This window comes from Cupressus sempervirens, chromosome 5 (genome assembly GCF_028749045.1).
Source record: "Cupressus sempervirens isolate cs-2001-9-10 chromosome 5, ASM2874904v1, whole genome shotgun sequence".
Lineage (NCBI taxonomy): Eukaryota > Viridiplantae > Streptophyta > Pinopsida > Cupressales > Cupressaceae > Cupressus > Cupressus sempervirens.
The window spans coordinates 1,007,926,057-1,007,998,145 of NC_143122.1; the positions used below are offsets into that span (position 1 = coordinate 1,007,926,057).

The following is a 72,089-nucleotide window of genomic DNA, read 5'->3' on the forward strand; positions in this document are numbered from 1 at the left end:
AAGTTAGCGACCTAGTGAAGCAATGGAGGACAAATTAAAGATAAATCAAATAAAAGAGCAGGCCACTGATTGCAAATACAAGACATGTAATCAAAATTGTAAGTGCAGACTAAAGGATTAGGTACTAAATCAATTTTGGTAGATTGAGTCAGGGTAAATCTCTTAACGTAGTGGTTCTAACAGATCTATGTAAATCTCTTAACAAAGTGTTTCTAACAGTTCTATGTAAATCTCTTAATAGATTCCTTACTTCATTCTAAGTGTTAAATCATTTAATCAAGGTAGACTTAACAGTCTTTATAAAGCTCCTAACAGGGCAGATCCCTCATAGGGTAGATCATCAGAAGTGATCAAACTTGTAGTCCTAATAGGCTAACTTTGTTACTGCAGCAGTGAAAATTTGTGGGTGTCATCCCCACCCTAGTTTTACATTTGCCTTGGAGGGTTTTTGGGTAACCAAAATCTCTTGTGTATGTGTTTACATTTTCATGGATGTGATACTTAGATCTATTTCAGCATTTGAAGTTTTTAGTTATGTTATGCATAATCCAGATATGAGATGGATAATGTGGTGAATACAGTCACGTTGTTTTTAAGGCTAAAGTTTTTGTGATCCTAATTCACCCCCCAACTATCAGTATCTCAATTTCCCAATAAGACATCCAACAAAGTGACTATTGGGGATGATTCAGATTATCAAGTAAAGGGGATTAGAACTTGCATCATAAATTTGAAGTCAGACATATCCCTTCAACTCATTGGAGTACTATATGTACTAGGGATTAAAAGAAACTTAGTCTCTATTTTTGCTCTTGAAGACAAAGGGAATAGAGTTACCTTCATAGATAGAGAATTTATGGCATGGCCAAAGAACTCCACCATAAAGAAAGCACAAACTATAGGAATAAGAAAAAGACGTCTTTACAAATTTTGCACTAATTCATAAGAAATATGACTCAAGTGAATTTGACACTGAAGACTAGGACATCTTCATTTTTGTGTTTTGTCTTCATTGGAAAAAATGGTAACTGGGTTGCCCAGACTAATCAATCCCATAAAGAAGCATGCAAAAGGTGTGCCCTAGGAAAGAATACAAAGGGGAATTTCCTAAACTGTATTGGTAAAACTAAAAATGTATTCAAATTAATTCATTCTAATTTATGTGGACCCATGTCTGTACCCTTAATGGGAGAATTCTTATATTATATAATCTTTGTATACAATTTCTCTAGAAAGACTTGGATATAGTTTCTTAAATGTAAAGAATCCGAGGAAATCCTTATAAGGTTCAAGGAATTCAAAGCTCTTACAAGAAACATTTTTGGGAAGAAACTCAAAGCACTGAGCACAGATATGGAAAAGAGTACACTTTCAAAAAAGTAAAAGAATTTTGTGTGAATGTTAGGAATAAGAGGGAGTTTATTGTACCTTATAATCCACAACAAAATGGAATTTGAGAGAGAGAGAGAGAGAGAGAGAGAGAGAGAGAGAGAGAGAGAGAGAGAGAGAGAGAGAGAGAATACAAAAATTATAAAAGCTACTAGAGCCATGTTGTACGATGAAATATGTTATGATAGAAGAGTATCAATCCATTGTAAAGAATGATGTGTGTGATATAGTTCCAAGCCCAAAAGGGAAATTTGTTGTCTCTCCCAAATGGCCCTTCAAAATCAACAATGTTGTAGATGACAATACAGAGAAACACAAAGCTCATTTTGTTGCCATAGGTTTCTCGCATAAAGAGGGTATTGACTATTAAAATACTGTGTACTTGTTACATGTTACATCTCAAACAATGCAGTAATAGATCCTGTGGCATCTGAAGGCTAGAAGATCCATCAAGTGGATGTTAAGACAACTTTCTTGAATGGGACAATTGAAGAATTTTTTTTTGAGAAACCAGAAGGCTTTGTAATACGTAATGTTGAATCACATGTGTGCAAATTAAAGAAGGCTTTATATGGACTTAAACATGTCTCTAGAACATGGTATGAGAGGATTGATTGCTACCTTGTAGGACTAGGATTTTTCAAGAATGGTGCAGATCCAAACCTCTATTTTAAGGTAATTAATGGTGATATGCTAATACTTATCTTATATGTTGATGACCAGCTAATCATAAGAGAAGATTTCCTAATCTCTCAATATAAGGACCTAGCTTCAAATTTTGACATGAAGGACATGGGCATTTTACATTACTTCCTTGGATTGGAAGTGTGGTAGGAAATAAATTGCATCATTCTTAATCAAGGAAAGTATACCATTGACATTCTAAAAAGGTTTGGAATGTTAGACTGTAGACCCATGTCTACACCTATCGAAACCAATTTGCCATTTGAAGTAAACAATAGAAGAATCAAAATTTGCAAATCCCACTCTATAGATAGATAATTGGATCATTGACATATTTGGTCAACACAAGACCAAATACATGTTATGCAATGAATGCTCTATGATGGTTTATGTGTGAAAAAAAGGAGATACATCTTGTTGTTGCAAAACATATTTTGAGATACCCTAAAGGTACAATTGGGTATGGTCTTAAATACAAAAATATTGACCTAGATCTACATGGATAATCTAATTTAGATTGGGCTGAAAGCGTTACCAATTGAAAAAGAACATCAAGTTGTTGTTTCAATTTAGGATTGGCAATGATCTCATGGATCAACATGAAACAATCATCAATTGCATAAAGCTCTACAAAAGCCTAATACATTGCAACCTCTAAGGGAGCAAGAGAAGCAGTATGGCTCTGTAGATTGTTTGAGGGATAATTTGGTGAGCCCTTGAATCCTACAATTATTTGGTGAGTTAATCAGAATTGTATCAAGCTTTTTGTGAATCCAATGTTAAATGATAGATCAAAAGACATAGAGATTCCTTATCACTATGTGAGAGACATGGTCGCAAGGAATGTGATTTTGTTGGAGTATATTAGTTCAAGTGATCAAACAAGAGACATTCTCACCAAGCCTATATCCAAGGTAAAAGTTGAACACTCAAAACAAACTTAGTATGGTTGAAAATGTAAGTCAAATTTGAGATTGAGTCTCAAAATTATTATTGTCAGTAGTTCTAGTAGGGCAACCCATAAATTTTGGTCAGATGTGGGGATCGAGTCTTCTAATGCATGATTGCCCCTTCTTTGCCACCCACAAATTAATTTATCCTCTACTATATCTTCCAACCCACAATTGAATCAACTCAACTACTAGTATAGGGGGGTCTCAATCCAGAATATAATCAATACACACTTGTCATCCATTATATATGATTACTAGTAGTAGTGGGATTCCCACTCGCAACCATTGCCTATGTGGGTGATGCCTATACCAAAGTTTCCCATGTCTTTGCACTTGAATTTTGGGACCCTTCCAGCAAAACCCTAACAATTATGTTGTAGGGGCTTGCACAATATTTGGAATGATCACAATCTCTTTGGCTTGCTACTACAATCTTTGTCTATTCCACTATCCCTATCAATGCCTATGCCATCTATCAAGGTAAACAAGCTTAAAAAGGAAGGTCTTCTAGCACCATGTGATAATTTATTTGGGGCCCAGGTCATCTATAGAATGGTAGGGGGTACCCTTCGCCTCTGAGGGTTAGCACACCATGTTTTTGTTGTATGGAGGGTAGTTAGTTTTTAGTATCGTGAACAATTTAGAACTTTTTAATAGAGGTGAGTGAGATGGGGGCAAAAGCATCTGCTTCTTGATTGATTGAATCAACGCACCAAGCAATAAAATTCTCTCATTTCCTTGGTTCAAAACAATTAGCTAGTGGACAGGGATATAGAATGCGACAAGGCTTATATAAAATATTTATAATGTGTAAACTCTTTTTTCATCATGTGTGTGACTCCATGAATTTATGGGCCCCTGTGGACATTATTGAAAGGTGACAATCTTTCAGACAATGAACACTTGTATTTGACATTATAAGGTGACAACTTTACAATGATTTGTTTCACTATTGTGATGGATATCACGTGACTTGATATCCATGGATATACAATGACATGCTAGTTAGTATCTCTTCAACATTCTAATAGATATCATGAGACTTGATATCATCTAGAGACAATTATGATCCTTAAGAGATAATGGTAGTGGATAATGTATTCATGGATATACAATGATTCATTATGGTAGACATCATGAGACTTGATGTCATTACACGTACCATAATATGGATATTTGTGTTACGAAGAATGTCACATGACTTCATATTTGTAAACATACCATATCTTTTGATATCATGAGTAAGGTGATATAGTTGTATACTTGTTAAACTTGTATCTTCCCTAGCTAAGAGGGAGTGTTGAAAAATGATAGCTTCAGTTAGACATATGAATGATATTAATCAATAATATGATATAAATATATATGTATGTATATATATAATATATATTGTGTATATCAATACACACACATATCTAAATTCTTGGAATTATATCATCGTATTGATCTAATATTTGAAATTGGCTATCATTCATACACCAAATCAAAATATCATATATAAGCGGTTCCAAGTATAATGGCGATGTGCATTTAATCTTACAGATTATTATTTCATGTTCCACATATAATTCCAATCAAGCCATGATTAGTAGTGCAGAGATTCCAATCAAATTGAGTCTAATATCATTACCTGTGTAGATCATTGATTATGGCATTGTAATGGACACCCCTAGATGTCCCATAAAACTAAACCAATTTGCTGAAAGAGATTTTGTCAAACAGTTTGCATGCAACCTCTTATTTCTCCGTTTAATGTTTTAAACCCCTTATAACTCTGGAAATCAAACATTTATTGTTTGTTGTGTTTCGTGCATGGAATTGGTATCATACAACATAAACAAGAAAGAAACTACAATGATATGCAAAGTGGAAATGAACTGCTATTAATAAAATGTTATTTTCAGAATTCATAAAATGAAATACATAGCAGATTTATCAACTCACTAATTACTTCAGCAGTATTGACATAATACTCCAGCCCATGCTTACAGACTTGCTGCTACAATACTTTGTCCTTCAATCAGTCCACTACCTTCATAATACCATTCCCTCTAAGCGGCATAAGCGTCGGACAAGTAGTGAAGAAGATATGAGCAAAATACCAAATCTGCCTGTAGCCGGAAATGCAACTAAACTGCCTGATAATGAAGCTAATAACAAAGAATTCCAAAGGCCAAACTCCAAGGGAATGACGTCTAGAATGTTACAAGAGAGGATAGACGTCCTCAAATGCCAAGAACAAAGATGCAACTCACACACCAATTTCTTCTCATATTCAACCTGCCTAATGAAGCCACAAATGCTTCCTTTTATTCTATTTCCAAGGGTCTGCTCAACTCATATGGGCAATGTGGGATAAAAGATGTGTAATATATAAAACATATATTAAAATACCCCTTATGTCTCCCTTGGGTACACATCACCATAAAATAAATATTAAAGTAACACTTTAATATTTTACAATTAAATTAGACGTTACTTTTACAAAACTTCAGGCATTAAAAATGTATTAGCAATCGGACACCGAATAATGCGAGTGATAGATCATCGAAAAGCTCTCACCAAGGAGTATCGAATCCAATCACCAGAATTGACCCGCACTGTGTCCTGCCAACTTACTAAAAATAGTAAGTATGCCTGAAACTGAGTAAATCAACTTCATTTTGGCCCAAACTGGAAATGACTAGGCCAAAACACTCCAGGATCCCATTAAACCCTTTGTTAGCCCTCGAGACCATGTAGAACAAGGCTAACGCACACACACTTGGTCAACTACTAAAAGAACGTGAAGGCCAAAAGATGGGATCATTACAGGTATCAACACACAGTTTGTAATTGCAAGTCAATGTGTAAACCCCAAAAGTAGTCTAGGACTAGTTTGAGAAGTGAAATGACACTAATCCAAAAGGCATGTCCCTTCCAATCAAAATAACATATACTTATATGAGATCCGATTGGACCTAGAGGAACACTGAAATCAATTAGTGAAATCCTCTTGGAGATTGATCATTCAATCATATTTAGATTTGTTAAAACAATAAACAGAATTTAATAATATTTTTTGTCATTTCTATATTTAAAAAACATAATAATTATCCATATTTTGATTGCAACTTGCAAGATGGAAATTGCAGTCAATAAGCATATCATTCAAGGGTCGAGAAATTCAGGAGTACATAGACTGTTCAAATCTAAAGGAAAATTCATTTTCTTCAACAAAGAAGAAAACCAAAGAATTTGTTCTATATGAATAGTCCATGATCTTGCATTAGATCTAAAAGAGTACCCTTAGTCTATAGTATTAGTGTACAATAATCCTCATATTTTGTAATTTTAATACATCTACTAACCAAAATATATATACAAACTAAAGATTTACCTTCATTACCTATATCCATTGTAGAATACACTGATTGACAATAAATTATCATTTATTGACTTTGCATTATCTTAGTACTTTGTACTTCAATTGTTATCATGCTAAGGCTCTCTTAGCACACTGATCGACCTTAAAGAAATCCAAATCCCTTTAGTGTGTGTGATTCGATTTGACATAATGAGACTTTTCCATTTCAAAATATCTTTGAAAAATTATGATTTGAAGACACATCCACATCCCATAATTCATACTTATTTGAGTCCTCAACCCTTCGATGCCTTCTATTGACTGATTAAAATTTTTCTACTTATTTTCAATTTTTCACTTTGTCTTTGTAATGAGGTAAGCTACTTGGTTTGATTATATTGATATGATGACACATTGTAAGACATTAGTGTTTTCGGTGTGTGAGGTTGAATCCACAATATCATTTGCACTCATTAGATTTTTTTGCGAAGAACATTTTCATCCCCCTTATAATGCAAATTATTGGTTCATTGGACCACCATTTTTAATGTCTAGAGTTATAGGCTAGGAAGAAACTTAAATGGCACTGTCGACTCCAACACAAACAAAACATTAGAAACCATTCCAGGGGAATGTCTCCAAAACTCGACATGTTCGAAATGATCTCGATGAGATTTAGAGATTAGGCATCCCCTTTAAAATGGGATCACAATTCCTACCAAAGGGTTCCCAAATAGTCATTATACACAATCTTAAAAGTTAGATAATCCAAAAAAAAAAAAAAAAACCCATCAAACCAATACTTCAGAAGACCTACAACAAAGAAGTCTATGTAAAAGTATGACTAAAACCCCAAGGAAGAAAGCTTTGGTTATTCCTTAAGAAACAATCCTTCCCTATGTTTACGCACATGAAAATGTTGAACATGTGGGGATGTAGACGAAATAATTCCAATTGGTCTGCAAAGAATCATGTAACCAAAGTTTAAAGTAATCATGCGAGAAATGTACGTGTATGAGCATTATTAAATACCACATGAAACAAAGATATATGCAAATATTAAATGAGATTATAACCTTGCAAGGAAAATAATGTTAGAAATCCACAACATTCCTATCAAGGTCAATTGACGAGAGAGGAGAGGGAAGGCACTATGAAAGCTTGAGGATAGAGTTCAAGCTATCCTTTGTGTCCACCCATTTGTTAACCAAGGCTAAGAAAGAGGATTGATCAGTACCACATTGGTCAAAAGCTCTATAGCATTTTTAAGTATATAATACTTGAGGATGAAAGCTATGAAGGGGTTCCAAAAGCCTAATGCCTCCTCTATCATACTTTACATTTTTTGTCAAAACATTTTGTTCAAATTCAAAACAAATAATCCGCTTCTAATCACCATCCATCCTGCTCCATTGTCTCTAAACAAAGAAAAAATGAGCCCCTTTCAATAAACTGGCCTTGATAATTGAAACAAACACAGTTGGTACTTGCCGAGCCTTTTAAAATCATGTTTGGTTCTCACATTGGATATAAAAGTTCAAAAACCTTCATATCTCCCTAACTAACATCTTAGCACTAGGAAGCATGCTAAAATGAGGATCCCTAATCAATTGATAAAGAGCAATAGTCTTGTAGATGATGTCAATGAAGCATGCTTGAGTAATGCATATAAGACAGAGGGGAATACGTAGATGCACTATTGGAGTACATTGAAGTATAAGTTTTTAACCTAGAGCACACCAAATGGATGCGGAAGGGAGATGGAGGAGAGCTGTAGTAGATGCCTAGCCAGAGGAGAAAACAGGTAGAATAAGCATTCAAGTTGGAGCACAGATTGGAGATTGTGTAACTGCTAGGCCCAAAAGTGAAGTTGGAGGTGGCAAGAAGGATCTACTCAGGATGAACTGCAATTACAGCAATATCCATTGACGATAGGGCACTAGTTAAAGCAGTGTCCTTTCAAAGATATGTATGAGATGTGGACCCTGTAAAAAAACCCTCACAATTTCAAAGATAGGGCCCCAAAAGAAAACCTGGTATTTAATTAAGATACAGTTTTATTCTACAAAGTAGCAATTTGTAAGGCTTAATCTATCACTCCATAATTGGAACCCGATGGATTAATTGCTCTTTTAATATGTGTTTGCTAAGTTACAAACAAGAAAAAGTGTAACTGGGGAACAGATATTCCCAGACAAACAAAAGATGGATAACTGGTAATAAACTGCAAAAATGTTTTTTTCCTTCATATTATAATTTTATTTTATTGTACGTAAGTTTCTGCGGAAAGCTTCACAAATAGTCAGTCACCAAAATTGCATCAATACATATTATCTAGTATTTTACACTTGAGAAAATTACAAATTGTATAAACTTGCATTTTTGCACAACTCTGATACCTTGTTCATGTCCATCCCGATCTTATTGAGTTCTCTCACGGAAGTACAGTTAAATAATTTTATTTTACAAAAAATATCAATTGCCAGGTGTCCTAATATTCACATTTATTTGTAAGTGAATCTGTTAGCTGTATTAGCATTTGTAGATTGGCTTAAAATAAAACTGGCAAGAAATCTTGCAGAACAGAGACATTAAAACAAGACCTGCAATGCAAAACGATGCCCAATTTATTAACCAAATCATGAATAATATAAAAATTAAAATGCTTTGAAGAGCCAAAAAATACACCTTATCCAACCACCAGTGACTAAGGAATAATAACCAGCCATGAATTATTGGGTAACTCGGGCATGTTTGCACCTGTATAAAAAAAAAAAGTGTCACAATCTAGAGCTACGAATTATGAGTCAAATTGAATCCATCGATGTCTTTCAAAGTATGTAAACTCCCCTTAGAGGAGAGAATGAAAATTAGTAGTCAAATGTATATTGATTGAAAATATTTCAGAATTTGCAGTACATTCCATAAATGATAAGACTCCTAAAACACTTCATATGAAGTTGACCTGAAGATCCAGGAAGGAATTCAAAAGTAATGTTTATATTTTATATCAAGAACATCACATGAAATCTCTTACAAACAGCTTCAGGATACATGCATTTTTCATTCACAGTTCAAATCCTGCCTACTTGCACATTTCTGATTCTTCAAGCAAGATAACATAGTAATTTACATAATTTACACTAGTCGTAACTCATACACAACCTATTCATGTAAGTAAATGGTAGAAATAATTGCATGCATATTGCTCCATAATCCTTATTACCTCCTTATTTTTGCAAAAATTGTTGTTGAAGCCATAATAGATGTCAACATAAAGATGCAGATTCCATGAGAGGGATTACAAGACTGAGCAGTCCATCAAGATTATGAAAGTTCAGATTGATAGCCTTTTTCACCACAGATATTTCATGTTCTCTATAACTTGAATCACTAGCAGCATCCAAAGCACTACCTGCTTTTGCAAAAGCTGCAAATGATGCACTAGCATCATCAACCTGCAAGTATAAAAATATTCTCTTACATGCTTTAACTAATAGAAACTGAGAAATAAGTACAAAAAATTGTTCAGAGGATAAAACAAAGCTAAATTACATGGATCAATGTCACAGTGCAATTTCATATTCTAGAACAACATGTATCATCTACCAAATGCCACAAGGCAATTTTCAACTTACAAATTGTAACAAATGGTTATAGTGTTGGCAGTGTTGTGTATCAATCACATAATTTGCTGATGCATTTAGAGATGCAACTCGTTTTTGTTGATTCACTACTGTTAATGCATGGCAATTCAAGTTGTCAACATTAGACGCTGATGAACAAGGAGATTCACCTGCACAAACAAAAAGTTTAAATACTAGTAAATATGCTAATTATAAATCATAATAAGTTCACACAACTCAGTATACATTACTACATTTTACTACAATGACAATCAACAACTACCCTGGGCATTAGATGTGTCTCTGTCTACACATACTATCCATTACAGAAAAGACTAATCTTAGAATTGTCATACAAAAAGTTTGGAATTTCAACCATATAATGGACAAATTAAGAATTTTGATGCCTAAAATCCACAAAATTCACTGAAAATCTAGTTTCGCAGTATCTTCTTTAATTAGTTAGAATTTGTTGTTGGGAAACTTGGGTAGTTAAACAGTTGGCATAACTGAGGGAGTTACACGGATGGGAGCATAAGAAATTTCTCCGTATCACAGTAATATGTCTCCAGAAGTCAAGAGACTTCAGATGAAGTTTCTTCAAATCTCTCTTAGAAATCAAGAGCTTCCTACAGAAGTTTCTTATTCTTTTATGTATAAATCACATTGGTTATCTTCCTAACTGTCGATATTTTGTTGGCAGGGGCTAAAAGTACTAAAGAAATACAATAGGACTTGAGGTTGCTTTTAGGTTTTGCATTTAATTGTACAGATTTTTCTAGTATAAAATATTCTTAGCTCCCAACAAGGTATTAGTAAGGAGAGAAACAATAGAAAGGACTAAGATGTTTTTCCACTGAAGTTTTATTGATTGATTCGAATATTGCCAATCACTGAGTGGCACCTTATCATGTTTTTAAATAAGGGCATTCTCATCTTGATTCTCATCAGCTTTTTCTAGGTGGCTATTATTAAAAATTTAACAGCTTGCATTATAATGATGACTATCAAATACCAATATAATATGTCTTTGCTTTCAGTGAAATTTTCATCAGTAGTTATAGTTTTTTCTATTTTAAATTTTAAATTTTTTAGGTTGTATAGAACTCCATACTTTTTGTTCATTTAAACATTTAATTGGTTTTACTTTTTGATATTTATTATTTTCTTTGTTCTCAATGGAATGACTAGATGTAACCATCAAAACACATGATTGTTTAAATGCTCTAAAATGATCACTAACTAACCTAATGATCAAGAGTAAGATGTTTGTCTAGTGAACTATTATCGATTGACTGATAATTATTAATATTCCTAACCTTTGAACGGCATAGTATCATGCTTCTAAATAATGGCATTCCCATCCTAGTTCCCACCTGCATTTTCTAGGTGGCTGTAATGTCCCCTTCCTAAGCTAGTTCAGCATGGTGGCATCATTAGGTTATTTAGCCGATTCCCAAGCGCTAATGATTAGGATCAGGAAATCTTGGAAGCAGTATTAGGTGGGATGTCATATTTGGACATTTGAATGAGCATAAAATTTCTTTCTACAGCCTTTTGGGTTAACTCTCTCATGCCTACTATTTTTAGTAAGTTAGTTATCAGCTCCAACAGAGTTGGCATACTTGCTATTTTTAGTATTGATGGTAGGTCCAATTTTGATGATCATCCCAACTTTGATATAGGCCAGGGATTTTACACTAAATGATGATAAATTATATGTTAATAGAGTTAAATTAAATATTATATATTAAATTTATCGTTATTTTTATTTATTTACTTAATGAAGGGACTATAGAGGCCAAACATTAAATTGAAGATGATTTATTTTAATGAATGGGCCTTTATTATTTATTGCTACAATGGGAGATTGGAAATGGAAGTGCTTCTTATTAAATAAAAGCGAACAAAATATTCCTGAAAAATAGTGAAAAAATTAAGCTATTTTTTAAAACAATGAAAAAGAAAAGCTATTCCAAGAAAAATAGTGAAGAAGCATGAGAAATATTCTCAAAAAGATAGCAAAAAAGCAAAAAGTGTTTCCTTTTCTTGAAAAAGCAGCGAAAAAGCTACAAAAGAAGGAATAGGACTCTCATTTAGGGATTGTCATGTCCCCAAATTTGAATGTAATAATTTAATTTAATTAATTAATTAACTGGTCCCAAAAATTTAAATAATATAACAAAAGGACCTTTAATTGGTTACTTTAATTTATTAATATGGGGCACAAGTTAATAATATTTGTATTTGTGCTTCCGATTGATTTAGTATATCTCGGACCCATTTTTTATTTAATTGTGTCTGTAGGTAGGTGTGGCCGTCAGCTATCTTTGTACACCCTCGGAAAGGTTTCCCCGACAAGTATTTAAGCACATGTAGGTAGTAGTAGGTATGCGATTTGGTTTATTATTTCTCTACAGAGAATTCCTGTTGGGATTTCTTTGTTGTTCGTCATTTCAAGAGTGAAAGATCTTCTCTACTTGGCTCTTCTGACTTAAGTGGGATTCAGCCCTCACCCTATTCTGTTTGTATGGTTTTGCTTGGATTTGGCGAATCGGAGCGGCATTTTATCTATCATTGTATTTGGCAAATCTGAAGTGCTAATATTGTTTCTCTATGTGCACTATCTTTATTTGCAAATACTCATATCTGCATCAATCTATGATTTGGTTTTCAATTCTTGTACTAGCATTGTTTGGTGTCTCTGACGAATGCAATCATTTGTACGCCAACTCTGAGCACAATTCGAATCATTGGCGCAACCTATAATACCTTACATCCCACACGACACTATACCATCCGTACACTTTCCATAACCCTTGCCTCCACCATACATCACCACATAGCCTCTTTCCATATCCCACACAGTTGCTTCCTGCACCGTACGACCTCCTCCCTACACCGTCCGGCCTTGCACAGCACAGCTAGCTCCACACCCCTTCACCGTATGACTACATCTCCATACTCCTATCATACGGACTCCACACCTCCACCGTACAACCTGCCTTTGCATACCATACATCCTTCCCTATACCATCTGTATGGTCAGCTCCAAGATATTGTACGGCCAGCTCCATTATACCGTATGGCCTTTGTTTTCCCCTCCCAGTTCGGTGTGATACATGTTTTGAACCGTACACCATCTTCTTGCATTATATGGCCACTACAATTCATCTCCATCAGTTGGTAATTTGGTCAAACGAGCGGAAATCCTTACGCAAGGAACGAGAATATTACAGGGATGTTAAAAAAGATTTTGATAGTGCTTCTATTTACTGAAAATTACTTCTTTTTCGTTGGTTTGCCAGACCAAAAACCCTAGTTCGCAACATTCTTCATCTTGTTGAAAGATACGATATGGAGTATAATCTCATGATTTTATTTTAAGGTCACATTTGGGTAGTATTGGAATTTAGGTTTTTAGATTTGCAAAGCTGAAATTATATTATGATGACAATGCTTTCCTTCACCTGTACCTTCATGTTTTATGGTTAGACTGTCAATTCCATTATCTTGCAGAACATTGAATATGGATAACGTCTGACACAATAATAGAGTATGTCTAGAACAAATAAGCGTTCACCCTTCCATAGCATAGAAATCCCCAATGCGGTCCTCTCAGCCATGGCAATTATAAATAAAAAATTTTAAATCAACAAAATTACAAATGAATTCAATGTTAAATTCTTAAAAGTGTAAACAAAAACTAACCTGTCGGAAGCATAACAGCAGCTGATTTAAGTTCTTGTCTATGTCTGCTTAAATACAGATTCTTGGCCATCACAACATGCATACATGCGAATCCTGTGCATTGGTAGGCTAGAGCAGCAGCTGCCCACTTTCATTCCGTTCATACACCTTAGCACAATCCCTATAAAACAAATGAGAATATTTTATAATCAATGTAGTCAAGAATTAGGAAGTGAATAATTAAATATAAACCCTCAGTGACCTTTAACATACTGTAGAAACAAAAATAGTCTGAACTTCAAGTTTGAAAACCTCATTGAAGCAATCTTCCATTACAAAGAAGCTTTAATGTCCTTAAATTTTTAAGCTTTTAGGTTTAGCTGGTCCATTCACTCTGAAAAACACATTTTGTTGTTAAAACTATGTAACCTCGCATATATATAATAGCTAACAGAAAAAGGGGACTAACATGTTACTTTTCAAAGACCAACTAGTAATTGACCCTAGGACTTCTCATGTGCATGTTAGGGTGCCCTACAACCAAGTGAACGGTCCTTTTTGTAACCAGAGCTTTTTGTAACCATGTTATTTTTCATGGACCAGCAAGGACCTGAACCTAGGGCCTCCCATGCGCAATTTGGGGTTCTCTACCACTGAGCTACAAGTCCTCTTTCTGATGGGGAAACTTGCAGACACATACACAAAAAGTGCATTTTGTGACCAAAAGATATTAAATCAATTTTCTGTCACTTGAGAAAATTTCAGGAACAAACTGTGGTAACTACAATTTAAGACTTCAAAGCAAGCTTCAAGGATGGATTTTCATTTGGTAAATCTTACTCCTGGTAGAGATTGCTAAACTTGAATTTACTTGGAAGCTTGGTCAATATAGTCTAAACCTAGATATACAAATTTTTAAGAATTTATAAGCTCAATGGAAAAAAATAAAAACGTTCTGTGAATTTCAACCATTGAGTCTCATTTTCTGAATTGATATCTAGCTTGAAATGCCCTAGAAAATGACCTTTTCCCTTAGCTCTACCTTTCATGACCTAGACTGGAAGCCAAATAGGTCTTCAATAATTATGCAAAACAAGTGAATTTGGCAACCAAACTTTATACAATCAATTTCACAATATGTGAAGATTGCACTTCCAGAAGACTTATAGAATGGCCATTGTTTTTTCCTGAGAGATACAAACATTCTATAACTGAATAATCATAAAACTACAAGAAAATTCTAGTTTTGGAGTTCAATTGAATCCCATTGCTATTGTTTGACAGGGATTAGCTAGTGTCACTTAATGCTATGTTCTATATTGTTTCAGTAGTGTGCGTGATTCAAGACAGTCAATATTTCTCCTGATTATTATTAAGTAATTGGTAAAATACTTGTTTGATATTAACAGAGACTGAGAGGTCAATATATACAAAAGAATGAAATGATGTTTCCTTACAAAACGATCCTAAGAATAGAAACTTTCTATTCTAGCTAATAGAAAACATGCCAGCACAATTAATGTTTTGTAAATAAGAAGGTGTCATAGTTTAGTTGTCTCAAATAGCCATCCTCACCAACCATTCTATCGAGGTTTTTTTCTTAATTTTATTCTCCATCTTCTCTTAGTTGTATGATGATTCAATCATAATGATTTTTGTCATAAAATAATGTTAGCTCAATGGATTTGTGAAGATGTGGTAGGCATTAAACTTGTTAAACAAAGTCAAATATTCATAGTGGATGCACCTTGACCACATCCAAACATATGAGGAGAATAGCATTATAGAATTTTGCATAAGATAACATAGATAAATTTATTAATGTCCAACAAGAGACCATTAGGGTCTAAGGGAGTGGAGACCTACAACACGGCAACAGCCTGCACCAGGAGTACCAAGCAGTGACAACGAAAGGAGCCAGTAAGAAAACAAAAGAACTGGACCAAAAAGGACTAAGCACTCACCACTGTAATGTCCCCTTTTGGGACATTAGAAATATTAAAGGACACATCTATATAATATTAAAGTCGACTATGAAAGTGTGGACTTTAATTATAAAAGGTCAACTTAATATTCAAAGCGGCCTAAAGAGGGCAAGGAGAGATAAGACGTAAAGCCAAAGGGAAGTTGAAGAGTCACAGGCAAATAAGACGAAAGCCAACGGTAAGTCGAAGAGTCTCAGTTTGTGTATAAAAAAGGGAAAGAGGCTCATTGTTGGGCATGCTTAATTTATGATTCTGTTTCAGTTTTCTCTCTTGTGAGAGTTATTCAGAAAGCTTCAGCTTTTAGCTAGTATGAGGACATAGCCCCTCGTGCCAACAGACAGTGGATGCAAACCCATTTTCCGGGAGACATCAATTCAGGGGTTTCATTTGCACTTACAGGTTCTTATTCTAGTATTCCAATCTGACTGTTAATCTGTATTTAAGATTGAGTTTTGGACTGGTTATTGTATTGCTGTTGTATAATACAATAATGTGTTTATGGAGTTGTATGAGAGTTTTTTGGTTTTAACATTATGGGTCTGTAATACATTTCTACATGCTTGAAATCTTGAATATTAATCTGAAAATGACGCATTTATATTTATTGGAAAATCAAATGGTTTTCTACTGTTGTTTGTAATTTATATGCCTTTGATTTAAGTTCTAAATATCAGTTTTGAGGAAACAATTAGACAACTATTAGTTAGACTATTTCCTATGGTTTACCTTGCTAGTTATTTATGATATGCTTTCATGTTTTTACTATCTGAATGCTATTCTGATGAGAAGTCTAGTAAATATCTAGTTCGAGATATTTTAGTGGCATTAGAGCTGTGCATCCTGCCATCCTGTGAGGTTATTGAGTTTATAAAACCTAGTTCTCATTTTCAATTTTCAAGTCTGAGATTCGAATTGATACAATAAGCTAAACTGCTCAAGTAGTCTGATCAACGAACTTAGTCATTCTGCAACACCTTGGAGTCGGGTCTGTTCTGTTTTCTCTAAATCGTATGTGCAATAATATTTGTTTATGTAAACCCTCACATACTAGTATTCTGCCAATGAAATATTAGATACAGAACTTTGATTGTTGTTATCTCCATAAGCGATATTACTCCTTGGGCTGTTATACCATTAGTAATATTTATTTTTGAAGACTCCATTTCATTGTTAACATGAATATTCCTGAGTATTCAAGTTTGAGAGCAACTAAGTGATAGTAAATTAACTCATGCTAAAGATCCACCAGTTACATGCCAACTGTTTGACGAAAAGTCAGGAGTTCAGATTTAAGCAGCAGAGATCATTACACTGTTTTTGTCCCAATTTCAAGTCTGTTGTAACTGTGTTGAGCAGATACAGTGTTTAGTAATGCACACTGTTACAAATTAGTCGGGTTTGTGAGAGATAGATTCTAAGAAATCTAAACTTTAGCATGTAGACGAATTATTGGGAATTTGTGGCTCTTTACCAGCATGATTATGGAAACGTAACATCTCTGAGGGTAGGAATATTTGGTAAACATTTTGGTATGCAGTGTGGGACCCAGAGTAAGGTGAGGACGTTATCAAAGAGGCTTATAGGAAGAGTGCGAGCAACTGCACCAAAATATAAAATGTGGTTTGATCAAACAACCAACAATGGGCGAACTTGAGAAAACAGCTAAGGGGATGTATTAAGTACAGTTAAGAATTGGCTAGAAACAGAAATAATAAAACTCAGCAACCTGGGAGACTGAGCAAGTGAGAAAGGTCATAGCAAACAATTAAGAGAATGTGTGAATGAAGATTACGAATAGAATGGGGATTCAGGAAGATTACAGTCTGCAAAAAAGTATCCATTGAGCTATATAAGTCTTATGGAAATATCGTATTTGCCCATCGAAATTCATTTCTCAATATTGCAGTTTCTCAGGAAAGTTTCAATTTGAGAGTTTGAGCTTGATGTTTGAAGTGGAAACAAATAAGTCTGACCTGCTGTGCGAGTTGAGCATTTCAAGCCATCACAGTGTAACTAAGGCCGCTTTACATGCCCAAAACTACTTGTTCGATTGCCATACCATATTGGACTTCCAACTAGGGTGTTGTACATGACTGGAAACTGCTATACAAGCTCGTGTTCTTTGTGAGGGTGTTGTAGCAGTCATAAACATAGCAGAACTTAATTGTATAAGGCTGTTGTGGATTACGGACTGTTGTACTAGCATTAGGAGGTAGTAACAATATCAAAAAGTCATTTCTCAATTCTGAGCATTACTTTGAAATTATACTAAATCAAAGCTGTTGTTACACGAAAATGAAAACTGGGAGGCCCTTTCAGTAATTTTGGAATATATATTAAGATTTAAACAGGGCAATTACTAGTTAGCAGTTTGGGAAATCAATACTGTCAATTCGCAATTGTAAAGTCTGCATATTCTTCAAAAGCTTGATAAAATATTGTTGTGGCTAAGTGATAAGTTTGAAGGTTAATAAATGTCTCTTGGAAGTAGTTGCAGGCATAGGCAAATTACTCACATGATGGAGGGAGGAAGTTGTGAGCCCTCGAGTCTGAGAGTAACTCAGGTCAGCAGAGCTGCTTTTCACGGTAATGTGTACGGTGAAAATAGACAGTTTGAAAATATTGTGCAATCTCCTTAGGTGGGAACCAGCTGCGAACCTCATGCAAGATGAACATTTTTTATCACCAGTACAACGATATACTTGTAATACAAATCGAATTATTTGACATAATTTCAGAATATTTGAGTAGAGGAATAGAGGATAAAGCTTACATTGAAAACTTATGTCTATCTGAAAGTTGGATTGTGGGGTTGCTGAAGCACTCTAGTGATGTTGTGCGCCCCCTCAACTGTTGACAACATTATTTGAGCAAATTGGAAGGTTTGGGTTGGAGCTGAGTCCGGAATAGAAGTTGGGAAAAATGCCTAATCAAGACAGGAACATGAAAGAGCATGCTCAAAATAAACAACAGTCAGCCCAAAATCCTGAATCCAATAGCAGAAATTCTCGACATTTATGGAGAGTATAAAGAACTTCCTACCCGAATTCAAAATGATTTACTATTCAGTGATTATGTAGATTTTCATCTAGAGCAGCAAAATAAGACAGGTAGGGAAAAAAGAAAGTATCTGGAAGTGGTTCAAGATCTTCTTGCAAGGGTCCAAGGAAAAAATGTGTACGAGGAATTTCCAGAAAATCATGATCAGCGAATAGAGGTTCTTGAAAAAGAAGAGAAATCAACTACCATTGATTTACAGCCTTCCAACGATCATGTAGAAGATGTTACCCAGGGTACAAGTTTTTATGTTGGTGAATTGGAGGTTAGTGTTGACAAACAGGCAGATGAGGATGGTTGCACACGAGGTAATTGTTACAAGATTCAAGAAGAGTTGGCAGATTAACAAATTTCAAGATGATTCATTGATAAACAGAGGAACAAATGTGTTCCTTATAAAGAATTACAAGGACGTTGTTTCTAAAAGAAACAACATAGACTGAAGACGGAATTAGAAACAAAACTAGAGACAGGATAGGAAAGATTCCTATCTGGATTGAAGAAAAAAGAGACGGGATAGGAAACATTCCTATCTAGACTGAAAGACGGACTACAGACAAGTAGTTGACTATTATAGAAAGTATAAGATATTATCTTAATACCCTCCCTTAATGGTCAACGTACGAATGTCAGAACATTCTGGGATAATTGAGACCCTCCCTGGATCTACAGAATGTTGAAACCAAGAAGCTTTGCCAGAAGAGTGCTATGACTCAAAATAGGTTGCAATTACAAAACTCCGTTTTTGTAGAAAAAACGGTAAAACCCAGAATCTCACGCAGCCTTGCGTATTACAGACAACTTGAAATGATTTTTGAGGAGAAAATCAACAAACCCAAAATAAACAGAAATAGATTCAGAAAGTGAAAAATGCAGCTTCGCCTTGATCAAGAAGCTCGACAACTTGTGCTGTTGGCTAGGAAGCATTTTGCCTTGCTTGAGCAGCCAAACGTTTCCGACACTCGAATTTCATATGGCTGAACTTGTGACAGTAATTATACTGTACATTTTGCATCGTAGAGCCATCCAAGGATTGAACATATGGTTGATGCTGGGAAGGCTGAGAAGACAGATGGTTGCCAATGTTCTGTTGAAAGGATTTTGCAGCAAAGGCTTGCTCAGTGGAGGTGGAACTGGAGCTGCTACCAAACTGTTGTTTCCACCGATCTTGTTGAAGCAGCAGGGTGCAGAGATCAGTGAACTTTAGATCAACACCAGTAGATGTGATGTTGAGAGTCTCGATAAAATGCTTATAGGATTTTGGTAAACTCCGAAGAGTGATTACCACAATATCCTATTCCTCCATCTTGCGACCGATGGCAAGTAACTGATCACGGATTTCCTGAATCCGGTTCTGGTGTGCCTGGAGCGAGGTGCGCTCATCCATGACAATAGAAAACAGAGTGTTTTTCAAAAAGAAGGCTCTGCTCTTGTCAGAAGTCTCATGAAGACCTTTTAGATGTGTCCAAATTTCGGCAGCTATCTTGCCGGATGGAATTTGAGAAAGCTGGTCATCAGCTACGGATAGTTTGAGAAGCATTACTGCCTCTCGATTGTTCAGATCCCATGTATCTTGATCAAGACCTCAAGAAGTCGGACGCTGCGTAACACCCAGAACAAGTTGATTGGTGTTTTGATATTCGAAGATTGCGATGATGCGCTGCTTCCAGGTTCCATAATTGCGACCATTAAATTTGGAATTATGTTCGAGCAGAATATTTGTCAGAGATGCCATGACACGTTTTTCAATGAAAAATTGTGAAAATCTGTGAAGGCACTTTCTTCGAGGCAAAAATACGAAAGACCCAGAAGAATCAGAGAATGACCCAGAAGAGAGCTCGAAAAACCCAGAAGGAATCTTTTGTCATTTTTTGGATCCGCTGGCTTGAAAATTGAGGCACAAAAATTGAGGCACCTAGAAAAAATGGACGACAACCCAGTTGAGCTCTCGAAAAACCCACCAAGGATCTACAAACAAAATATTTTTTCGAGGTAAAAAACTAGGTTTTCGAGCAAAAACCTAGTCGACGATTTTAAAGGTCAGATTTGTAGAAAAATGTCGATTTTCTGTGAGAAATCATACTTTTCTTTTCAGAATAGGGACTAATGGACTGATAGGGCAATAGAGATGAGGATTTCGAACCAAAAAATGGTGTTACAGACACGTTTTTGTTGCAGATACAGGGATAAAAGACTGCAAAACACGGCTCGTGATTTCCAGTAAAAAACGAGCAAGAGAAAAATTACGCAAGCAATAACAGACATGCAAAATATTAGAGGTCACTGAAGGGATGCATAATAGACGTGAGCAAGCTGAAGTCGTGTTTTTGCAGATTCGAGCTTGAAAAAAAAAAACACAATTTGCAGATGGAACGATCCCCTGAAAAGATGCGAAAAATAGGGCATTGAATTGCGGTTGGTAGAGACTCAAAGGCACAAGAAAAAGCATGAAAAAAATGCCACGTTTTGCAAACTGATTTCGCGATTTCCAGTCCTGAGTTGCAGATTCTTTGCATCCCAAACCCTAGCCTTGCTCTGATAACATGTTACAAGATTCAAGAAGAGTTGGCAGATTAACGGATTTCTGGATGATTCATTGATAAACAGAGGAACAAATGTGTTCCTTATAAAGAATTACAAGGACGTTGTTTCTAAAAGAAACAACGTAGACTGAAGACGGAATTAGAAACAAAACTAGAGACAAGATAGGAAACATTCCTATCTGGACTGAAGAAAAAAGAGACGAGATAGGAAACATTCCTATCTAGACTGAAAGACGGACTACAAACAAGTAGTTGACTATTATAGAAAGTATAAGATATTATCTTAATAGTAATAACAAATTGGAATTTTTGTGTGATGAACCATATATTACCTACACCCATGATAGAAATTCAAAGGAACAATCCAAGATGACGCTACAAGACGATGAGTTGTATCAACATGATAATGAAATGCATGCATTTAGAAGCCAGCTGAAGCTTAACAAAGAAATGGTTGTGGCATATTTGGTACGTTATGATAGCACTCACAAGGTGGTTGAGGATCTCTATAGGAAGGTTCAAAAGGGAGTGGAAGAAGAATGGCTTGTTTTTGATTTGCAAGTGATCAATACAGGCCTTGAAACTATGAAATCAAAATATTTGTATTTGTTTTCCAATAGGGATAACATTCTTAAGGTTGTTGAAACACATGTTGATCAGCTGAATAAAGAAAGGAATGATATTAAGGAACTCAATAGAGAGCTCAAGGAAACACAGGAGGCACTGAATGATGCTCAGTTTTTCCTTTAGGAAGTAGAAAATCAGATTAGGATCACAAATCACTCTCAGGAGTAGGAGGATAAAGAGAGGTAGGAATTTTTCCTAGAGGTAATTAATGAACTTGATAGCATTCGGAAAACGTATGCTTTGGATAATTGCCCTGAGCGATCAAGTACCAAAGTTTTCGATCACTTTCAGCTTATCGATAACCCTGTGTTTCAATTGATGCTGATTGGATTTCCGATAATCCCTTGTTTGAGGTAAACGATGACTCTCCTTTTGATTATCATGAAGAAGATGATCCTGATTTCAAGGTATGGAAGCCTGGTACGATTCCTAGCAAGGAATATGGGTCACAGGATGGAAGTGGTGATTTGACTATGGTTGTGCATCATAGGATCAGTCCACATTGGGTTCCTGATTTCACACCATATAGGAGTTGGTTGGATTATTTACATCGGCCTTTGGATAGCTTTTGGTGTAGTTTTGAGGAGAGTTATGTGTTGATCACAGGGAATGCTCTTTCAGCTTCGTTCTTATTCATAGTACCTATGTACTCGAAGATTCTCTAGATTGAAGATGACAATTTGGTATTTGTTGCACCCAGGGTGTTACACTCAGTTTTTGAGCGACTTGTTTATTAAATCATCTATTTAGGTCTATCTACTGGGTTATGCATAGTTCACTGATACATTTCTATCTTATCATATCGGCTGGTTATGACAACAGGGTTTGGGATCTAGGTGTTGATCATATGTATTAATTCTTCTTAGTTTGAGGTTGGATTCAGTGGTATCAGTGATGATCAGAGTTGTTCAGTTTACAGGTGTAGAGCTTTTTCAAAGAGTTATATGGGATCCAAAGATCCGGTTAAGAGATAGATTGCAGAGTGACACCTTCTTTCGCAGTGTGGCCGAAATTGTTTTCAATTTGGATTACAAGGTTACCTGCAAACTCGTATGGGATCCTAGTACAAATTGCTTGAGGACGAGCAATTTTAAGGAGGGGAGATTTGTAATTTCCCCTTTTTAGGACATTAGAAATATTAAAGGACACATCTATATGATATTAAAGTTGACTATGAAAGTGTGGACTTTAATTATAAAAGGTCAACTTAATATTCAAAGTGAGCTAAAGAGGACAAGGAGAGATAAGACAAAAAGCCAGAGGAAAGTTGAAGAGTCACGAGGGAATACGACGAAAGCCAGAGGGGAGTCGAAGAGTCTCAATTTGTGTATAAAAAAGGGAAAGAGGCTCATTATTGGGCATGCTTGATTTATGATTCTATTTCAGTTTTCTCTCTGGTGAGAGTTATTCAGAAAGCTTCAACTTTTAGCTAGTATGAGGACGTAGCCCCTCGTGCCGGCAGACAATGGACGCAAACCAATTGTTCGGGAGACATCAATTCAGGTGTTTCATTTGTGCTTACAGGTTCTTATTCTAGTATTCCAATCTGACTGTTAATCTGTATTTAAGATTGGATTTTGTACTGGTTACTGTATTGCTATTGTATAATACAATAACGTGTTTACGGAGTTGTATGAGAGTTTTTTGGTTTTAACATTGTGGGTCTATAATGCATTTCTACATGCTTGAAATACTTAATATTAATCTGATAAGAATGAGTTTATATTTATTGGAAAACCAACTAGTTTTCTACTGCTGTTCGTAATTCATATGCCTTTGGTTTAAATTCTGAATATCAGTTTTGAGGAAACAATTAGACAACTATTAGTTGGATTATTTCCTATGGTTTACCTTGCTGGTTATTTATGATACGGTTTCATGTTTTTACTATCTAAATGCTATTTTGATGAGAAGTCTAGTAAATATCCGGTTTGAGATATTTCAACCACAGATGAGAAGAGGCCAGAACCAAGGGATAGGGTCCGAGGTGAGGTTGTGCGACAAAATGTCTAGAAGGCGGAAGCAACCTTCCGCATATAGAAATTCTAAAGCAACCTAATAGTATTATAAGGAAATACTGTATATATAATATAGATCAAATTGTAGTGACATGAAATAGATAAAGTGGAAAATCTGAATAATAATAAAGATACTAAAATAGTCACCAAGTGCCATGAACCACAATAGACCTTCAAGGAATTCAAATGTCATATGGCATAAATCATCAAGGATAGCAAAGGTCAAGAGTATTATAAACCTATCAAGATATTAGCTTATCTTAACACAAAAAATACTACTATGTGCTTGAAGTTTCTGAGTGTCCTGTCTTTTAAACGTGTTTGGAACTTAGGATACATAATTATTATAAATGTTTCCAGACAAATTATGTTATCTATAATAAGGGACGAAAAAAATCAGTTCCTACTACAATTGGAGACAACTTATAAGATATCAAAGGTTCTCTGTTTAGAAGTTCTGTCCATTTAACTAAACAATTAGCCCAAACCATTTTTTTTAAATTTACAATTTTAGAATGCATATAATCTGTGAATTTGCTCGATCAACTCCAACCATTAAAATTTAAATGCCACTAAAAGGAACTTACTCAGAAAGCCTAGCAGAGTATGTGAACAAAGGCATAGATTTATTTCCCCAGTGCCTCACACTATTAGAACTCAAAGGCGGCTCTAAAATTGAAGCACTTTGTAGAAATTTTAAAGATGCACGGAAATAGAAACCAATAGCTTCAAGTTCATCGCCTCCATTGCTCTGGATCATACAATAACAAAGAATTAACCAACCAAAAAGACTTTAATTCACACATCATAGATCACACAAAAATCCTAACGAATTTTGGTCAAATCCAAAGAATGAAGTGTATGGGTAATTTACATGAAACAAAAACAAACCTTAATCCTATCTGCTTTCTGTTCCAAATCCTTGCCTTCTTCTAAAGCTGCATTTTCCATATATGACTTATGTTCCCTATTTGAACTTACAAGTGCTCCCTCAACATCCCTTTCTACAAATCCTTTCCACTCTGAAGATTTTACTTGGGAGCCTGAAGTCCCCTTACAAGATGTGTCTGATTGTTTACGAACTACAGAAGATTCACCTCTAGAAGCATCAATCAACGATCCTTCCAGTTGGTTGCCATTAAAAAACAATGTATCCAGACTGGGCTTCCCACTTGTTCCTGATGATTTACACAGGTCTTTAGCACCCATTATAAACCTAGAACAGTCACTTAGAGAATCACCAGTTATGCCTGCTTTTGGACTAGGGTTCCTCGAATTACAAAAATCTATCAAGTCGCAATTTCTTGCATTAGTGTGTTCAAAAATTGAATGTTTTTCAGCTTGTACAATCATAACAGGCAATGATGAAACAGAGCACTCGAATGCAGATCCTTGTCTTTCAGGTCTAGTGCGAAGAGATTTAGTATAGCATGAAAGCTTAGATGAATTGGATGTAGAAGATACAAATGGAGGCCAACAAGATGATTCCTTTTTCAAAGGTTTATTATGATCAGAAAACATCTGCATTAATCTATGCTCCTTTGACTGTTGGTTGCTATGTTCTGCTATCTCATGAAGAATGCATTCTACATTTGATGAAACAGTTTTCACTTTTTGCTCTTGTTCATCTTTATTTCCTTTTGCTTGCATGAGGCTGAATAGATTCTGTCTTTAAAGGTCCTACTCTTTTTCGCTTGGGTTGGCCTTCCTCCTTCCCTATTTCAAAATCCACCATGCAATTTGTTTCTACCACCCCTTGATGGGTTGCCTTTCCTTTCTTCTGCTCCATGAGTTTCCTTTTCTTGGTTACCTGCTGCTGATCCTCAACTTTACTTTCTCCATTCAAACTTTCTACACCATTTTCTTTGGTTAATGCAGCATTTGTTACAATTTTGAATCTGTTACCTGTTTTCTCTGATTTCAGAGGCAGAAAATCAACCCCTTTGGCATCACGCACTGCCATGGAATAACGCAAAAAGGTTATGTAATCTTTTCTACTAGAAAAATATTTTCCAATACATGACAATTATTGGATGATGCTTTCAGAGAAAATGCAGCTATTGCCTGGATGGTTTTTCGCCTTCATTTTTTTTGCAGACTTGCACTCCTTTAATTCGCTATCCATCTTACGCTTAACATTTAAAGTGTGTGCACGATTTACTTCAGGCTCATGGGCTGTCACGAGGCAACCAAAAATTGAAACAATTACATCCAAGAACAACGACAAGAAACTCACTAATCACTAAATGATCTATCTACAAAAGGAAAAACACTACATGAAAATAACCATCTATATTCTAAAACTGTTGGAAAACAATTATTTTTATTTCATGCCAATAAATGCAGATTCATATCAAAGTTTCAAACTCATAATTATCTGTAAAAACAGATTATGATAACACAGTATCATTTCTTGCAGAAACATTGACATAGTAAGTTAGTTTCACCCTATATACGTCCCATCTGTAAGAATTGTTTTTGGTGTCTGAAGATTGGCTTTCAAAACAATTATTACATTCAGTAACTTGCAACAACATGTGCCACGCAGAAGTGTACACCTTCCATCTACAAATCTAACTTGAACAATCTATAACCCAGGTGGCGCAAGGACCAAAGTTATAATTTATGCAATTAACCTACTAAAATTCAAACATGGTTTAAGCATAAAATGATTGATAAGCCAGAGAAGATCTGAAGATAATAGAGGCAAACATTCATATAAGAGGTGCCTATGAAGTAGTCTGATTGAAAAGACTGAATACTTTAGCTAGATCAAACAACCGCCAGGATTTTATAACAAACTAATGATATATGCATTTCACAGTTTTTGTTAGTTGCGACTGTCAAATATGCCAAGTTACTTCAGCAGTGATTTACTAACATCTATGTCCTGTCACACACCACTACAAGATAGTAGTTACATGGATGATAATTGAAAGGCAAAATTGCAGGTATAATTATAGTCTTCAGAGCATGCCCATCCCTACATTGATATTTTATATGCGCACTGACATACATGATCAATTTTTTCTATATTTTGTAATGACAATATATATAGACACACACACACACACAAAGTCTAATTCTATAATTACATGTAGAGCATTGGATTAAATAGAATCTTCAAGTCTGAATACCTCATAATAATAACACTTTCACTTAATTGAAAAATTTCTCTGGCTAGCTTTAGAAACACAGATCTCCAATTTAATATTTTTCAATTTGAACCCATTAAGCAAGTTTGGGGAAGCCAAGGGAAACAATGAAGTGTTCCCAAATTCCACTGTTGTAGAAACTATGGTACTCTGTAGCAATTATGAACTGTATTCAAGCCCAACTGAACCTTAATGGGACCAAGGGATAATTTTTCTTAGTTGGATGTTCCATGCCCTTAGGCTTAATTTGGTTGAATAAGTTTCCAGGCACTGTTTGTGGATTTGCTCTCCAAAACCTACCATGATTATTTATGGGAGTTGGAACAACTGATGGCTTGGTTCCAAAATTTAAAAGCTCAGGCACAATTTATCTAAATAGGTTAAGATAATTATTGATATATATGCACTTATGTTTATCGGATCCCTAACCCTTATAGAAATAACTTGCCTTATGAATTATATTTTAAACATTGTATAACATGATTGCAAGATCTAAACCAGACTTGATAATGACATTTTATTGGTAGAGGTATAATCTTAACTATGGATAAGTTTCTTGTTTTAAATGAACTTAAGATTTCAGAGCAAGATTTAGGAAAAACCCAAAAGGGGACACTCCATTTTTGTGTTTGCTTGGGTGAGACTAGGTATAGAACCCCTCCAAATTTTATCTTAAAAATTTACATGAAAAATTCACAAATATTCGAGCACTACAATGTAAAAGTCACTTATTATTTAATAAAGCTTTTTATTTGTACTAGCCTTCTTTAAGTAAATAAATGTGTATGCACCTCATCGGACAAGACTATTACAGGCTATCCTTTGCCCTTGGCTTCCAATGTACAATGCATCTCTGTGTGACAAATCACTTATTGTTGTAAGTTCTTGTTTGCTATTTCAAATTTGGGTTCTACATGCAAATATTTCTTCTGTTAGATACAATCATTGGAAATCTCATCCTAGGGTACAATACTGTTCATAATGGTTATGCAACTGTTTTCTTCTGCTTTCTCAAACTTTGCTGTTAGATTTAATTGAGGTGTATATCTGTTTCAGATAGTCTCAGATAGTCTCAAGTTAACATTAAATTAATTGGAATAAGATTGAGTAAGCAACATAACCATTTACAACTAAAAATAAAATTTCAGCACAGACATCCTCATTCCAGAACACTATGCATATTGACTTCAAATTCGATACAAAAGTAAAATGTTACAGGAAATTATGTAATGGAGGTAATAGGCTAACCTCAAAGAAGAAAGAAACAATTAAAACATTGAAAGCGTTATTAACTTCTTCTTGAAGTTACCTGTGCAGGTCTTAAATGTCAATCTATAATTTTTATAATAGTCTCGGGAATTTTCTTTCAATGTCTAGAACAAAATATAATAATGACAAATGCAAAGAATCTATATGATGCATTATGAGAGTTAGCTGCATCCTCCACTGGTCAAGAAATATGCATTGGCTTATTGTGCCTCGCATATTTAAAGCTTGATATTAGTTCCATTACCATTCATAAACAACAGATATTTTAAATCTGTGAAGACAACATAGTTCATTTGAACAGGAGCTAAAAAGAACATTACCTTCACCTCCAGATGTCTCTTTTAGTATCGCCGTATCTTTAATTTTATTTCTCTGCTTGATTACACCATTTGACTTCCCTCCATCTTTACACTGTGAAAAACTTACAGCACTTTCTTCTTGCTCCATAAAACTCTTGTATTGGTCAATTCTATTTTTTACAGGTAAGTAATAGTCCTTCCCAGAAAAAGAATTTGAGAACTTAACAGTGCCTGAAACATTTGGCATACTTCTCTGAACTAAACCTTTCTTATTACTGACAATCTTTATACTTGACTGTAAAGACCTTGAGAACTTAACAGTGCCTGAAACATTTGGCATACTTCTCTGAACTAAACCTTTCTTATTACTGACAATCTTTATACTTGACTGTAAAGACCTTGGCCATATCTGGTTTGATGATTTAGGATCAAGCATAGTTGTTGAGAGAGAAGCTGGAAGTTGATCCTCTCCCTGAGTTGTTTCTGAAAGTATCTGTGCTTGTGAAATTGCATTTTGATGCTCTACCGCCTCTGTTGTTTCCTCTTCTGGGACATTACAGTGGTTCATCCCAGGCCTGGTCAGACAAAAAAACAAAATAAGGCAGTCAAATTTCCCATGACTACTTATGCAAAGCTATATTGATTTTATTTCTTAAAGAGAAAACAAATGCACAATTTCCAATCAGAGAGTAATTTCTCCCTCTGAGAACAGATATACATATTTAAACTAGCATTTAACCCAGTATCAATGAAAACCAAAAGGACTTACAGCCAAAACATCATGTCGCAAAGCCAATTGTCTTGTTGAAGGGGAATCTTTAGTCCAATTGGGCATAAGCGCCATTTCCCACATGCATCACAACACACCCAATCATCTAATCCAGAATCATCGGTTGCTGTATTCTGAGTTGCAGCTTGTTCTGACAACAACTTAGTATCGTGAGCTTTGATAGTAGATGCATGCTCTATTTTTTTCTGGTCATGTTCATTGGCAACATCCCTTCTCTTTCCCCTCTCAATACCAATTGAAATTTCTCTAGCAAAATATTTTTTCTTTGCTTGTTTTGTATTCTCTTTGCAAAAAGCCATGCTGATTTCTTTCTTGTGGACAAATTGTTCATTCGTACAATTCGCAATGTTTCCATGTATGTCCTCCCTGCTATTGTTTTTTGATTGCTTCTTCTGCCCTTTGATAAAAACTGATTTTTCAATTAATGATTTCTTAAATTTTCCTTTTGGAACTACCTTGCTCTCTTGCTTCATTGTTTTTTTATTAACATTAATGCCATTTGTTTTTTTATTTTCCATGTCCACGCCCTTTACATGTTCTGTACTGACAAATTCATGAGTGGCTACACGTCTGAGAACATTTTCTTTTGGAATTCCTTTATTTTCAACATCCAGCACATTCTTTTCCTTGTAAGTACTAGCTCCTGAAAAACCTAACTTACTCACTTCATTGAGTGACTTATCAATCTTTCTTACGTTAACAACGTGCTTATGGCCTTTCTCCTTTCTGGTTGCTGTTTCTGGCCCATTTGCCCCACCTAGCATTGATCCCTTTACTGTCTTAGATGGCATACGAGGATGTTGAGGAGCAGCAGTAATCTCCAAATTTTCACTTTTTGATAGACAAACACTGAAATTCTTTCCATTAGCTAAAACATTTGGTTCTTCAAGCGATAGATTCGTTATGCTTTGAATATTTGTCTTCGCATTATGAGCAATTCCCATATCCGGCTTTCTTTGATGCATTTCCTTCATTGAAAATTTTGATGAATCCTTTGACACCAAAGATGCTTTAGATACTCTGAACTTTGTTCCCATATCTGTCTTTACTTTCTTCAGTTTATCACATCTGAATTCAGAATATTGCTCTTTTTCTGATTCAGAAATGCTGGCAGTGGTCTCTTTTCTTGGTGTCGGAGCTTGAATTACTTTCCCATGTAATGTGGTATCATTATGAGATGAATTTATGCAAGCAATTGAATCTCTTCTCCAGGCTCCATCAGTGATTGCCAACCTTGAAGATTTCTGCAACATACACATCATAAGAAAACATTTTAAGTCGAACTAGAGACAAAAACTATATTTATACAATGCTTTTCCACCAGTCTTTCAGTATTTACAATAGCTTTAGAAACAATCTTCAACAACAAATATAGAATGTACCTCCACAGCACCCTCGCTTGCAGTTGTTTGGTAATTGTAATTGTGCACTAGCCCAGCACTATTTTGTTCTTTAGGTGTTTGAGAATTATGTTCTTGTACTGGTAAAAAGGAGCCATAATTTCCAAACTGGCCCTGTACAATTCACACAATGGAAGGTTAATCCTAAAACAGAAACAATTTTACTTTCTCATTATTAAGTTATTAACCTAAGGCCACTACAGAACAACATATTTGCTGATGTATTACATCTGTTGACACAATGTGTATTATGCATATCAAAGAACAACATTATTATACTCCTCTTTCACAAAGTCCACCAACAGGATTCAAAACTAATTCAGTAGTACAAATTAAAATAACTATAAGAAATCACAAATTTAATTGCATTTTGAGTTACAAATCAGAGCAATACATAGGAGACAAAATGATATCCAGACTTTCTGCCATTAAGAAATAATACGCGAATTTTGTTTGACCATAATCTTATCCTTAAGGAAATCAAAAACTATATAACAAAACCAAAGATTGTCAAAGGGATGTGAACATAATTAAATGTACCCAAACAACATTACATTTAGCATTGCATTTTCAAGGTGAAAGGTATGACAAAAAAATTCATAAAAAATTCAGCACAAATATTATCAGTAATCAGTTCAGAAGGCAGTTTCTACATCTGATGTTTACATCTGATCCCCAAAGGGTATCTGTACCTGTATACAAATTAAGCATACATATTTAAAGTAATCAAATACTAACATGAGAAATGGATATGCAATGGGCAAAACATAATTCTTTGTTTGTTGTCAGGGTAATGTTGTTTGTCAGAGACAATAAAGTTATATGCACTAGTTACAAGATTAGGAAGTCTGATCATTATCGTGACTGAATTACTTCTAATTGGCCTAAATGACAAATCAATTTTGTAGCAAAGTTGTGACCCATGAAATAAAAACAAATGTCCCAGACCTTAATACCTTCATCAATAACTGAAAGACATAATTTACATGCATGCACTAATGATTGCAAGCATCATTGGAATGATTAAGAACCCATATACAGTGATAACAAAGGAGACATCTTCGACATTTGCCATGTAAGAAAACATTTAACTATATAAAAGAGATGCCAGACTATTCAAATTCTACAATACATTTGTACTATGCAAAATCTTGGATAGCATCCTTACAAAAGAAAATAAGAATCAGAGCAAAATTAAAACTCTAGTCAGAAACAAATTATATTGCTAAATGGCCAAAGAAACTAACCAAGAATATCAAGTTATAATGGCATGGTATAAAGTCCAAAAGCAAAAACATTAAAAAGAGCTCCAAAATCAGATTACATACTAAGAATCACTAGTCTAAAAACATATACCGACCAGTTGTAAACTTCAAATGCTTAAGTGAAACATAAGAGAAAAAGCATACCTCGCTTTTCACAAAGGTATTCCCCTTCAAAGTGACTTCGCATTTGCCCAAAACAATAACTAAGTCTACGTTCCTGTCATCATAAGGAAGAAACCATGGTTAGTTTTCTACAAATTTGCAACTTCAGCTTCCTTGGACAATATATGAACTCCCAAAAATAAGAAATGACAGCGGTAGGCAATTTCAACCCACCAGATTGTAATATCATTCTTCAAAAAAGACAATACTAAATATTTATGCACGTGAGAAAAAAGAAACATAGGAAAACATAAAGACAACCAGGATCTGCTCTATTTACCCTGCCAACCAATAAGAGCCAGAGTTTTGTTATTTGTGTTAGTACTGTGAATTTGTGTCAATTGAGAAGAGGACAGTAAAGCAAGGTTTACCAAAAAAAAACGGTGCAACAGCATGATAGGGATTGAGCAATCTTGCATATCTAAAAAGTGTTCCATATTGTTGTGTTATGTTTTGAAGTTTATGTTGTGTGTAATCTTGGTCATGTGTGTTTGAGAGTCTAAGACTACAAACAGATAGAGAGAATGAGGTGTAAGATTTGGAGCTGACAATGAGAAAAAAGTGATTCTTAGGCACAACTATGTTCGTAAACAGGGTTAAAGAGTACAGCAGAGAGTCTCTACAAATAGGTTGAATATTCAATAGTAGCTTTGGAAATGAATATATCTAATTTTATGGCATCAACATTTTGGATCACACTCCATGATCCATCATCAGGATGAGAGTGCTGGAGATGAGAAGTTCTAAGATTGTGGAAGAACAACATATAGCATTCAGATGATATCCATCATAACGATGAATAATATCCATCATCTTACAAATTTTCATCTCCAGCATTCTCTCTCATCTTGATGATGGATCATGGAGTCTTCTATTTTCTTGTGCTTCCATTGTGTAACTTTGGGCAACTATTATTCAATTATTTATTTCACTTGCTTTCTATTTGTGTAAAATTGTATTATAGCAAAAGCCAAGTCTTGTGAGAGAGTTGTTTAGCTCCATAACAAAGTAATTTGTGCATTTTTTAAATGATAATCAATTGGTATCAATATTAAACAAAGGATAAAAAGGCTCCTCAAATATAGATTACATGCAAAGTTTCTCAATAGAAACAAATGACATAAAAGAAACAATCTAAATCAAAACTAACCACAAAAAGGAAAGATCCTAATAGAATGAACATTATAGAAAAATTACCTAGTTATTTTAACTCCCTTCTCTTAATGGTCATTCTACTAACTACCCTACAAAAGACTTGATATGGTCTACGAGTCATTTGGCCCCATATGCATAGGAGGCTAACTCCTCTTCAAAACTCTCTACAGCATAAACTTGTTGCTGAGACCCTCCCTCATTGGGCTTCTAATCAGCCAACCATTTTCTACAGAACTTCTGGACTTGACAAAATTCAAGGACAAATTGAGTGTCTTCCAACTTGTCATGTCCCCTAATCATGATAGTGAAATAGAGGAGTTCTAAGATAAAATAATATAGTTTGACATAATAATAATATGTTACTTAGATAAATATAGTAATATTGAATGAAATAATAATACTATATTATCTATTAATAATAATATATGATAATTAAACATATAAATATTATACAGGATCATAAATTTAATATGTCATAATATCAAATGCAATGTCTGAATAAGAAAGAGACTTATATAATAACTAGATAATGTGTTAAGATGAAAATATAAAGTTAATAATAATATAATATAAATAATATATTATTACAATCATATATAATAATATCATACATATACCGTATTATAATAGCAATATTAAAGTATGAAATGATAATCTAATATAATGATATTATGGTTAAGATATATTTTAATATAGAAACATTATTAATCAAAAGTTGTATATTAATTTCTTTAAATAAATAATAAAAGTTTCTCTATTATAAATTGTTAATATATTATTAAGAATAATATATTAAAAGAAATATAGTTGATATATTATTAAGATGTTATAACCTAATTATTAATATAATTATATTACATATTATTATTATATAATAAATGGAAAGACACAACACCTAGAATTAATTACTATAGATAGATTGTTTTAACATTGAGAGATCACCATTCAGCATGGAGAGTTATGGAGAAAAATAAAAGGAAAATACCAAAACAAGTCAGCAATCAAGAAATTGAAATAAATTAATGAAGGTTCCAGTTGGGAACATTACAATGGTATCAGAGAAGTATTTCCTACCATCCCATGAAGAATGTATCTAGATAAAAAATAATAATAATTAAAAGTGTATATTCTTGAGGTTTGAAATCCATCAATTGATCTCTCATGACATGTTCTTGCTAATTCAAACCAATATCCCTTGTGAGCACTTATATTATCACCGTTCAAAGAAAACTTGAATATGACCATTTATAAAATGGAGAAATTTGAACATTAAAGATAGCCAACAAACATCAATGAAGAAGAGACAAAGAATTTCAAAGGAAGGGAAACGATAAAATAAGAAAAGTAATTTGGAAAATGATGAAAGAAACTAATAATAAACAAATGCACTATTCTAGTGAACAAATAGTAATGAGGATACAAACAAGGAATTAATTCTTCTCATTTATGAATCTCTACAATTGGTACAAGGGAGCACATTCCTCAACATTACCAATTATATAAGTTTGTAAATTCACCATAGTACAATGATAAAGGGTTTATATCACAAGTAAACATATCGACAAGACTAAATATATATATATATATATATATATATATATATATATCAGTGGCCTCTTTATTAATGTAGCTCACAATATCATGAGACACAAAGCTATATTGAAAACTATGCATCAATAAGAAAAGAGAATGTTGCATGGACATCGACTTGTCAATTAGTAGCATATTGATAAAACCCTGAAATACTTCGCCAAACATTGAAGTTGTACCAAACAAATCACTTAAATTACAATGATAATTGTTATCAATAAGACAAGAGGAAGATATTCAATACCAACCTTATCAATAGAGATCTTCATTTCAATGGGACACTAAAACAATAAAACATTGTAGCCACATCAATAAGCATCCATCAACCTCCTATTTGGCGAAGATCGAAAACCTGCAATATTTATTATATCAATCATTATGAGGATCAATCACATATGCAAATCCTTGAATGATACAAAAATTGGATCCACAAGAAATTCAGACCATAAAATTTATAAAATGGATAAATAAGGGCCATACCCTACATAATAGATGGGCGAAACAATGAAAATATTCCACATAGCACGAGACAACAACCGAATCACAGTTTGAAATCCTCAGAAAAGAGTAATGCCCAGGTGGGGGCCATGATCCTAAAAATAAGGGGTAATCTCAATGGTTTTAATAATTCAATCAGTAAAGTCACCATAATGTTTAGGAAGGGCATCCAAGGTACGCATGATGATTATGCCTTTTCTTTTTAAGTTAGTATAATACTTATATACATTCAATTAATAATTATTATTATTTAATATAACAAAGCCTAATATTCCTATGGAATATTATTTCAAATATTTTCTTTATTAGGAAGAAAAGAAGTTAGTAAACTATATAGAATGAGGAGATTAATAAAGAATGGACTATTCTCATTTAGACTTAGACTTAGTAAGGTATAACATTAAGAAGTACCGATTCTAAAATGATCACAAGATTATGTTAATCAGTAAGAACTAGGTGGATAAGAGGGTAGGGCTGAGTCCTAAGGTAAGAGGGGTATATATTGATTCTTGGGTTTAGGTTTATCGAGCTATGGGACCCCACCACAATGTTCGAGGACTGTGGTATGGTATAGCATCTAGGCATGATGAGGGATGGAAGGTATCCATTTGAAAGGCGAGGACCAAGGTCTTGTCAAGCCTTTAATGTGATTTCCTTGTCCAATCCTCGGGTGACCTAGCCTACACATACAATGTAATCGATAGGATATGTATATATACATATATGAAGAATTATTTTGTTTAAATAATGCAATGATTGATTCCTTTGAAAAATAGGACACTATTATAAGCCCTTACAAGTAGGGACATTACAATGGAGCTATTTTTCCTAATTAAAACTATTAGCTTCTTTGAAAGTATACTTATATGTACCAACTTGTACTCCTTGGTATAGGTATATGAATGTGTACTAATGATTTTGTGGTTGCACGTTCATAATCAAGGAATTGCATAACATGTGTATTGTGTGTCTACATCGTGTCTTCATTTGTTTGCATTGTGTATGCTTTGTGTCTTCATGCATTAATGTGTCTTCTTCGCATATGCTTCGTGTTTTCATGTATTTATGTGCTTTCTTCATGTACGCTTCATGTTTGCAAGAACTCAAGAACACTTTAGTTTTTTCATGCATTAAGATATAAAATTCATGTATGTCTTATGGAGTCTTGCATCCTAGTATATACCATATATTTTGACTTTGTAAGAAAACATAGGTGTAAGTGATTATTGCTCGAGGACAAGCAATTTGAGGAAGGGTGGATTGTCATGTCCCCTAATCATGATAGTGAAATAAAAGAGTTATAATATAAAATAATATAGTTTGGCATAAAAATAATAATATGTTACTTACATAAATATAGTAATATTGAATGAAATAATAATACTATATTATCTATTAATAATAATATATGATAATTGTACATATAAATATTATATAGGATCATAAATTTAATGTCATAGTATCAAATGCAACATCTGAATAAGAAAGAGACTTATGTAATAACTAGATAATGTATTAAGATGAAAATATAAAGTTAATAATAATATAATATTATAATCATATATAATAATATCATACATATACCGTATTATAATAGCAATATTAAAGTATGAAATGATAATCTAATATAATGATATTATGGTTAAGATATATTTTAATATAGAAACATTATTTAATCAAAAGTTGTATATTAATTTCTTTAAATAAATAATAAAAGTTTCTCTATGATAAATTGTTAATATATTATTAAGAATAATATATTATTTCTCAATGTAGTAATATATTAAAAGAAATATAGTTGATAAATTATTAATATGTTATAACCTAATTATTAATATAATTATATTACATATTATTATTATATAATAAATGAAAAGACACGACGCCTAGAATTAAAAACTATATATAGAGAGTTTTAAAATTGAGAAATCACCATTCAGCATGGAGAGTTGTGGAGAAAAATAAAAGGAAAATACCAAAACAAGTCAGCAATCAAGAAATTGAAATAAATTAAGAAGGTTCCAGTTGGGAAAATTACAAACCAAGCCATCTCTCTCCTTACCCAAACACAAGAATCGAGTTCAACTTCAAAAATTTAATGTTTGTTGATAAAAAAATGACAAAAAGCTCTAGAATCGTGATTTTGTCAAAAATCATCAAAAGAAACCATTGCAAACTAGGACCATGATTTAGTGGAAAAATCATCAAACCCTCAATGCAACGTCGAGATTGCACACAATTTTGTGAAAAACTATCAAAAACTCCACTAAATTTGCAACAACTTCACTCACCCTAGAAACCCTAGGTGAGACTAGAAACACTTTGCAAGGAACCACAATTTTGTAAACAATCATCAAAATATTTTTTCAAAGATAGAGCCACAAGTTTGTGAAAATTTGTCAAAAATCTTTGTTTGGTAGAAAATGGGACAAACCCACAATGTTTAGGAAAAAATTGGGCAAAACCCTTTTGCATAAGAACAGTGAACCTAGGGGACTCACACCCTCCTCCAAACTTCGAAGTACTCATCACCGAGACATCCCCGAATCGAGTGCTTAGAGTACCCCCACCTTCGTCATTCCACACCGTGTTGCCGCTGGGATGTGTACTTGAATTTCTATTTCTAAAGGTTACTATTAGGTATGTATTATGTTACTATGCCAAATGTTCAATGGTTCTTGTTCATGTTAAAAAAATCTAAATTTCATAACTAGCATTTCAAGTTCTATATGTATAGTATACAACACCCTTTCGTGCCCTGTCGTTCCCTCTTTGTCGTCCCCCCCTCGTCTCAAAATTGAGACCCATTGTCCTCCCATCCTGGAAACTCGTCCGGGCATCTCATTGTCCTGACGTACCCAGTACTGGTGTTACATTGCATAAGAAAAAACATGTTAAACCTACAAAATCTGTTTGGGAAAAATTACATGAAAAACCCTTGCGACTAGAAAAAATCTACCACGCTAATCATAACTTCACACAAAAAACAAGACCCCACATTTTTCATGAAAAAATTGCAAAAAAAAAGCCTCATTGGTATAAAAAGAAATCTTCAAAAACCAGATTTTTGTTCTTGATAAATCAACAAAGAAAGCAAAAAACCACAACTTTGAATAAGGTAAAAAAACAATGAAAACCCCTGTACTAAAAATACTCAATTTTTGTTGAAGCAAAAAATCTATTAAAAAAGTCTTAAAAAAAATTCTATATATTTCCTTACAAAATGTTCAAGAAAAGTCACTAATATTATCCTATTAAAAAATCCGACAAAAGACAACAACTTTTGTTTTAAAAAAATTGAGCAAAAAACTTTTAAGAATTTTATTTATGTAGTTAAACCACGAATTTTATTGGAGAAACTTGCCAAAAAACCAACCTCTACTCTAATACTGTGAGATGATAATTGATTGATATTCAATATTAAACAAATGAGACAAAAGCTCTTTATATAGAGATTAAACGCAGAGTCTTCAAAAGAATCGAAACAGAAATGACAGGCAAAACAAACATTTTAAATAAGAACTAACTACGAAAAGGAGAAATCCTAACAATGATCATTACCAAAACAATTATGTTATTGTTTTACCAATTTTGTGTTTCAAATCAACAAAGAGCAATGGCCAACATAAGATAAGATAAGATAACAATATTAATGTCCAACAAGAGACCAACAAAGGGTCTAAGGGGCTGGAATATACAACAGGGAAGATAAACAACCCAACAGGAACACCAAATGGTGTCCGAGAAAGAGCAAACAAGAAAGGGAACAACAAAAAACAAGAGAAGGACTAAATATCCTTTCTCGGTACAAAGCAATCCAGCACCGAAGGATAAGGCCCTGGGCGACCAAGGGTCCAAGCCTGTCTCTGATAAGAAGAAGAATAGAAAAAAGTGGGTGGGAAGAGTTTTGTGTGTTGAAAACACCTTGCTGACATGTTGAGAATCATTTAAGTGAAGCTCAAAATCATGGAGACTACGCCAAAAAGAGCAATAATGAAGGACATTCATATGGACAAGAGGGAAGATAGCACTATCCCTCAAAAATTAGGCCTTAACTTTGGTGAATAAATCAAAATAGAAGATAAGTTTTTTAGAGCCATCATGAACGTTGTTGAAAACAAACCAAGGTTTTGTCTCAAGATCTACTCAAGTAACCTAAATATAGAAGGACTGGTGGAGTAAATAACAATAGTTGGAGAAACATTTTTACTTTGAATTAATTGAGAACCACAAATGTGTAAAAGATGAAAGCACATGTTGCATAGTGGTGCGACTTTGTGACCAAAAAAAAGATCCCATGCAATCGAGTTCAACATGATCAAGAAGCTCAAGGGGAAATTCATATTGTAGAAACTTCACAATAGCCTTGTTCAAGAAGCCCCATAATCTATGCCAATCATATGTAAAAGAATATGCAAAGGAATTTTAAAGACTCAATATCCAAGATAGTCACAAATATGATGAATAGGAAAAAGTCTCTAAACATGATGGGTTGTATATTTCAATTCCTGTCCAAGATAGATTTTGAAATATGCATTACATAGAAAAAACCTAACAAGTAGCACTTGAAGCAAAGAAATCCTAGACAAGACACAGAAGGTAAAGAAAGTATAAGAAGACAAACCTACATATAGAAGGAAATTGAAAAGCTGACTTTTACATAAAGCTCAACTGAAGAGCAAAATTCAAGCCTTAAAGAAGAGGAGGCTTCTAAGTAACTTGCCACAAATGTGGATGGCTATCATTAAGCATATGAGCATTTAAACAACAGGCAAAAGCAAGGTCAGTCAAAGAAGTGAGTGTTATTCGTATAGGCCAAAGAGAAGAGTCAAGTAAAAAGCAGAATTCCAGAGCATTGATAAAACTTGATCATGTGCAAAATGTTCACCATCCATAGAAGACAATGAACTATAGTGGAGGAAGAGCATCTTTTGCACTAAGTGCAAGTCAAGCAATAAATGTCAAATTGATAATCGATCAAACATTTGTATGACAATAGAGATCAAGTATTCCTCTTGTAAAGGCAAAACACAAAGACATAACCTCCAAGAAGGCTCCTCCAATAATCAAACTTTTGCAACAGCCTTATAACAAACAGTTGGCAAACATTCAAGAGTGCTGGAAACAATAAAAAGATGAAGATTATAATCCGCTATTACAGAAATCAGAATCACAAAATTTTAAATGTTCATTTCACCAACCTCTGAATGATACGAATCACAATTGCAATGATGAGTATGAAGAATACTAGATTGAGTCTCAAGGACTGAAGCCGCAATCATTAAAAAGATACGGTTGTGATGAAGTTTCCAGCCATAGTGAGTTGGTCTGATGTAATTTCTCTCTCAGAAAATGTGTTCCAGCCTAAATGTATATGTAGTTCTTTACTGCAAATGCATACTGTGTGCGCAAAAGGTTAATATCCATAGTGATAATTCTTGAATGACTGATGTATGTTCCTCAGAAGAAATGATTCAGTTCTTTATTCTTCAGCAGATTTTAGATATAGCTAGTCATACTTGAAATGTTCTGAAAGTGATCTCACCATAGACAGCCTGAATGCTTTCTTCTTCAACAAATACTACACTTTTGTCCAATCCACTCCTCAGCTCGTGCATTCTAAATATTCATTGCAGTCGATGTCCCAAAGGAGTCATTCATTAGCGATTCCCACGCTTCATAACAGCATTATTTATCCAAACTTCCACTAATAAGTCCAATAGCGAGTTCTGAAATGAACTCGCCTCTTAATTGGAAATTAAGGTTCCGTCCAACATCATATTCCAAAGAGTTTCCTCCTTAGAATGACCAGTCACTAATTTCCAGCAACAATGGAGAAGTAATATTGATAAGATAATCACATAGCATGCTCTTGAAGGAAGACAAGGTTCATTTATACTCCAAGTGAACCTCCACACTCAATGTGGGATAAATCATTCTTTACTTCTAATTCCTCCTTATGAAGAAGCTTTTCGAACAAGCTGGAGAGCTTATTTAGTTAAAGTAACTTTATATTATCATTTCGCAAAGTTGCTTTATTAGAATGACTTAGGTTTCATATCATAAAGTCATTTAATATAATTAATATTATACAAGTTAAGCTTGTTTTACTATAATAGTTTAACTAAAACTATTCAACCCCTACTAATTTCCAATGTCGACTCATGGCAATAATCCATCCCCTTTCCAAGTATAGATGTAACATCCTCTTTTCCTGGGTCTTAACTAACATCACATCATATCAAACAAATACAGTTAATACTTCATATTCATAGGAAGATAGTTATAACAGTTATGTTCATGTGAATGAGATTAATGGTTACAAAATAGTTAAATAGAAAATTTCGTAACTAACAATTTGAAAACACCATCAATGATCTTAACAAGGGAAAAATCTACATGCCGTAGAATTCAAAATAGAAATCCGTCTAGGGATGCTTCTGCAAAACCCAGGTTAACACATATATGCCACTTAGGAACAAATAGCTATACCACTTTATTGAAACACCATTACCATTATATCAATTAGGGCATCAAATACCACTGTATCATTTAGGTCATCAAATAGCATTGTATCATTTAGGGCATCAAATACCGCTGTATCATGTAGGACATCAAATACCACTGTATCATTTAAGGCATCAAATGCCACCGTATCATCCCTTCAACTTCCATTGCTAACTATGGTAATAACATTCAATTAGAAAATATGCTCATATTCATTATTCACATAAATGAAAGACTGAAATACTAATCCATCAGATAAACCTATCTCTTGCATATCGATATATTTCATGTTCAGTTGGAAGATCAACCGATCTAAGTGGTTACCAATTGCATTGACAAGGAAAGTTACTTTCATTAAAGGAAATAACTAAATCGATGATATAAATCAATCCATCATATCTTCTACTTGTATAAACATCATCAAAGTAAAAATACATGTTACCAACAAATTTTTGAATGCATAAGTCATCTTTCTCTGGTGCATGTCTTGGCATCTTGTAGCAAGGGGAGACATTGTCAAGGGCTTAACCTCCCAATCGCAGACCATCAAAATATCCCCACAAATCTCATTCGAGAAAGACCCTTCCTACCTGGAATAGACATGGAACACCTTGTCCAGCCACTGAGCATTCTGGTTCTTAATTCCACCACTCGACTTGGCAACAAGGTACATATTGGACAAACATAAGGTTATTGAATAGTTCTTTAAAAATAAAGTTATCGTATCAATTTTGATTCCTGTTCTTTGTTTTTGCAAAACTTCCTTTCCACCTCTTCACCCTCTCTCTTGGCCATCCAGCCGGGGGGAGTCCTGGGTGTTTGTTCATAGAGGATATCAATTCATTTGCTGAACTCAGCTAATGGAAGATAATATTTTAGTACTAGCATAAGCCATCCTTAAGACTCACGGGCTTCTCTTAATAAATTTCAAAGGATTATAATTCAGATTTAAAAGACAAGCTGATTCGAGAAGGAAATCATAACATGACATATGTATTCGATTTTAGACTTAACATGGTTAGATAACTTGGTATGCTTGATCGAATGAACTATTTGATAAACTTATTTTACTTCACAATCAAGCATTGAACAAATAACATTGGAAATCCTTGAAACTACCTTGCATCTAGATTTTTGGATGCAGCAAATATACCAAAAATAAAGGATAGAGCTATTCACAAAACCTGATCAATAAGGGATTGGAACTTGGTAAATCCAGACTGGACAGCTCTCGAAATTTGGATTGCCAACACAGATTTCAGAATGCTGAGTCCCTTTGGCAGCATAAACAGCAAGCTTGGTTTCACTCCAATATCAGTCATATGAAAAAGGGAAAGAAACAGAGAAAAAGGAAAGGTGAAAGAAAAAATAGTATCGATGTTAGCTACCAGATACACTATCGAGCTTAAATGTAAAACAATATAGAAGGCTTCATTTGAAGCCGCGACTCTTGATGGTAGTTACACAAAAGATTATCAGCTTCTTGGTTCACCGATTCAAAAGAAGGAAAATCACCAAGTGTACTCATCGTCTCTCATAGAGACTTATAAATTTAAAAGAAGAAAATCGAAGGATTCCTTATTAAAAGAATAACTTATATATATATATTATTTTTGAATGATGTCATCATACTATTATTGTGTCTAAGGTTATACCTATTAGGATACGCATATCTATATAGGTCAATAATATAGAGAATTTATTTTATCTTCATATCTTCTCAAAGTATATGCATATGTGTGTGTGTGTACGTATGTTTATAGAGACGAGCTTGGGTAATTTAATACCATGGTGGCATCATATCTTTATACATATGTGCATTTATATATGTATATAATGAAATGATGAGGATACCAACATAAATCATCAAAGGTACGAATTTTGATTATGTTTAAATATTTAAATGTTCTATATGTTATCCAAGTAGCTCATGGTATTGTCCAACGTACACTCTTGTTTGCCTAGTCGTTTACCCTTAGCCATGGTGATTCAAGATTCACACCTATTTGCCCAATGATGATGGTGCCCATGTGCCCAATTCTTTTCTGACATGCTTCCACCCCTTTAACGTGCTCCCTACAAGGAAATTCTCCATAGTTAAATCATTTTACCATAACAAGTTATTAATCACAAATAATCATAACAGCTAATCGCCTTTTCAATTCCCATGAATTCATGATAAATAATCAACTTCCCAAAATGGCTTTAAAATATCATCATAATAGTTAACTAGCATTTCATCTTCATATGAAATTATAACAATTAACCATCTTACCATTTCACATGATTGTAACAAATTTTAACTGTCAACTGACTTCACGTGAAACCTCAATGGCTATATGAACATTTTAAATTGGGTCAAAATTTGGGATGTAACAACAAATATGATGCCAATTGATCGCATGGTGACTTACTATAAATAGTAAGTATGAGCAAAACATCCATGTGACTTAATAAAAATAGCAAGTTTGAATCGGAGTGTCCTAAATGATCTCCAGAAGACACACCACAATAAAATGGGACACTAAACTGAATAAGAAACAATTTTGACCTTAAGTTCAATGATTTGAGCAACAAATCTTGCAACAAGACAAATAAAGAAGCAATATGGTAGGAGCAATGGTATAAGTGTGGAATGGGTCTTTATTAGCCAAGGAAAAAGGCAAGGCAAGACCACTCTATAGAAAGGAAAAGACAGACCTGTTGATTCTTCAAAGAATATAAAATCTACTATATGTTACTACTGTGGTAAACTCGGTCATAATAAGTACTGCAAAAAGTTGGTTCATCAAAAATCCACCCACGGAGGGTCCCAACAAAATGCTCATGTCACAAAGCATTCAAAGGAGTCAACCTTATATGCAATCATGACCAAACAACCAACAAATGATGCAAAATCTTTTAAATGGTATCTTGATTCAAGAGCATCTCATCATTTTACAAACAAGTGAGATTGGTTCATAAAGCATAAGGCTTGCTCTAGTTTAGTAATCTTCATTGGTAGTGAAGAGTATACAGTTGTTGGCAAAGGCAATGTTCAGATAACCTCTTCAGGGAGAGATCTTGTTTTTTCCAATGTATGATTTGTTTCAAGCATGGAGTTCAATTTTCTCTCAATGTGTTCAATAATACGCCATAGTCCCAAGCTGGACATCATCTTCAATGCACGTAACATATTGCTGACAAGATATCCAAGAAATCCATTACAATTGGCACCAAATATCACGGGTCATATCAACTAGTTGATACTAAAGAGTTTCAGGATCATGAATTGGCTACAAAAAGTTCGTCTTCTATCAGTACTCTTTGGCATCAGCTGTATGGCATCTTAACCTATCTTACCTCTCTTCATTGGCTCAAAATACTATCTAAAAGGCTTAACTAAGATCCAGCAGAAGAAATGTGTTTGCGAAGCTTGCCAATCAGGGAAGCAGCATAGACTCTGTTTTCGGAAGACAAGCTTGGAGAGCATCAAAAGTCCTTCAACTGGCTCATTTGTGGACCAATGAATACTACATCGGGTCACTAGTGATAGGTATTTTCTTTTGTTTGTAGATGATTTCAGTAGGGAAGTGTAATTGTTTTCCCTAAAAGCAAAATCAGATGTGTTGGGTGAATTTAAAATTTTTCAATCATAAGCATAAAGAGTCAGGATGTCAAATCATCACTCTTTGGTCTGACAATGGGGTTGAATTCTGCTCCAACAAATACATTAACTTATGTTCTGAACACAAATAATTGTCAATTCACCACACACAATACCCCTCAAATGAATGGTGTGGTTGAGAGTAGGAACTGTACTATTATGGAAATTGCCCTCTGCATGTCGGAGGATCAAAATGTTCTCGAGAAGTTTTGGGCTGAGGAAGTTTGCGCTGTATACCTTCTTAACAAATCTTCAATGCAGGTTGTCAAGAAGAAGATCCCAAAAGAAGCATGCTTTGGGAGGAAAGTATAAGTCAGCCATCTTTAGGTTTTTGGTTCAACTACATCCAACTAAACCAAAATTGACTCCAAAAGCCAGAAGATAATGCTTACAAAGTACATTGACAATCATAAAGCATACTGGCTACTTGATGTGGGCACTAATAACTTTCAGTAATGATGTAATCACCGATGAAGCAGGTAGGCATTTTCAGCTCTTTTCTCACATCAATGGTCCTGAAGATCAGCCGCCTTTAAGGGCTTCAGATTTGGGTGTCCAACTTCTATTAGGGGATTCTAGTGAAGATTCAAAACTTTTGGAATCTCTTAGGCAATGTACTAGTGCTAGAAGATTTTACACAAGACAACCTGGACTAGCATCCAGATGATATAGTTCAAGGCAGCCCAAGTCACGGTGACCATGCTCAATTGGATGAAGGTGTTTCTACACTGCAACCAAAGTGGTGTGAGAAATTTGTTGCTGATGCTCAGGATGATGAATTGGTTGGAGGTCATCATCCAACAGTAAGAGTAATCATAATACAATGAACTTTGCTCTTATGACTAACATTCAAAGTGTTTATGAGCCCCAAGATTATTCAAAGGCAAAAGGTAAACCTAAATGGGAAACGGCTAATAAATCCAAACATCAAAGCCTTTTGGAAAATAATACTCGGGTTCTTTTAGATCTTCTACCAGGGAAGAAAATCATTTGTTAAAAATGGATGTACAAAGTAAAGTACAAAGCTGATGGAACAATTAAGAGAAGAAATAGACTATGAGGAGACCTTAACTCCTATAGTAAAGATGAGTACCATTTGTCTCATACTAGTCATGGAAGCACAGTTTGGATGCAAACTCTATCAAATGAGTGTAAAGAGTGCCTTCCACAATCGATATTTGGCGGAAGGAGTATACATTACAGTGCCTTGGGGTTTTCAGGTTGCAGGAAAAAAGTATCTGATATGTAGACTACTGAAAGCTCTTTATGGTATAAAACAGACACCCGAGCATTATGTGTATAGATTACTGAGTATGTGAATGGGCAATGTTTTAAAGAAGTCCTTCAGATCCTAATTTATATGTCAAAACCATAGGTAATGATATCATTATTCGTGTCATTTATAATGATGATATATTATCATTACAAACAGTGGGGCACATTTGCTTGAGTGAATCAAATGGAATTTGCGTTAAACTTTCGATATGACAATCTCAGGCTTTCTTCTTTATTGCCTAGGTACTGCAATATATGAAAGGGACACATGAATTTGGTGTTCTATATAGCAAACACAAAGATCCTAGGGTGGTTGGGTTCACAAATTCAGATTGGCAGGTTTTGTTGATGATAGAAAGTCTACTTCTGGATATGATTTCAACATTGGTTCAAGTGCAGTCACCTGGACTAGTAAGAAGCAACAAGTAGTAGCTCTATTCTTGATGGAAGTATAACATTGGGAAACTATGAAAGCTGCATATAAGGTAGTCTAGCTTTGAGGGTGCTTTATAACATGAAAATGCCTCAAGCAATGCCATCATCCTTGTTTTGTCACAGACAAGGGGTGTTGAAGCTTGCAAAAAAACTAGTCTTTCACGAACATATAAAACATGTGGAGCTCTTTTCTTATTTCATATGCCACCCGTAGAAGATCGATCAATGATGTGCCAATATGTTACAAGGAAGGATAAGAGTTAAAATATTCTTACCAAGTCCTTGAGTCCACATAAGTTTGTAAAATTTCAAGACAAAACTGGTGTAGTTAGTAGATAGACCATTAAGGGAAGGCAAAATTATATTGTTATTATTAGTATAATGGTCAAATATGTCTTTAGGATGGTATTAAGAAACTTTTTTTTTTCTTTCAATTCATTTTGCTTTCTCAATTGTTGATCGTATCAATTATTAAAACTTCTTAGCTGTTGACCATATTTGTTTTTGAAACATCTTTGCTAATCTCTCATTTTTAGGAGTCATTTGCTCCTTTGATATCAAATATTTCTATCATTTTACTGACCAAACTTTGAAGAAGTATGATAATGAGAGGATCTATGCAACTAGTTGCTTTCTTATACAACCATTTACAATATTGCTAATGTCTACATTCTCCTCTTTTCAAACTCTTAACACTTTCAACTGCAGTAAGCCCAGCTCTTATGGCTTATGATCTTGATTCAAATGAAAGACAACTTGCATCAACCTTTCAGGGTTTTCACATAGGCACAAACCTAGAGATAAACAGGAACAGGCTCATCCGCTCTCCTCATATGGTTTTCAGGATTAGTAACCTTTTCAAGATCCACAAACTACATTATGCCGGTGCTTTTTTTCCACCATAATATTTATCGCCACGAGAGGATTCATCACACAAAAATGGAAATGAAAGGAAATGCCACTAATACCAAAAGCGAGCTCATTGTTAGTGCTTGATAAGAGGTGTTATTGTCCTCTAACCTCAATTGCCTCCTGCCTCCAAAAAGATTGCTACTTATTTCACAAATTTATACATTGATGCCCATTTGATCAATTGTGAAGAAAAAAATATTTTGTCGCCCTTTCTTATGATTTTCTTACAAGAGTGGCAGGTAATACCAATCATGTGCTCCAACTATAACTAAGAAGATTTTTAGTTTTTATGAAACAAAATAACACTGCCATTTTGAGATGACAATTAGTGATGGACCCTATACTAAACATCTTGATTCTTGACTCAAACTATCATATTAAGTTTGATTTCTAATATAATTAGAAATTAAGTCAGCTAATTTCACTTTTTAGCCATGTTTACAAGGCAACCTGCTTTCTAATGTTTTGAGGGAGCAGCCTGCTTGGGCTCAACAACCAATCCTTTGGGTTTAGGATGAGATCCTTGGGGTTGGGGGCTTTCTTCTTGGACACAATCTTCTTCTCCTTGTTAGGCTATGTATTTATTACTTCAGCTATATTACCTTCCTCGCAATCATCTTACTGATGGATTGATGAGAAATTGAAATTGACATACAATACAATTCACAAATATTACCATATATCTTGCATATATCTTCCATCACTCTATAGTTTCTTCATTTTGTGCCATATATAGATTCTACACTTGTAAAATGTTGTGAGTGTCTTGTCTATATTCCTTCTCATACCCTTTGCATCAATGCATACGTAAAGATAGCCATCTTGACCAATGAGGCTCGTTAGTCTTATAGTTTATTGAAACCTATAACCACTAAAAATGAAGAGGTATAGAGCATAAGGATCCTTGAGCATTGTAGTTGCTTCTGTAATCATCTACACATAAAGAGGATGAACAGCTAGCATCGTCAAAGGGTGCATCGTCTAGCAAAGACAAACCATTCTTCAAGAAACCTAAGAGAAATGAAACAAAAGCTGAAAATAAAGATAAATCATTTACTCCTTTGGATAGAGAGACATTGAATGATTTAAGGAAGAAAAAACTATATTCTTATTGTAAAGGACCCTATGACATGAACCATGATTGACCTTTGAGGCCAACGGGGAAAGAAAACAAGGTTATGTGGACTTATTATGAGGATTCTGATTCTGAAAATTTAGTCCAGCAATCTGAAAATGAGGAATCAATTGAACAAAAGGAAGGCACAGATGATATATTTGATGAGAAGACTGAGGGTAGACTTAAGGAGGCCCATCTCACTAGCGTACAACAAGAGGGATCATTCAGGATGAGAGGGGTATTAACTGGTCAATGAGTTATTACTTTGCTTGATACAGGTGCTACTCACAATTTTGTTGATTCCAAATTGATTGAGAGGCGTGGGATACAGACAGAGCAATTTGAGGGTTTGAGAGTGAGGGTAGCTGATGGCTACATCCTCAAATGTGACAGGAAGATTATAGGTCTACCCCAAAAGATCCACAATTTTGATTTCAAAGCAGATTTTTATGTTGTTAACATGGGTGATACAAATTTGATCTTGGGTATGACTTGATTACATGACATACGGGAGTTCACTCTCAATTTGAGAGATATGGAGATGAAGCTTCGGTCAGAGGGGAAGACCTATATACTTAAGGCCATTCATGACGATGGGTTTAGGATGATGTCTTGCAGACATATGGAGAGCTTGTCGAGACATGACCAGGTTGAGTGGGCAGCCTATTGGACTTTAATGCTATCACAGGGGCAGCAAAAATCAGAATATCACCCAGACATATAGGACCTGAGAATCAAGAACTACAAGGTTTTTAGTGAAATACCACCAAATAGACCTCCAGATAGAGGCATTGAGCATATTATTGAGTTACAGGAGGGTGTTAAACCCATCATGATCACACCCTATAGGCATCCAAAGAGATTGAAGGATGAGATCGAGAAAACCATCAAAGAACTACTGGCCATGGGGCATATTAGACCGAGTAAGTCACCTTTCACTTCTTCTGTACTTTTGGTAGAGGAGGATGGAACTCTTAGGATGTGCATAGATTACAGGGTCCTGAACAAGAAGACTATAAAAAATAGGTACCCCATCCCACAAATTGATGAGTTATTAGATGAGTTACATGGAGCATGTTTCTTCTCCAAAATTGATTTGAGATCAAGCTATCATCAGATCCGAGTCAGAAAGCAAGATATAGAGAAGATGACATTTAGATTTTATTGTGGCCATTTTGAGTTTGTAGTTATGCCATTTGGGCTAACTAATGCTCCAGCTACTTTTCAGTCCATAATGAACAAGGTTTTTCCGCATCAACTGAGGAAATTTGTGTTAGTCTTCTTTGATGACATCTTGGTGTATAGTAGGACATGGGATGAGCATGTGTGGCACTTAGACACTGTGTTGAGCATTCTGAGCAGGGAGTCTTTGTATGCAAAGGAGTCCAAATGTGATTTGGGATTATCAAAGTTATTATATTTGGGTCACATTATTAGTGCTCAGGGAGTACGCATGGATCTTGAAAAGATTTGTGCTATTATTAAGTTACCTACTCTAGTGAACCTGACACAATTGAGAGGATTTTTGGGGTTGTGTGGGTTCTACAAGAGGTTTGTTAGTGGATATTCTAGGCATGCAGCACCCTTGATGGACTTGATGAGAAAGGGGGCTTTCTTATGGACTCTTGAGGCACAGGAGTGTTTTGATAAATTCAAAGAGTTGATGACTTCTTGTCCAGTGCTAGCATTACCAGATTTTAACAAACCTTTTGAGTTGCATCGTGATGCATCTGGTGAAGGTGTTGGAGCGGTGCTTATACAGGAGAAGCACCCGATTGCTTATGAGAGTAGGAAGCTCAGGGGGGCTGAGAGGAGCTTCAGCATTTATGATAAGAAAATGTTGGCCATAATGCATGCTTTGGCCAAATTCAGGCAATATTTAGTGGGTAGCAAATTCAACATAAAAACTGACCACAATAGCCTGAAACATTTCCTGGGGCAGTGAGATCTTAACGACAAGCAACAAAAACAGGTAAGTAAATTACAAGCATATGATTTTAATATTGCCTATTTCAAGGGGACACAAAATGTAGTAGCAGATGCCTTGTCACGAAGACCCCACTTGAGCTTGATGACCGATATATCAAAGGATTGGAGACATTTGATCCTTGTAGAGTATGCAAAGGGTACATGAGCATCGAGATTCATAGATGGATTGATCCAGAATAGTGATTTCACCCTTGTGAATGACATCATCATTTACAAAGGGCGCATTTATTTGGTGCCAGGGTCAAAGGTGAAGAGGATGGTGTTGAGAGTTTATATTGACTCACCTATGGCAGGACATCCAAGTTTTTACAAAACCTCCCGGCAGATTCATGAGCATTTTTCTTGGAAAGGGCTTAAAGACAAGCTATTGCAATACTTGCCAGCATAATAAACAAGAGCACTCTTATCCAACCGGCTTATTTAAGCCACTTTCGGTTCCTGACAGGAAGTAGGAATGTTTATTCATGAACTTCATCATAGGATTGCCGAGAGCCCAGGGTAGAGACTGTATATATGTTGTCGTTGATCAGCTTACAAAGTTTGCCCACTTCTTCCCAATCAACACTACATACACTGCTGCACAGGTGGCAAATTTATTCTTCAAAGAGTTATTTAGGTTGCATGGTTTACCTCAAAGCATTGTCAACAATAGGGATAGAAGGTTTATGAGTCACTTCTAGCAAGAGTTGTTCAAATTGTGAGGGACAGAACTCACTCCGAGTACTAGCTAGCACCCCCAAACAGATGGTCAAATAGACATAGTGAACAAATGGGTGGAGGGATACCTCAAGAATTACATAGCAGGACAACATAAGGCTTGGGTTAAGTAGATATATCTATGTGAATACTGTTATAATTCTACTTATCACATGTCTATCTAGATGTCACCATTCATGGCATTATATGGATATGAGGCACCCAGTTTCATGGATTTGTTTTTATTAGATAGTAGAGTGCCCAGTGATGGAGACTTATTAAAGGAAAGCTAGGACATTGTGAAGGCTCTTAAGGATAATATCACTAAAGCACAGAATCAACAAAAGCAATATGTTGATGAGAAGCGTACTAAGTGGACTTTTGAGGTAGGTGATATGGTGTATTTGATGCTATAACCTTACCGCCAGTCCACCCTCAAGAAGAGTGGTGCTGAAAAAATTAAGTCATGTTATTATAGGCCTTTTAGGGTGATCAGGAGAGTTGGGAGAGGTGGCTTACGAGTTGGATTTGTTGGCAAAGAGCACAGTCCATAATATGTTTCATGTGTCACGTCTCAAAAAGGCATTAGGACGTCAGATTGTTCCTTCTACAATGTTTCCACCCTTGGACGATGAGGGGAAATTGGTTTTAGTACCAAAGGCTATCATTGAGTTTAGGAAGAGGAATTTGAGGAAATGTACTATCAAGGAGTACTTGGTGAAGTGGAAGGACTTGCTAGTCGAGGATGCCACTTGGGAGAGTGAAGAAATTTTGCAACATCTAGAGTTGAGATTGCTTAGGGACAATCAATTTCAAGAGGGGCGGACTATAATGTCCCCATCTTTTTAGCATCTCAGTGGAGTTCTTAGCCTTTACATTCTCTGAAGGTTAAGTGGAGAAATAAAGAGAAATTGATTAAACTAATTTCTTATAAAGTCATTAAATAAATAAAAATTAAAAGGTGACTTTATATTTAATTAATTTAATTTTCTAGAAGCACGACTAATTACTGTGTTGGAAAGCGGGAAGCTTCTAGAGAGTGCATTTTCTAAAAGTACAACTAATTATTGCCTTGGAAAGGGGGAAGCTTCTAGAGAGTGCAATTCAATAATATTTTATTTTCTTCTAGAAGGGTGAGGGAAAAGAATAAATAGAGGCGAAAGCTTCAGTGCTAGGCATCTGATTATTGTCAATTGCATTTGATATAAATTTGGGAGAAGAAACTAAGGGTTTCTAATTTCAGTTAGCTATTGGAGAGCATCAATTCTTCAATGTTGCAACCTTTTGAGGTGGTGAAATATCCACTGAATTTGGCATTCAAGAGAGCTTCATTCTAGAGTTCTATTTGTGCTTAAATTGGAGAATACATTTATTGTTGGCTGCTATAGTACGCATGAGCAGTGTTGCGCTACAATACCCGCGCTACAATATTTATGCGTTGCAACTTTCATCTCCATCCTTGGGCATCACTATTATTAGGTTCCTCTTGCAGCTATTAGTAGTTAGCATTGTAATTTTAGGCATATAATTTTGTTGTTGTAAGTGATAATTCAGAATCAGATTTGGCATTATGGTAGTCATTATTGTAAGCCCATTTGTCTTGGCAAACTCATAGCAACATTTTACATGGAAATGAATTCAATAAAGGAGATATATGTTGCATACCATTTGTTTGATGAAATGTCCATCTAATAGTATATATGATCAGCATAATAGTTGTATGCCAATTGTCTATCAAAATGTCAGTTGGCTGTAGGTATGCATTCCATATCTAGTTTCCATGTATATGCATTTAAATAATACCAAAAAGAAGTGCACTTGCATATTAGTTCATTATAAGAGGCATCGTAATATCATTTGCGAGCATTCTAAATTTTTTAGCATCATTCAAACTATATCAAACAATCTAAAACACAAAAAATCAGAAAAGAGAAAGGCAGCATACAAGTGTTTGACAATAGTCCTTGAGCTAAAATCAGTCAATTTGGGCAAGGGATATTACACTTAGGGTGGTTAAAGGCTAACTATGAGAGTGAGGGATCTCTCCTACTCTTTGAGCTCAACTCAAACTTGAGAGGGTGTTCCTAGAGCTATGCATTAATAAACATTCAAATAAAATACAATGAAAATCCAATATAACTCATAGCAGCTATACACAAATGTAAAGTTAATGCCATAACTGCCAGTAGGTTAAGCTTAACTAGCCGCAAAAAACATCTTGATGGCTACTTAATAATTTGCACATGCATCTAATAGAAAATGACAGTGTTACAATTTCTTGAGTTGCAGTTATAATTTCATAGGCATTGGCAAAATGTGAAGATGTTGAAACGGTTCACAAAACATGCTTATGTAACATTTTATTTTACTTAAATTTTATCCTTGGTTTGCAAAAATGAATGAAAACAACCACCATTTATCTACTTCCACTTCCTATACTGTAACCAGTTATTGATGATTTCGAATGTATGTGAAAGGTCTTAATCTTTAAAACCTGATTGTAACCCGTTATTGATGATATAGTGTAAACATATCTACTTAAAGATCCTTCATCAAACTCAAAACATTCTTTGAAGCTCAGTACTGACACTCTACTGCCAAAACCCTATAACTAACAGTGAAAAGTGCTGGTCCCAATTTGCAATGGTACAATGGTGTAACACAAGTCACATGTGAAGAAAAATTTAAAAGTAGAGGACATGTGATTTTACAATGGGTTGAAAAGAAAATAAATAAAGGTTCTCCCATTGAAAGGTATGAAAGTGATTTTCCGGCCCTAGGTCTAGAATATTGTATTCAATAGAATATGAAGGAACTATAGTTTATGTCCTACACCACTCTTGTATTAAAAATTGTTGAAAAAGTCTCAATTGTATACCACAAAAAAAAAAGCACTATCATCAGATCTAATAGTTGCTTTGGTGGATAGCCAACTGATCCTCAGCATTTGGCCAAGCAATCCACTATGAATACACCCTTCATATGGTGGAAATTGTTTTGCTCTTTAACGGATATCTATGCCACACTCAACCGAAGCTCACTTCTTACATTGTATGGTCTAGTCCTCCAACTAGAATTCAATATACTGCTATGCTCCTGTTCAAATTTCACTTTCTTGAATTGTTTGAGTCACTTGTTACCACTCTGCACTCCTTTAGTCCTAGGAACACACAAGCCACGAATGACATTTATGGCACCATTGCACTGTTGCAATTATTTTGGTATAAAGACAAAGTTCTGGTGTACAACTGGTTGTGCATTGAACAAAGATTGCTGCAACAGCACAATCAACTTCAGAATCATGCAAGAAGAGGCACTTCAATCAATTGTTTTGGAAGTCATGCCATGGAATACTCTAGTTTCACCCCCATCTACAATCCACAGGAATTCATTAAGTTGCATAGCCACTGGCAAATATTTTCCCTCTACCCTAACCAACATTCTCAATGTGATGATCATCAATGTGTAATTAGTAAGCTCTCCCTTCTACTTCCAACAAAGTAACACATTAGAAGTTTAGCATTCCAAGAATCTGCATTAGTATTTTGTTGAGAAAAAGTTAGGCTTTGATTATGTTGTTAATGCCACCGAAAAATATTGATAGCTTCCCTAATATACATGATCTGAATAATATTACTCTCTCTTTATCAACTTAGATTCCGCCTTTTCTTTCTCAATGGAATGATGTCACTCTAGCTTGATTTGATGTCATGTTAGTCTTTTTGTGTCCAACTATCTATTAGTCTTTTTGTGTCCAACTATGTTTTAGTCTTTTTGTGTCCAATATGCATTAATCACTTCTGAGCTTGTGCATGGTTGTCAGAAATTAGTTGTTACTGGTTATCAACAACTGTGTTTTTTTTGGCAATTGTCAAATACTTTACATGTACTTCTAGTAGGTAGTCCAATTGGACACACAATCCTCCCTAATCTAAATTTGGATTCTATGTGCACAGACTTGAAACATTGTGTGCAAACTTGATCACATCATTAGTTTTGTGCCCTAAGTTTTTGCTGAGTAAACTCATGACTTTCTGTCAGCAAGTTTCTGGTGAGTGTGCCCAAAATTTGTGGAAAATACTTGCAAGGTACTAAAGCCTGTCACTGCAACTCGTGCTACAAATCAAAAATGTTTTCTTTTGGCTTGACAGACATTTTTTTTGCCATTTAAATATTTATGTAAATGGTGTGCACCATAAAGCTCTGTGTGGTTTTGAAGGTCTTCATTTGGGCTTGGTGGCAGAGGCATCACCCCTTGATCCTGCTATATATCACAACAGGCAACTAGCTAGGTGTGAAACCCCCAAAGCCCACTAGAGCTGCTCATACGCCCATTAATAGTATTTCCCTCAAATACCCGACTAGAAGTGCTGCCCCTTAACACCAAAAGGGGTGCTGTCCCCAGACTCCCCACTAAACTCGGTTGATATATTTTGTAGCTGTATTTTGCCTAAAAAAATTCCACAATAAAAAATGAAAAACTAAATCACATTTAAGTTGGCCAGATTTTTCCAAGTTAATAAATTTTGGCCTGGAGCACAAGTTGAGTCCAAGTTTACATAATATGCCTTGAATAAGGCAAATAATAATCTCCATTTACAATTACTTCGTGTGTTCTTAATATGTGTTACCAGTATCAAAGGTATGCACAAAATTAGTTTCAATCCAACTGGAAAAATAGGCCCAAGAGAATAACACCACAACTCAGAAAACAATAACTCTAATTCTAATGTTCTTGAACAGGGTATACGTCTAAATATTGACACTCTTCCTGATGGCATTTACCTGGGTACGTCTATAAACACATACCCCAATGCTAAAGGCATATGGATATATACAGAAAAAATCCTTATAATATATTTCGAATTGCAGTATGGTGCAAATTCAAATTGTTCGTTTGTAATGGCTGTAAGAACTTAAAAAGTCCATGATCAATGATTGCTTACAATGTAGATTGTATGCACATGAGTACAATAAAAGCTTCATAATTTGAGATCAGATCAATCTAGCCTACAACAGACCATCATCCAACGAAAATGATTTTTTAATTTGTATGAATTCAGACCCCAATACTGGTGGCCTTAAAACTGGGTACATGCAATGTCAACCAACGCCCTTCAATCACCTCCAGAGAAAAATCAAGAATACTAGTTCTTATATTGAATAAAAACCAAGAGATTGCTCATCATAACCATATGCCTGACTGTTTGAAAACATAATCTAATACAAGAGGCCTAATAGTGAACGCATGCACCAACCCATATAGCCTCGAAAACTATACCTGGACAAGCTAGCGGATACTGGCAAAAAGAAATTCATTGTTACACTAAATAAGTAACTACGGCATCATCCAAAATAACAAAATATCACTAGTTATCAGCTTTTAAAAAAAGACTCTAATATGATAGTCTGGAAGTGACTAGTTGCAAAAGTTACAGGTAAAAGCCTCGAAAACAAGTGATGCATCACCAAGGAGGGTAAAAAAAATGCTCTTTTTCAAACTTCATAAATCGATCGCACATCACATTGATATGCCCACCTGTGGTTATCAAGTATTTCTGTTGACAGGGCCAATTTAATAGGAAAATAATTACGCTAAATCAGAACATGTCAATAAAAAGTGCTGAAACTTTAACACGGAATTAACTATAAGAAAATTACAAGAGCATTTAGATCAAAGGCACGTTCTAATTCGATATCATTAATGTCTTTGGCCAAATCCTCTTGTTCTTCTTGTCGCTGAGAATAATTCCTGTCAAATTGATCAACATTTCCCCTTCCATTATTGTACATCTGTGGCTGCTGCTGCGAATTGTATTGCCGAGACAATGTAGCATCTTCCATCGTTGCGTGATTAGCAGACCCTCTCAGCCAGAATCACACATTGCCTAATATGGCTAAATTACTCGACTTGTCATGGTACTAAAAGGCCCAAAACAGCAACAAAATCGACATCCAAAATTTTCGCCTACAAAATATAAAATTTCAATTACCCACCAAGAAAGAAGTTGAAGAGACAGAAACTTTCCGAAAAAAAATCAAAAGAGATAATATAGACAGTACTGAATTAAATCATCGCAAAACGCCAACTATAAAGGGGAAGATGGAGATCAAATCAGACCGACTTGAATTGGGGACCAAATGGTTTGAAGAAAAGGAGAAAATGTGAATTGGAAAACCCATCAGAAACCCCAATTCAGACAATTGGGCATCCTTTCTCCACTCTCCTATGAACAGTTCCAAAAATGGAGAAACAATTAAAAAAAACGTTTTTCAAATTCAAATATGAAGTTCGTGAATGCCTCCGATAACGACGTTACATCACCTTGAAGAAAGGATATTTTCTTAAGAGACTTCGGGGTTTACAATATTGCATTGGGTTATTAAAATTATTAAGAATTAAGAATTATTAATTATTATTATTATTATTATATATTATATTGTTTAAAAACTTAATATTATAAATTATTAAGAATTAAAAAATAATATTAAAATATAATAGTGTATAATTATGATGTAGGCATTTCTAATCTAAAATACTTTCATATGTTTATTGTGATCAATGGTTCCAAGTGGTTGGAAAGCTAAAGATTGACATTGGGACATTGTTAGCCATCTATCATGTATTATAGAACAAAATGCAAATGTTGAATAGTTATCAAATTATCGTTGCCCAAACAAGTGGTGTGCAGATTTGACTTTGCAGAGTTGGTTCATTAATTTTTACATTGTGCAGATTCATAAGTAATTTCATTGTGATTCCTTACTAGTTGTGTCCTCCCTCTAAATGTCCCATCCCACATCGTTCAAGGCAATGAGGTGGTTGATAATTAAATCCTTTAAAACTTTATGAGACATCATCTCATTATTAATGTTGTATACATCGGAAATAATTGATAGTAAGATTTCTTGATATCGATACAACCATGATGCACTAGTTGAATAGCATTCCTCCATGTCATACAAATTTTCATCTGCTAATGACCTCTTTCTTTTGTGACACAACACAAGGCAGGAGAATCCCCAAAGGAGATGTCCTAGCCCCCAGCAATATAACCACACAGTGGAAACACAATAGTAAGAAGCAACAATGTAAGATCTGATACCAATTTACAATAATTTGTTCATAAAATATAACTGATTACATGCAATATGCTCGATTGTAAGGCCTTCCGGGTTAGGGCCAAATACAAACAACAATTACTAAATTAGTTCTGCAAGATCTGACAAGATCCAACTTACAAAACAATCTCAGCCAGTCCAGATACACAAGTGGATAAGAACACTGAGAAGAATCCAGACTTGTACCCGCAGGTCCACCAAGAGATCCTCTAGTTCCTAAGCTGCAACTCTAGCTCTTCAAATTCGCATCTATCCTTCATTCCATCCCCACTGAATGACTAAAAGAATCCACAAGACCCCTACTTATACCAATCTAAGCCACAAGTCAGCCCAAAACACAAATTATATATATATATACGCATAAATTAAATGCCACAAGTCGGCCTGCAACAATAATTAAATGTCCAAAAATTGATATTTGAACAAAATTGTGATATCTCCTAGCTTCAATTGAATTAGAATGCATGCTTTGAACCGTAGGTAGTACTTTAGGTCCTCTACAAACCCTTAAATGTGCAAGGGTTGATTCCCCAAGGAAAAGTGTACATCCATCCTGAAAGTCATGCATAGAAACCCGTCGCGTAGTTTGTCAAAAATTGATACTCTAGGGGAATTGCCATATCTCCCAACTTATAATGAATTAGAGCTTGCGCCTTGGACCATAGAGAGTAATCTATGCCTTTTTCAATCCCTGAAGTTTGCAACCTCTTATTCATTAAGGATAATTAGTTATAGGGCCTGCAACAGGCACCCACAAACTAGAAAAACACAGTTCCAACAGCAAGGTAAATATAGTTTAAACTTCAACTCAATCCATCCAATCTATATGCAATCATGAGGAAAGGTTCCCCAATGTGTCTCCAACACATCCCAAATCATTAAAGCATAGCTCCACCAAAATCCAAGATCGATGCTCCTCAATACTTAACCAAAATCCCTCCAATCATGCAAGATTGCAAGCAAGCCTAGGATGCTCCTGCATCAGACACCCCAAGTTCAAAAATATGTTCTAGTAACTAGAAGAACATCTTTTGAGATTCAACAAATAAATCCCAAACTGGTTCTTCAAATACATGTCCTCCAAGTCTTCAACTTGCACATTCTTTCCCTTATTTTTCTTTTTCTTCTTCACATCCACCACATGTGTTCCATAGGTCTGCTTCCAACCTTCTCGAAATTTGCCAACTCAACTCGGCTACCAATACTCAGGTTCCTCCTATCAAGCTCTTCATTCTACAAAGGAATTAGGGAAAACTTCCTACCACCTTTCTCAACAGTAAACACATTCCTAACACAATCATGCACAACCTTGCAATCATACTACCAAGGTCTACCAAGTAACTATTCATATCTACAATATCACACAACACTTGATCCTTATACTGCCCAATCTGTAAATCAACAAGGCATTGCTCCCTCACTTCCAAAGCATGCTCACCTTTTAACTAGCCAATCCTATAAGGATAAGGATGTCTTATTCTCTTCAAACCAAGTTTCTGAACCATCTCTTTAGCAACAAGGTTATCAATACTACCACCATCCATAATCACCTTGCAAATTTTGCCACTAGACTACAACAAGTCCTAAACAAACTAGTCCTCTAACAAGAATCCAATGTCCTCTCACCAACTAATACTTATCGAGCTCGCAAACTCTCTCCTTTCTCAAGTTGACTATCTTGGACTACAACCTCATTCACAACAACAATTGTCCTTCCAATCGGACATTCAAAAGATCTATGCCCTTCTTGACCACACTTGAAACAATTACCTCTGAACCCACCCCCACCTATCCTCCTTTTCTATTCAATAGGTTCTGATTCATCTTTTGCTTTCAATTTAGCTTGTGCTGAGTTGTCCTACTTCTCCTTCCCTCAGGAACTACCTTGATTCTTCCTCTTTAGCTTCTCCTCTGCTCTCAAAGCATACTAATAAGCATCCTCAACTGAAGAAATATTCAGCATACCAAACTCATCCTAAATATTGAATCTCAAACCATCAATATACCAAGCTACCTTCTCTTTTGACAATTCTTTATGCCTAGACCGAATAGTCAACTTGTAGAACTCCTCGGTATAATCTTTCACAGTCATATCTTTCTGCTTCAAATTAAACAACTTCTTAAACAACTCAAGTTCATAATTATCAGGAATGGACTTTGCCTTCAACTTAGTCACCATCAACCTCCATCTAGTGATCTTCATTTCACCTTTCTCTGCTCTATCTCTTTGTAGTTCTTTCCACCAAAGAGCAACATGTCCCTTCAGCTTAGTTTGCGCTAACCTTACTCTAAGTGGATCCTCAATATCCTAAAGCTCAAAGTAGTCTTCCAATTCACCAATCTAATCAATCAGGTCTTCAAGATTCAAAGTACCTAAGAAATTAGAAACCTCCATCTTATGCTTCAGCTTCAATTGAGATCCAGGTCGAGCAAACTGACCAGCCCTAATTCCAATAGGTCTCTCCACATGATCATTTCTGCCCTCACTACTCGATCCAGCAACTTCAAATTCTTCGACAACTTCTTCATAACTACCTTCAATACCCACATGCCTAGGTACACCACCTAAATCACTTAAAATTTTAGCAATCATGTCACTCTTCATCAATGTTATCTAAGATCTGAAACTGGCTTTAACCTCCTCCATCTTAGATACAAAATCTGCTTTAACCTTCTTTGAGATTTGTCCTTCTATAGCATCACTAAGATCATTAATTTCCCTAGGGTCCAATCTTATTGGAGGCATCTTCCAAAATTTTAGCAAACCCTAAGCAAAAAATCCATTAATCTAAAAGATTAATTAGCCACAAGATCAACCTTCTTCGTAGATCCTTGTGTAAACTACCTCAACCTTGGCAATCTGTCAACACACTCAAGAACAACCTTCGCTTTGATACCACCTAATGCAATGCAAGGTAGGAGAATCCCCAAAGAGATGTCATATCCCCCATCAATACAACCACACAATGGAAACACAACAACAAGAAGCAACAATGCAAGATTTGATACCAAATTACAATAATTTGTTCATAAAATATAACTGATTACATGCAATATGCCCGCATATAAGGCCTTTCGAGTTACGGCCAAATAAAAATAATAATTACAAAATTGGTTATACAAGATCCAACAAGATCTAACTTACAAACTAATCTCAGCTAGTCCTGATACACAACTAGATAAGAACACCAAGAAGAATCCACACTTGTACCCACAAGTCCACCAAGAGATCCTCTAGTTCCTAAGTCACAGCTCTAGCTCTTCAAATTCTCATCTATCCTTCATTCCATCCCCACTGAATGACTGAAAGACTCCACAAGAGCCCTGCTTATACCAATCTAAGCTACAAGTCAGCCTAGAACACAAATTAAATACAAATCGCCACAAGTTTGCTTGCAACAACAATTAAATGTCCAAAAATTGATATCCAAGAAAAATTGCGATATCTCCTAGCTCCTATTGAATTAGAACTCATGCTTTGAATCATCGGTAGTACTTTAGGTCCTCTAAAAATCATTAAATGCATAAAGGTTGATTCCCAAAGGAAAAGTGTGTATCCATCTTGAAAGTCATGCACAGAAACTCGTCACACAGTTTGTCAGAAATTGATACTTTAGGAGAATTTTCATATCTCCCAACTTATAATGAATTAGAAGTTGTGCCTTGGATCATAGATACTAATCTATGTCCTCTTCAATCCTTGAAGTGTGTAGCCTCTCATTCATTAAGGATAATTAGTTATATGGCCTGCAATAGGCACCTAGAAACCAGAAAAAAATAGTTCCAGCAACAAGGTAAAAACAGTTCAAACTTCAACTCAATACATCCAATCTCTATGAAATCATGAGGAAAGGTTCTCCAATGTGTCTCCAACACATCCCAAACCATGAAAGGATATCTTCATTAGAATCCAAGCTCGATGCTCCTCAATACTTAACCAAAATCCCTCCAAACATGCAAGATTGCAAGCAAGCCTAAGATGCTCCTACATCATTTTGTGTCTTCCATTTATGGAAAAAAAACCATACTCATCCAACCTTGAAATAGGCCTTTCTAGCTGCATTGAATGGTGAAGAAATGAAGAGAAATGTACCTTTTGTTGGAATTCTTTAGATTATGCAATCACTTGAACTTGTAGTTTACTGTCAAATCAATTTGCAGAAATGTAAACATGAAACATAACATATTCAATAACAAATTTGACACAATGATTTAATTTGGAAACCCAATTTGGAAAAAACTAGTAGTAAGATGCTACTCATTCTCACTCTTCCAAAGTGATGCCCTATGAAAGGCCAACCCTATTAATAGTTACAATGTACACTGTTAAATGTGACCTGATTAAAGGATTTCAATCACCCTATTAAGAGTGAGCCTTGCCATATCCATAAAATATTTTCATCACGCATGCATCCATTAGATTATGCAATCACTTAAACTTGTAGGTTACTATCAAATCAATTTTTAGAAATGTAAACATGAAACATAATAGATTTAATAACACATTTGACACAATGATTTAATGTGGAAACTATTGGTCAATTTGCCCTCTCGCCAAAATCACTACATTTGAATTCAAAAGATAAATGGTCACTTCTTGTGCTTTAATATTAAAAAGAAAACCATGGAATATAATATCATATGGTCAGAAGCTGGAAGTCAATGGGCCTACGATGCTACAAAGTGAAGAGGTCCATAAGATTGGGGAGTCCAAATTATGAAGATGAGATGCTATGATAGGGAGTCCATCGTAAGATCATAATAGCCAAGGTCATTATAGAATCGGTAAAGTAAAACATAAGGTTCAAGGGTCTTGTGATAATATGATATGGCGTAGCATCAGGAGGGAAAGTTAAAAGGTTCACGATGCTATGATGTGATTAGGAGATCATAGGGAAAATTTTCAAAGGTTTTGATGTTACCTCGTGCTCATAAGGTTGGGATGTCATATGATCAGAGGGTCGTAGCATCGAAAAGGGAGATAGAAAAGCTTAAACACTAGTCGAGTGGTTGGAAGCCCTAAAGGGGTCATCTCTGATATTATGAAAATGCTTTTATCATAGCATCGGGAAGGAGAAAAATTAGTGTTACGATGTTACAAAGTGGAGGATGTCATAGGATCGTGGAAGGAAAAAGATTGAGCTTCGATGCTATAGAGGTCAAAGGATGTTGTCAGATCTAGATGTCGTAAGATCAAGGATGTCATAAGATCATAAGGCCAAAGATGAAGACATGATATCTTACGATGAAGCCAGATTTCATAAGGTCGTAAAGGGAATTTTGTCGGGTTCTAATCTTACGTTGAGAACATGTGGGGTCCACTCTTCTTAAGGGTGTCAGGTGGGTGTTGAGGTGGATAAGTTGATATGGTCAACTACACTGAGACTTTGCTGGGGTGGCAAAATGAAATAGGATTATTGGCCCACGTGGCCCATCTTGATTGCAAAATTAAATTGACTTTTTGACTTTGTTGATTTTTCGAGCCAAAAGCGAGAAAGATAGGGTTTCTTGCATGATTCAATCTTCATGATCGATTTCAACCACTCTCCAATGAATGTTGTGCCCAATGAATGAGGGAAAACACTCCATCATCTCTGGTTTTATCCATCTACTTGGTTAGAGTGATTTAATGGCATCGGTTCTATCCTCTCAAGGCTTAGTTTCGTAAAATATTGGAATTCATTATATTTGAATCTATACCAGGATTAGATTTTCTCTAGATTTGCATGATTGTTCTCTGCAATCTTAAATGGTAGTGGTTGAGTTTAGTTTAGGATAGAAAAAATCTCAGTTATGCCTGAGCTATAAAGGCAAATTTTGTAATCTTTGTAAGTTGTTGATCTTTTTTCTGAATTCTCTAGTATTGCTTCATGTGTACTATTGTAATTTCTCATGCCTCTGAACCATTGTAATCCTCTGCTAAGTCTCTTTTAGCCATTAACACATTGTGCAAGGTTCTTTGCCTCTAATTAATGTTTTGTCTATGTTTAGTAATTTGAATGATTGTATCTACTTTGACATTTGAATGATATTAAGTGGAGTTCTTCCTATACCATTCTTTTGTTTTCTGATTTACATGTAATTGTTGAATTAAGCAAGGTCTAAATCTATATTCTTTGAGGCTAGAACTAGTTGATTGTGCATTCACATGCAGAGATGAGTTCAAACACTCTATTTTGGTGTATCACCTCTTTAGGTTAGAATAGGTAGATTGCTTTCATGCATTCCTTCTCCCTTTTCCTCTCCAAGTGTAGTTATGTGCACCCTGATAACAAAGGAAGCCAACCTTCTCCAGAGATTCAACCTCATAGTTCAAGTCCCACAACTTGGAGGTTGTTTCCATGTTTCACAAGGTTGTCCTTAGGTAAAAACTTTGGACAAGGGTGCAAGCTTTTGTCACAACAAAAACCCAATTTGGAAAAAAACCAACAATAACATGCTACTCATTCTCACTATCCTAAAGTGATGTCCTATGAAAGGCCAACCATTTTAAAGGTTACATGCACATTGTTAAATGTGACATGGTTAAAGGATTTCAATCACCTTATTCGAAGTGAGCCTTGTTAGAGGACTTTAGATCATTCACTTGGAATGTCACTTGTTAAAGGATTTACAAATGAGTGGTAGGTCAACCTTAATCCAAAGGATTTACCCTAGACTGATACAATGATTAGAGAGTAGCAATAAGGCGTGATCTGACAACAACTTACAACTTCATTTGCAGATTATAGATCTCTATTTTAGTCCTCAATCTTGCCTAGCTTTCACACTTTTCAACTCTAATAGCTTGTTCACCCTTCAAGCATCCATACCCTTAAGCCTTCTTGCTTTGTTTGCAAATGCAGTCTCTTCTCTTAGGTCACTGAATGAAGCAAATACCCTAGACTTCTTGTCTTCTTTAGGTTCTTGCACATGACAACCTTTTCTTCTAACCAACCATCTCTATAAATAGAGAATTAAGATATTTTTTTGTTCAAGCTCCATTGTCAATTTTAAGGTTAGGTTAGATTAGGTAGGATTAAACTAAACTTTACTTGACTTACACTAAAATTGACTTTGCTCAGCTCCAACTGATTTTTTTGGTTGGCTTGCACTAGCTGTGCTTGGCACCTACTTGTCCACTCGATCAAGCTTGGTAGACAAACTTCGTTTAACTTGTTCTTCTAAACTTAATCAATTTGACCAATCTTTGCAACCTTAAGTAGATTATTAATGCACTATAATATCATTTTCTTAAATCCTTTTACATTTTTCATATCATAACTCAACCTTTCCTTTGGGTGTTATTATTACCTCATTTGATCAAATCTTCTTCATCAATCAAAGAAATGATAGTACTTAAATCGTATAAGCAATTGTCTTACTAGTAAGTAGTAGGTTTGACATCAATGACAAAACAATGACTAAAACACATTTATCATACTTGTATCAATATGTTTTCAACACCTTTACCCCAATTAATGTTGTACACACAAGGAATTTGCTAGATATGACTCACATATTTTGATTTGACAGTCGATTCATCTCTTTTACATTGCGTAGATTTTATGGGTCTATATCATGACTGTCTTTCTTTTGTCTGGCTACAAATAACAACAAAAATACCATAATAAATTACGTTAAAAAAAATTGGAAATTGATAGAGTACAGTAGCAATTGGAGTTCAAAGCATATATGTGATAGGAGATCACAAATCTATGAAACTCTTCTCTACTAATCCTTGTGATCAAATTTGAGAAGATAAAATTTTTAATTTATTGCTGATATAACAAGCAATTTGGGAGTCTTTCAAAAAAAAATCATTTGATATTATAGTTGTTTTTGTCTTTGCAAATATGCTAATCATTCCTAGGCTTATTTTCTTGATAACAAAATAGTGTTTTGTTCTAATGTTCCTTTCCTCATATTTCCTTGAAAAAATTTCAAACATTGATAACATGCAATTTGTAGGGATATTATAAAAATTCTTACCTGTTGTTAAGTTGACTAAATTGATTAAGAGGAATAAGTAACCAGATTTCAAAATCAACAATTTGATCAACTGATTACTTGTAGTTTGTAGGGATATTATACAAATGCTTACCCTTTGTTAACATGTTACCCTAGGTGAAATAGTCAAGCCAAGGCATCTAATAAAATTGTTGTTAAAATTCTTAAGAATGGTGTCAATGATGATGGTGACATGCTTATCCAACTCAATCCAACACTATAGGCTTATAGAAATTTCATTTGAATGTCCACTGGAGCTACTCCATATTCCTTTTTGGGGGGAATCTATATTTCCTATCAAGATTGAATTATCCTCTATTTGAGTGTCATAATGTGATCTTATTCCAAATGAAGAATATAGAGTATTAAGACTACAATAACTAGAATTGTTATATGAGAGAGGACGAAGAGCCTATGATCATTTAAAGGCTTATCAAAAAAGATTGTCCCATTAGTACAAAAACACATTTAAGTCTAGATAATTCCAAGTGGATGATCTAGTCCTTAGTGAAAGTCTTAATAATTAATAGGACTGTGGAAAGAAAGGAAAAATTGAACCAAATTATTTAGGTCATTTTATGATTATTAGTGTATATGTCTAATGCTTATCAATTGTCAACATCATATAGTGATTTCTTGGATGAACCCATTATAAAAATGTATCTTAAGAAGTTTTACGTTTAAAAGTCTAGTGCAAGGGATATAAAAATACAAAAATATCAAAAATATTTTTAAAAAATAGAAAATGAAAAAGCACAATAAAAGAAAGTGGTGAAACCTTGGCAACAGACACTATTTGTGAAAAGATAACTCCTTTATCTATAAGAACTTATCTAGTATCACATATCATTTGTATATACCCATAATAAGTCTCCTACCATATACCCTACAAACTATAGATACTCATAATAAAACCCTAAGCTATCCATTCCATATTGTATATACTTTTAATAAAATCCCATCATAGCTTGGTCTTCCACTTGTTCTTAATCCATATTCAATCATTTGTCTTTCTCCATTCATAATAAGTCACTTTGTTACCTAACTAGGGCATGTCCTTGACCTAGTTTTGGAAGTGGATCTCTAAAAAAATTACTCAAGAGGATAAAATTGGATCATGTTAAACAACCTTCATATGATAAACAAAATCAAACTATACTTTACAATAAAATCAAAATGATGAATCCTAACTTGTGACATATCAATTGAGAACTATTCCCTATATCAAAAACTCAAGTTGTAAAAAATAAAATCAACAAACAAAATTAAAGCCAAAATTTTGGCAAGAAATTTATATCTATGTCAAGTAAATTCTATTGATTGTTATACAATGTGTATTCATATATTGTTTGCATTGCTATCATGTTTCTCATTCTATTATGGGATGTCTTTTGTCATGAGCTAATCACTTCCTTATGTCATCAACTAGAATATCCAAGATGGTGCATGCTATTTTATTTTTATTATTGTATATGCAAAATTGGGGGGCCTCTAATCCTCACATACACTTCAACATGGTCATTACATGTGAGATCATCCTGAAATAATCACTATATTGTTTATTCAAAAAGTCTAACAGAGTGACCTATTGTCTTCTAATTAGAAGGATTATGCCTTTGCTCTTAGAATGAGAAATAGGCAACCAGACCTCTAGAATGAAGGATTTATGCAATTAAACGAAAGTGCAATTAATCTAGATGAGAATTGCAATTATTAATCTAAGAAATGAAGAAGCATAGTATGCTAAATGGATGCATATTTAAAATCTAAATGATATTGCAATGAAAGAAATAAAGCTATGCAAATGTGAGAAAAGTGAGTAAGAATTTCGGCATAAATTCGATGCAAATTCCAAAATTCATCCTCTATAATGAGGAATGGAGAGCTTCTTTTATAGAATCCAAGAGGTGATCGATGGTCAAGATTAACGAAATGGACGATCAAGATTGAAGAGGAGAGCCAGTCATAAAGGTAACTTCCTCATGAAAAGGGAGTTAACTAGTTGCCTTTGAGTGATAAAAGGAGTTAACTGAGTCCTTTTTGAGTGATAAAAGGAGTTAACTGAGTCCTTTTTGAGTGATAAAAGGAGTTAATTGGTTCCTTTTTTAGTGATAATTTGAGTTAATCCCTTTTCAAGAATATTTAATTTAATAAAATAGAATATGACCTCATAATTGAATAACTTTAATTAATTGAATAATTAAAAAGAGGAGGTATCTTATTAAATTAAATGTATTAAATTACTTTGTACATTAGCTAAAGAGGTGATTTTAATTTAATTAAAGTAGAACACTTATAATTATATTAAATTAAATCAATATGTTTATGTAGCTAATTTGAGTCAATACTTAAGAATTAAATAAATAGTGTGATTATTGAAAATTATGGTTTTTTGCATTTGACAACTAGGTCAAGTAACGATTATTAGAATTAGAATTGCCTAGTAAAATAGGACTTAGGAATAGTTGAATAAACCAAAGTTGGTTAATATGGCAATGTGCCAATTTTGGGGTATTACAATTATTGTTTGTGAGTTATTTTCTAATAAAGTTGAATGAATAGTTAATAGAGATGATTTTGCATATATTCCTTTATACATCTAATAAGCATAAAATTGTACAAAAAAGTTATCATATAAATGCTTTGATTATGACTTGTCACACATACCTCAACTCTGAATATATATTCCTGAATGGAGGGGAAAATATTTCATGTTTGTTGATCATGTAAGCAAAACTCGGGTCATCTCAGTTCAATTATACCTAGATTCCTGTCAAGCTTGCTACATTAAAATCTATGCAAGAGGTACTGGGGTCATCATGGTTTAATTATACCATGATACTTATATTTTCTTTCAATAATAAAGAGCTCAATGATGAATAAAATCATGTAAACATGATTTAAAATGCTTTCAAAGTGGTGTAGTCTATGTACTTAGTTCATTTTCATTTTTGCATGTTAGTGTCATATTGAATCATTATTAGATCATGTCCATTTGATGTTCCTTTTATAGGTTTTTGGTTCATTCTTTTGAGTCTATGGTCTTCTAACACATCTTCTAGTGTCAAAAACTTTGTTATTGTATTGTCTTAAATTGGAAGAACTCCAATTTAGGGAACGTTCAACACCTATTTAATGCAAGATCATCAATCTCCTTGAACCTCTCCTTTCCTCCCTTTCTTGTCCTTTCTCCTAGGTGGAATTGGGGTAAAACCTAATAGATCCTTTTTTTAAAGCTCTTATTTTCATGGTGTAAAGCTTGAGTAGGATCTATCCTCCTAGGGTCTCCCTTACCTTCATTTAATCACTTGGAATCTTCTCTTCACACTGAAATGGCTATATTTCAAACTCTATGCCTAATTTCTAGGCTCAAGGACCTATTTTGGGATCCTAAAGGTTTTGAGCCCTAATTGTTGCGGATGTAGTGCACCTTGACCAATTAGGGACATAGTGACCCCTAATGAGCGAATCAAGGATGCAATGTGTCCTTGATTGGGCCCTATTTGGGGTCCTCTATTCAACTCCCATGTCTGGATAACTTTGAGGTGTTAATTCATAGGATGGTAGGCCTACAAGAGTTTGTCAATTATGATCCCTTTATAAGCCCTTCTGTTTTCTAATTTTCACATCAAGCATCCATAATCTATCACCTACAAGCATTCACAAGAATAAGTATTCACACTCAAGCACTCGAGTTTTCAACCCTACAAGTCTTCGAGCATCCTTCAATAAAATCCTCCATTAAAGATCAAGGATTAAAGAATTTAAGAAATTGAGGGAGCCATCTTGAATTTCTCCTTTAATCCACTTAATATCCTTTGTTGTATCTTCTACATCCATCCATCTTCATCTTCTTGATCCAGATCAGTTGGTGAAGTAAGCATATTGCATTTGATTCAAGATATCTTGCTATTGTTATATATTTACTTTACATTCATGCAATTTCAATTATTTCAATTCAAGGTTAATTCCTAAGCTATAGTTTGACCAAGGAAAACCCCCATCAACAACAAAAACCCTTTTTTATTATAGGTTGCAGATATCAGATCGACGAACAGCTTGCAAATCTGAGTACACTTTTTGGCTTTCTTCAAAACTGTGAAATTGGAATCATTGTCACACTCATTCCTTCAGGGTTGACTAGGTCACCCCTAATGCTTCAAAGATGACTACGTCACCCCTTATCATCTAGTTTGGCCCTGAAAGATCATCGAACAATGTTCTAGGTTTTGTTTTTCGTGCACTTGTCTTAGATTTGATAATTTTTATCCATTTTGATTAGTACAAAAAGCATAAACCAGGTTTTAAAGGTGTGTCCTTCACCTTCTTTTTTCTCTCAACATGTTTACATATATCTAGCTCAAGTATATCATCTCATCTAAGGTTTCCAACAATTTGTTATCTTTTCCCCTATTCTTCCCTAGACCTAGTTTGTATTGGTGCTCCTATCTTACTTGGTTAGCACTAATCTTTCTAGATCTAGTTCTTTAGAATTGGGATTGAAAATGACTTATCTCCTTGACTTCTCTCTCTTTGTTATGTATGTGTAGGTATGTGATGAAGTTAGTCTTTTATATCCTTGATTCACATTTCCTACCACATACTTATTAATAAGATTGAAGCATATCAAAAAAATTATGCATTTCATTTAGTGGTGTCATATTTCATATGTTCATAGAAATTTCATTAGTTGTTCACTATGATAATCATGTTTCATTTAGTTGCACTTATTAATAGCCTTATTGATCATTATTAATTCATCCAATATTCATCATGATTATCACTATTGGCTATCATCAATATTTATGTGCATTAAGTAATTTTTAGTTTTATTATCTCATTTTCAGTAACACATTAATCATATTTGCATCATCCATATCAATGTGTTCATATACATGTT

General features: G+C 34.7%; 1 protein-coding gene across 1 annotated transcript; it reads right to left on the reverse strand.

Annotated features, from left to right (window-relative positions):
• Positions 1–9,641: 9,641 nt before the first annotated feature.
• On the reverse strand, positions 9,642–58,214 carry LOC149559344 (cysteine-tryptophan domain-containing zinc finger protein 3-like). Its single transcript, XM_089831353.1, is given in 15 exon segments — positions 9,642–9,830; positions 10,011–10,168; positions 13,710–13,841; positions 13,844–13,869; positions 24,506–24,669; positions 24,810–25,559; positions 25,561–25,874; positions 25,983–26,093; positions 28,663–28,946; positions 29,040–29,216; positions 29,411–30,675; positions 30,814–30,939; positions 31,780–31,787; positions 32,241–32,313; positions 57,740–58,214. Coding segments are annotated over 15 exon segments (3,960 nt in total). The 5' UTR covers positions 57,923–58,214.
• Between the last annotated feature and the right edge of the window lie 13,875 nt (positions 58,215–72,089).